General features: G+C 34.8%; 4 protein-coding genes and 1 pseudogene across 7 annotated transcripts in view; all 5 read left to right on the forward strand.

The window, feature by feature from the left end:
- Positions 1–9,922: 9,922 nt before the first annotated feature.
- Positions 9,923–14,822, forward strand: LOC120078379 (beta-galactosidase 13-like). Its single transcript, XM_039032645.1, has 19 exons — positions 9,923–10,237; positions 10,381–10,476; positions 10,556–10,668; positions 10,746–10,812; positions 10,904–10,996; positions 11,101–11,244; positions 11,387–11,481; positions 11,602–11,707; positions 11,804–11,888; positions 11,992–12,110; positions 12,224–12,391; positions 12,556–12,734; positions 12,852–12,961; positions 13,076–13,185; positions 13,367–13,474; positions 13,583–13,687; positions 13,794–13,939; positions 14,018–14,366; positions 14,455–14,822. Exons 1-19 carry the CDS (start codon positions 10,055–10,057, stop codon positions 14,560–14,562), a joined length of 2,484 nt encoding a protein of 827 aa, XP_038888573.1. The 5' UTR covers positions 9,923–10,054; the 3' UTR covers positions 14,563–14,822.
- Positions 14,823–17,838: 3,016 nt separating this feature from the next.
- Positions 17,839–30,163, forward strand: LOC120077409 (annotated as a pseudogene).
- A 1,138-nt stretch (positions 30,164–31,301) lies between these two features.
- LOC120077569 (beta-galactosidase 13-like) lies at positions 31,302–36,440 on the forward strand. 3 transcript variants are annotated; one of them, XM_039031504.1, is made up of 20 exons: positions 31,302–31,460; positions 31,784–31,856; positions 32,006–32,101; positions 32,196–32,308; positions 32,422–32,488; positions 32,590–32,682; positions 32,789–32,932; positions 33,075–33,169; positions 33,299–33,404; positions 33,500–33,584; positions 33,688–33,806; positions 33,920–34,087; positions 34,249–34,427; positions 34,551–34,660; positions 34,776–34,885; positions 34,974–35,081; positions 35,188–35,292; positions 35,409–35,554; positions 35,656–36,004; positions 36,079–36,440. In XM_039031504.1, exons 1-20 carry the CDS (start codon positions 31,447–31,449, stop codon positions 36,184–36,186), a joined length of 2,388 nt encoding a protein of 795 aa, XP_038887432.1. In that variant the 5' UTR covers positions 31,302–31,446; the 3' UTR covers positions 36,187–36,440. The 3 variants fall into 3 exon arrangements, with proteins under 3 accessions (XP_038887432.1, XP_038887433.1, XP_038887431.1); XM_039031505.1 differs by having other exon boundaries at positions 31,308–31,460; positions 31,717–31,856; XM_039031503.1 differs by lacking the exon at positions 31,302–31,460 and having other exon boundaries at positions 31,491–31,856.
- A 26,482-nt stretch (positions 36,441–62,922) lies between these two features.
- Positions 62,923–68,008, forward strand: LOC120077570 (beta-galactosidase 13-like). The gene is made up of 19 exons (XM_039031506.1): positions 62,923–63,363; positions 63,500–63,595; positions 63,675–63,787; positions 63,889–63,955; positions 64,047–64,139; positions 64,242–64,385; positions 64,568–64,662; positions 64,792–64,897; positions 64,993–65,077; positions 65,167–65,285; positions 65,398–65,565; positions 65,712–65,890; positions 66,017–66,126; positions 66,242–66,351; positions 66,440–66,547; positions 66,654–66,758; positions 66,875–67,020; positions 67,122–67,470; positions 67,578–68,008. The coding sequence occupies exons 1-19, from the start codon at positions 63,181–63,183 to the stop codon at positions 67,683–67,685; spliced, it is 2,484 nt and encodes an 827-aa protein (XP_038887434.1). The 5' UTR covers positions 62,923–63,180; the 3' UTR covers positions 67,686–68,008.
- A 1,982-nt stretch (positions 68,009–69,990) lies between these two features.
- LOC120077682 (synaptotagmin-2-like) overlaps positions 69,991–72,089 on the forward strand; it is a 7,444-nt gene continuing 5,345 nt past the window's right edge. Inside the window, exons 1-3 of one of the 2 annotated variants that reach the window (XM_039031639.1) lie at positions 69,991–70,440; positions 71,803–71,901; positions 71,991–72,041. In XM_039031639.1, the coding sequence (XP_038887567.1) occupies positions 70,330–70,440; positions 71,803–71,901; positions 71,991–72,041 (261 nt within the window). In that variant the 5' untranslated portion in view covers positions 69,991–70,329. Of the gene's footprint in view, positions 70,441–71,802; positions 71,902–71,990; positions 72,042–72,089 lie in introns of those variants that run through there. The other variant, XM_039031640.1, reaches the window with a different exon arrangement.

The following is a 72,089-nucleotide window of genomic DNA, read 5'->3' on the forward strand; positions in this document are numbered from 1 at the left end:
AGAGATGGAGGCTTTCAAGAAGCTGAATTGAAATAGAAATTGACATGGAATTATATAGTGTAACCCTAGAAAATGAACGTGGATCCGGAGCAATTCTTGGATTTGAAGGTGAAAATGGAAGTTAGAATCTCTTGGTTGTGAAGCTCTTTGCCATTGCATTTTTGGAGTTTCGACCTGTAAAATGAAAATGAAGAAATGAAAGTAAAAAATGGATGTTTTAAAACTATTTTTCGAATTTGGAGGGCTCTAATCAATGAGTTTCTATACTTTGCGACTACTTACTTGAATGTCATATGTCTTCCACCAATGGTTGTGCTCCACGTTAGGCTAACTTTTCCTTAATACAACTTTAGAAAGAAAATAAAGGACGCTATATATGATATAATATAATATATCCCAATACTTGCTATTTTATATTTAGTTATAAAATGTGAATATATACACGGAAAAATTAAAATATTGTTGTTTTTTTTAATAACTCGAGGGTTCAAAATTCGACTAGACATTTGTCCTCTTTTTTTTTTTCTTTTTAATTATTACACATTCCACCTTCTTCTTTCTTTCTTCCTTTTTTTTAATTTTTATTTTATAAAAAACAATTCTTAAAAATATTTTATTATTTTATTTAAACTCTAAAAAGAATAAATTTAAAAAATAATATCTCAAAAATAAAAAAAAATAAAATTAAATATCTCATTTATATAAAAATAATTACAAAAATCAAGTGTCTACAAGGCGGACGTCGTCGATTTTCGAGCTGGTTGTCGTCCGTCAACTTCGAACTTGAGGTTGCTTGGTTCTTTCTTGACGTTGCATGTCTGGTACGCCTCTGCAGAGCACTTTCATAATATAAATATTCATTTTGCTCGTCACGACCCCGACCCAATGTCCATGCACGTATGAGATGAAGACCAAGCCTCTGAGTCATAATGTCCTAAACCAAATGCTGGCACACATCATCGGACTAACATAATCAGTTTGACATTTGCGTCTGCATCATAAGGGACAACTCTTCCACATTATGTGCAACCTCATCAACTCACTCATTCCCGAACAAGATCTTCTCTAAACGTTCTCTACGTCTAAGCTGGGCTGGTTGGAGGAATAATAGGTATATCGTACATATAATGAACTTCCTCCATATAGCTTTGTTTGTCACTACATATAGCAAGAACCTGGTTGATCATTCACAACCTCACGGAGTCTATGGTTTGTTCGCATCTCTGTGAATTATAAAATAATTAGATAATATTTAAATATAAATTTAATATAAAAATAATTAGATTAATATTCATTTCAATTTACCAGATGACCCCAAGCTGCTCCCAAACGGAGTGACGTAGCGCCTTTGGATATTATTATACCAATGAATTATTATCGTGGAAGTGACATCTGTGTCCAAACTGTTCAAGAGAAAAAAAAAAAGAATAAAAAACCCCACTGCAATAAACCTTGCCGATAGTTTGCCATTCAGCATATCCAAATGTGCAACATTTTTTCGGACCAAATCCTCCAGGTTTTCTTATAAATTAATTATTATGCCAAAGTACGGGTTTCAGTATACAAGGCGGATGGGGACATCCTGCTAAAAAAACGAATTATCTCTCATCACCCTGAGCCAGAAAGATGCCATCTTACAATGTGAAAACATATGAGATGACTCATCATCGTCCGCGCATATGTTTGACCATCCGTACAAAAATTAGGCACAAGTATGATAATATTTTGTACGGCTCCCAAATAACTGGAAACACAAATATTATATTAGAGATATATTAAAGACAAATACAATAAAAAATGTGTATAAACTAATCAATTCAGGTGTAGTGTAATGTACATGATCAGGTTGAAGAGATAAAACATGTTATCTTATACTGCTTGACTACATGTGGCGGTGTCCAACAACACTTTCTATAGTCTTGTAAAGTCGATAGTGCAAATCTCCACAGACATATTGAATTATGTGCGTCTCGGGTTCCAATCTCTCGACCAGCGTTGATTAAGCAGTCCAACTAGATAAATCCTAGATCTGAGCAAGCCATAAAATCCAGATGTGCGCAGTAAGCCTGGTAGTATCAAGGGTGGGAGCGGACATAGTGCGCTAGGAGAACTGCCTCTCGATCGCCCGATATGGCAGATAGTTTCTCCAGTAGCATATCTCGCCATTAACACAGATGATGTCCGACACTCGTAAATGGACTGGTCGATAACAACATTGGTCAACAGGATGCCTAGGTCTTAAAGTCATAGATTCTTTGAAAGAAAAAATTTTATTTCTTAATTAAAAAATATTTGTTTGCGTGTAAATTAAAAGATAATGTCACAACTTTAATAAAAAAATAATTGAATAACAATAAAGTATTACACTTAATTAAATAAACATGATTTAAAAGAGAAGTATTTATTCTCAAATTAAAGAATAATGTAAACATATATTAAATAACATAAATTGAAATATTCAATAATTATTATTAAAAAGAATATACAATAATTATAATAAAAAAATTTGAATATACAATAGAATGAATGTTATAAAAAAAATTATTTTATTTTTCATCCTTAACTATCTGGAAGCCCATCTTTAATAAACGAAGACACTTCCTTCGATTATATTCCTAAACTGATTAAAATCCACAACGTTGTCGAAGTAGCATGGTTGTCTGTCCAATCATCTCTTGTGATTAATGTGACTTTTTCGTCTAACCAGGTTTTCTCAAACACGAAATGGATCAGGATGTAAGACGGGCATTATGAGGGTGGGCGTGATCCAATAATCTTCATGCGTTAGATTGAATTGAGCGAGAGTAAATTCAGCATCACTTGACAATTTTAGTAGTTCCTCAATAAAATTCTTCGTAGTTTATGTTAAAATGTGAGCAATACCGAGCCATAAATGGGAGCATGATTGCCAATGCTCTGCCATTTGTTTAACATTAAATATAGTACCGCTCGGACCTGTTTTAGGCCTTAATCATTTTTTGAAGTTTCCTCTTTGGCATTGAGATTTATGAACGTCCGGTCTTCACATGAAACACACCTTCATAAACGATCGTATGATTGTTACTTAAGTGTTTATTAGATCGTGCTCGGCCATATTATTTTCTCGTGTGCTACCTGATTTTTTCACGCCACTTAGATATTATAAAATTTTTGAAATAAATTCTAATTAAAAATATAATATATAAATATATTACGGCGTGTATTTATCTTGACACTTCAATGAATCCCTTATTTCTTCCTCTTCTTTCTCGAAATAGTTCAGCATTGAGAATATATTTGGCCAGCAAGAGCATCATAGGCAACATTCGAGCTCCCTCTTCGAGGACCTCCATTTATGCACTTTGATAGATTTGTCGTCATCCACCCTATGCTGAATCCTCCATCAGTTGCTGAGTCCATTCCTCTAAACTAATGTTGTCAAAAAAACTCAGACAAGCTCCGATTTATTCCTTTGAAATATCTTCAATTGCTTTGTTGAACTTTCGAAATTTGAAACTGGGACACCCGGCACGGATAAAACATAATTTTTTAATGAATTAAATTATACTTTATGAAGTGCTGACGATAGTCGTAAGTAGAAACGATGTGATATTTCGGTACCCGTCTACCATTTGCTGGGGTGCACTGCTGCGAATTATACCACCATGATTCGATTTTTGAAATTTTAACACACTCTGTCATTTTTACAATTTCTCTTCAAGTGTTTCAGGAACCCATCCCCATGAGTCTGCGGACATCTCATCAGCACTCTGAACGGGCCAAACACGAAGGTGGAAGAACGATGGACCGTTCGAGTTCAACTGATGTAGTTAAATCAACGTTTTCCTCTTTATATTTATCCATAACAAGTGTTGTACATCTATCTTGAATTATTGGCCGACATTTATTAAAAAGACTTCTATACGAAGGACCAAATGCCCAAAAATACAAGAAAGTAGGATAGCAAGTGCCTTTAGTAAGCGTTTCTTTAACTTTCCACGTTTTACACGCTGTTCCAGGATCATTGGTCTGCTTAAACCATATTATAACCACCTGGGGCAACATTTTAAGACTCATCCAAATCACGACCACTTTTTAGCCAACGTTTTTCTTTTTCTCCCTCCATACCCTATGGTAAGGAACATGATAAATCCAAACTGTTGATTTCATGGTCGACGCAGTTGTGCCAACACTGATAGAGGATTTTTCTCTTTACGGCCGTCACAGAACTCCAATGACAATCATTTGGATGAATCCCAATTCACGTGACTTTGACTTAGTTCTGAATAAAAAACATGTATGCTTGCTCATCATATTTATTGATCTCGAACAAGCCATGCGATTTTTTTTTATTGACGAAGTCTTCACTTGTAACCTTCCTTCTACCTTCTGACGACGAAGTGTCCAAAATCGTCGGTGTCAGATTCAACATACCTATTATGCGTGTGTGACACTTTATGAAATCATTTACCGCGTGCGTAGGCATTTCCTATGTCTGAACAAGACATATTAAAACATATCTACAAACGAAATAAAAACAAAACAAAAACGTAAATCATTCCTTTATACGAATGAATAATTGTTCAACGTCCATATTTCATATTCCAATAAATCATTGAGATGTATTCTGAAAGCATCTCATGTTCCTGACCATCGAAATCCAACTTTCAATTCGTCATCCGTTTCTTTCTGGAGTTCTATGACAGGTTGTTTAGCCGATATATTTCATATCACATGCGATGCAACTGACTCGGATCAAAGATCGATACATTGAAGTTGGACTTCAAACTGGTTAAATTGATGTATCAGGGATCCACCCATCCTAGTTACATTAATATTTTTTTAATTTAATACAAATTCGTCATCCAATTTTTGTATTATTATTTTTATAAAAGTATATTAAAGTATATAAATTGTTTTAGTTTATAAACATAAACTTTTTAAGTATGGTTTGTGGTGTGTGGTTTTTTTAATATTTTTTCTTTATTATTTATAACTATTTTTTAAAAATAACACAAAATTAAACTTTTATATTAAATTTTTTTAAATTTTTCTCTCTTCTCTTTGTGTTTTGGTGATGATAAAAATTATATTTTTATTGGGTGCGGCCAGTGTTGTTAATTTATGTATTATTATTATATATATATGTTATGTTTTTAAAAGTTGATGTTAATATTATAAACTTAAAAAAATTTAATATACTTTAATATACTTTTATAAAAATATTAATACAAAGATGATTGAATGGACGGAAGTTGTATGTAAAAGGTTAAAGATTAAATGTAAATAGGATAGGGTGTCTTTTGGAAGATCCAACTCAATGTATCGATTCTTGATCTTTTTGCATCGCCATGTGATAATGAGAGATAATCGGCTAAAACCTTACATTAACATTCAGAAAGAAACGGATGACGAATTTGAAGAGTTGGATTTCCGATGGTCATGAACATGAGATGCTTTCAGATACATTCAATGATTTTGATATGATATTGGGACGTTGACAATATTCAATTGTATTAAAGGGATGATTTGTCAAGACTAAGGAAATGCTACGACAGCTGCGGTCAAATGATTTGCATAAAGTGTCACACAACCATTGAGGTTGTTGATCTAACCGACGATTTGGACAATTCGGTGTAGAGTTAGAAGGGAAGTTAAAGGTTAACTTTCGCGTTCAATAAAGAAAAATCGCATGGCTTGTTCGAATCACTAATTATGCATGAGCAGCATACATTGTTTTTATTCAGAACTAAGTCAAAGTTCACGCTGCAATTGGATTCATCAATGATTGCATTGGAGTTCCTGTGACGCCGTAAGAGAAAAATCAGTCTGATCGAGTGTGGCACAACTGCAGTCCGACATGAAACAAAGTTTGGGATATCATGTTCCTTACCATAGGTATGGGAGGGAAAAAAGAAAAACGTTGGGCTAAAGTTCGGTGATTGGGATGAGTCTTACAAATGTTGCCCACGGGTTTATATATGGGTAAGCAGACCATCCGGAAAACACGTGTAAAGTGTGAGAGTTAAGAAAGCTTACTGAAGCCATTGCGTATCCTAATTTCTGTATTTTGGGAATTTTGGTCCTTGTATTAGAAGCTTTTATAAATGTCGGCCAATAATTCAGATTAGATGGTACACAGCTTGTATGGAAAATATAGAGGAAAACTTTGATTTACTACATCAGTTGACTCGCGCAGTCATCTTCTTCACTTGTGGTTGCCGTTGCTGATTGAAGAGTCCGGCAGATCATGGGGATGGTTCCTGAAAACATTGAGAAAATGTGTAACACTGAAGAGGTTGTTTAAGTTTCAAATCGACACCCCCCCCCCCCCCCCCCCCCCACTGGTGGTATAATCGCACAGTGAACACCCAGCAAATGTTAGACGGGACCGGAAATATCACCACTCGTTTTCTACTTACCCCAATTATCGTCAGCAACTTCAATAAAAAGTATAAATTTAATTCATTAAAAACATTATGTTTATCGTGCCGGGGTGTCAGTTTCAAATTCGAAAGTTCAACAAAGCAATCTGAAGGATATCAAAGAATAATCGGAAGCTTGTCTGAGTTTTTTTGACAACATTATTTTTAGAGGCAATGGACTCAAGCACATGATGGAGGATTCAGATATGGGTGAATTGCGAACAAATCTATCAAAGTGCATAAATGGAGTCCTCAAAGGAGCTCGAATGTTGCCTATAAATGCTTCTTGCCTCAAATAATATTCTTCAAATTGCGTGAACTATTTCGAGAAAAGAGAGAAGAATAAAGGATTCATTGGAGTGTCAAGATAAATAACACCCGGTAAATATTATTTTATTATATATATTTTATTAATAATTTATTTCAAACATATTTTATAATACTAAGTGGAGTAAAAATCCTAGGTAGCACACGAGGAAAATAAATAAATGGGATGCACGATCTAATAAACATTAAGTACAACATACGATCGGTATGAAGGTGTGTTTCATGTGTCGGAAGACCGGACGTCATAATCTCAATGCCCAAAGGAGGAAACATTCAATATTAAGGCTAAACAGTTCGGCGGTACTATTTTCATTGTAACAAATGGCAAGGCATTTGCTTCCTGCTCGCATTTGGAGGCCGTTGCTCACATTAACCATAACTACGAATGATTTTATTGAGGATCTACTACAATTGTAACTGTATGTCTGAAGTTACTCTCCTCAATTTCAATCTATACCGCTCATGAAGATTATTGGATCCACGCACCCTAATATGCCCGTCTTTACATCCTGACTCCATCGTGTTGAGAAAAAAACCTGTATCGACCGAAGAGTTCACATTATCACAAGAAGATGGATTGGACGACACCAGCTACTCGACAACGATGTGGATTTTGTTAATCAGTTAGGATATATCCGAAGGAAGTGTTCTTCGTTATTAGGATGGGCTCAGTAGTTAGGGATTTGAAAAATAAATAATTTTTATTTTTATGTTATACATTCATTTTATGTTATATTCAATTTTTTTATTATAATTATTGTATTATTCAATTTTTTTATGAATAATTATTGTAATTTCAATTTTTTTATTCGTAATCAATAAAGTTTTACATTATTCTTTTAAATTGAGAAATAAATACTTCTTTTATCATGTTTATTTAATTCAAGTGAGGATACTTTTATTGTATATTTCAATTTTTTATTATAAGTTGCTACATTATTCTTTTATATTAAGAAACAATATTTTTTTATTAAGAAATAAATATTTTTTTCTTTCAGATCCATGACTTTAAAACCTTGGAATCTTTGTTTGATCCCCAATGTTTTGTACGACCAGTCCATTCATCGATCATCTGTTGTATGGCAGATTCATGCTACTGGAGAAATAGTCTTGCAGCGTCGAGATGGCAGTTTCTCTTAGCGCACTATCCCGCTCCACCCTTGAATTACTACCGCTACTGCGCACATCTGATTTTATGGGCTTGCAGATTAGGGAATTTATCTAGTTGGACTGCATCTAATTCACAGCCTTGGTCGAGAGATGGAAACCGAGACGCATAACATTTCATATGTTGTTGGAGATTGCATGTCACTTCAAGACAATAGAAGTGATTGTTGGACACCCACACATGAGTCAGCCAGTAAGAACATGTTTTATCTGCATTCAACCTGATCAGGTACATTACCACTGAACCTATTGATTAAGTTTATACACATTTTATTGATTTGTCTTAATATTCTCTAATATAATATTTTGTGTTTCAGGTTATTGGGAGCCGTACAAAATTAATTTAATGCATACTTTGCCTAATTTTTGTACGAAGATGAGTCAAACATATGGCGACGATGAGTATCTCATATGGTTTTCACATTGGTAAGTGGGCATCTTTCTGGCAGGGTATGAGATAATTCGGTTTTAGCAGGATGTCCCACCCCTGTAATACTGAACCCGTACTGGCATGATATTAACTTAAAGACTGGCGAGATTGCGTCGAAAAAGTTGCACATTTTGGTAATGCGATGGCACTTATCGTGCAAGGTTGGATTGCAGTGGGGTTTCTTCGTTGAACAGTTTGACACAGATGTCACTCCACGATATTATTTCATTTGTATAATAATATCACAAGGGCTACGTCACTCGTTTGGGAGCAGCTGTGGGTCGATCTGGTTAATGAATGAATATTATCTAATTATTTTTAATTTTAAATTTATTTTAAATATTATCATAATTATTTTATATCACAGAGATCGAACAACCATAACCCGTTGAGGTTGTGAATTGATCCGAACCAGTTCGTTGCTATACTGTAGTGACAACCAAAGCTATATGGAGGAAACTTCATTATATGTTACGATATACCTATTATTCCATCCACCAGCTCCTAGACGTAGAAGAACTTGTTCGGGATCGAGGAATGAGTTTTGATGAGGTTGCACATAATGTGGAGAGTGTCCCTTGGATGATGCAGGACGCAAAAGTCCAACTGATTATGTTTAGTCCGATGCTGTTGATTGCCAGCATTGGTTTGGACATTATGACTCTAGAGGCTGTCCTTCATCTTCGATACGTGCATGACATGTCGGGTCTGTTTGGAGGGAGCATAATGAATTATTATATTATGAAGTGCCTGCAGAGGTACCAGAGCACGTCAAGAAGACCAAGCAGGCAACCTCAGGTCGAGTGACGCACGACAAAGAGCTCGAAAATCGACGACGTCCGCCTTGGTAGGACACATTGATTTTTGTAATTAATTTTTATATAAATGGAAATTTATTATATGTTTTTTATTTTTTATGATTATTAATTTTTTTTAAATTTATTCTTTTTAGAGTTTAAATAAAATAATAAAATATTTTTAGAAATTGTTTTTATAAAATAAAAAATTAAAAAAAAGGAAGAAAGAAAGAAGAAGGTGGAATGTGTAATAATTAAAAAAGAAAAAAAAAAAAGAAGGACAATGTCTAGTCGAATTTTGAACCCTCGAGTTATTAAAAAAAAACAACAATATTTTTAATTTTCCGTGTATATATTCACATTTTATACTAAATATAAAATAGCCAAGTAGTTGGGATATATTATATTATATCATATATAGCGTCCTTTTATTTTCTTTCTAAAGTTGTATTAAGGAAAAGGTAGCCTAACGTGGAGCACAACCATTGGTGGAAGACATATGACATTCCAAGTAAGTAGTCGCAAAGTATAGAAACTCATTGATTAGAGCCCTCCAAATTCGAAAAATAGTTTTAAAACATCCATTTTTAGCTTTCATTTCTTCATTTTCATTTTACAGGTCGAAACTCCAAAAATGGCAAATGGCAAAGAGCTTCACAACCAAGAGATTCTAACTTCCATTTTCACCTTCAAATCCAAGAATTGCTCCGGATCCACGTTCATTTTCTAGGGTTACACTATATAATTCCATGTCAATTTCTATTTCAATTCAGCTTCTTGAAAGCCTCCATCTCTGAAGGGATGCTAGCCCTTGAATGCTCATTTGAATCTTCCATGTGCTTTCTTTTCAATCTCTGAATTTCTGTTCCTACCCCTATCTCCACTAATTTGCTTTGTCCTTGTTTCTCTCTATACACGACTTTTCTTCCATGGCGGTTCATAGAGAGATGCTTGTTCTTTTCATTCTTTCCATGCTAGCTTTTAGTATTACTGTTCATGGTCATGGCGGTAATAATACGGGTGTTACTTATGATGCTAGATCGCTTATCATTAATGGTAAAAGAGAGCTTCTATTCTCTGGTTCCATTCATTATCCGAGAAGTACTCCAGAGGTATATGCCGAAGAAACCCTAGGTTTTGTTTGTTAAAAAATTGGGGAGGAATTTATATAAAAACTGTTGAAACGACATCTTAATCTCTAAATTTTAGATTAAAAGGAACTGAGGTAAATGTTGTTTTCGAAATTGGATTGCAGATGTGGCCAGATATTCTAGACAAGGCAAGACGTGGAGGTTTGAATGTGATTCAGACTTATGTTTTTTGGAATATTCATGAGCCTGTCGAAGGCCAGGTAAAGTTGAAGATCTTGGAGTTTGTGATTGATTTATGCGATTCGTGACTTGATTCAACTATATTTTTGTAATATGCAGTTTAATTTCGAAGGAAATTATGATTTAGTGAAATTTATCAAGCTCATTGCTGAAAAAAAGATGTATGTGACTTTAAGGGTTGGACCCTTCATCCAAGCTGAATGGAACCATGGGTATTGATCAAATTTCTGTAATTATTTTTTCTCTCTTTTTTCCACCCCTCCCTCTAATATTTGCTTTTCACCTTCAGAGGACTTCCATATTGGCTCAGAGAAAAACAAAACATTATTTTTCGTTCATATAACTCACAATTCAAGGTAAAATATGACTGTAATCTTTATAGTTTGAATTTGTCTTGGAAATTGGAGTTGGAAGGTAGTACAAGAAAATAAATTATTTTATTTGCAGCATTACATGAAAAAATATGTAACAATGGTCACAGACATGATGAAGGAAAATAAACTTTTTGCTTCTCAAGGAGGACCAATCATTTTAGCTCAGGTTTGTATCTATCTATATATATATATATTCCCCTTTGTTAGTTTATTTGATCTTTTTCTTCTTTTTAAATTTTTTCTAACACAATTTTTCCATCCATGATTCAGATTGAAAATGAATATAACCATGTTCAACTTGCATATGATGAGCTTGGTGTCCAATACGTCCAGTGGGCAGCAAATATGGCAGTTGGATTGGAGGTTGGAGTTCCATGGATCATGTGCAAGCAAAAGGATGCTCCTGATCCAGTTGTAAGTTTGACAATCTCTTTACTGGGGTTCTTGATTGGTGTAGAAAAAAGAAACTGTTATGGGAAGATTAAAGAACAAAGTATTGGAAGTTTTATGATTTCATCCTCGTTCTTGGAATTAAAGAGACCATTTATATGTTCAGATCAATACCTGCAATGGAAGGCACTGCGGAGATACTTTTACAGGACCCAACAAACCCTATAAGCCTGCGCTGTGGACTGAGAATTGGACTGCTCAGTAAGTATATATACCTAGTTTTACTGACATGGAAAATGATGTGAATTAATAAGGAAGGTACTATATACACGTATAAGTACGATCTAAACATCAACTGTTGCCTTACCTGTAATAAAACAGGTACAGAGTATTTGGCGATCCACCTTCACAAAGATCAGCAGAAGATATTGCATTTTCGGTTGCTCGATTCTTCTCCAAGAATGGTAGTTTGGTCAACTATTATATGGTAAGAAATATATAGCTTTTTCCCATGCTTATAAATTTTCTAAGTTAGCAGAATTCTACTTCCATGGCAATCGATGGGACTATTTTACATTTGCAGTACCATGGTGGAACAAACTTCGGTAGAACAAGTGCTGTCTTTACAACAACTAGGTACTATGATGAAGCACCACTCGACGAATTTGGTAAGTAGGTTGCATGTCTATGTACGAGCAATCATTGATCTTAAAGAACGTGTTTGAAAGCTCACTCAAATATCTAAAATTTTGCACTGTTATGATGTGAAAGGCTTGCAAAGGGAACCGAAATGGGGTCATCTAAGAGACGTGCACAAGGCATTGAATTTGTGCAAGAAACCTCTCCTCTGGGGAACTCCTGGAACCCAAGTGATGGGCAAGGGTTTAGAGGTACTATGATCATTTATATACATTCGAATTAATGTTTTAAGTGAAGGCACTTAGCTTATCCTTCAAAACCACCAAGTTATAGCTAATTGATCAACTTGTTGTATCCTGTACAGGCTCGCTTTTATGAGAAGCCAGGAACTAATATTTGTGCTGCTTTCTTGGCCAATAATGACACAAAGAGTGCACAAACTATTACCTTCAGAGGACGGGAATATCTTCTTCCACCTCGATCAATTAGCATACTTCCTGACTGTAAAACTGTTGTCTACAACACTCAGACGGTAAAACTCCCCACTCATGAAAACTTAGTGATGGGAACTTTAATAAAATAGGTTTTGTAGGTTGTTAAATTATAAATGTTGCCACAATTGAGGTTCATGGTTTCTCAAGACTCTAATTGACTCTTTCATAACCATTTGCCAAAAAAAAAAAAAAAAAAACACAGATTGTATCACAACACAATGCCAGGAACTTTATCCCATCAAAGGTTGCAAGCAATTTGAAGTGGAAAATGTCGAGTGAACCCATTCCAACTGTTCAGCAAGTACCAGTAAATAACAAGATACCATTAGAGCTCTACTCCTTACTTAAGGACACCACAGATTACGGATGGTATACCACTAGGTAAGATCAACTCTATTTTTTCACAAAATAATAATAATAATAATAATAATAATAATAGGCTAAATGATATGTTTGAAGTTGTTGTGGATATTTAACATCTTTGCATCAACTGAACAGCATCGAGTTGGACAAAGAAGACGTATCAAAGCGCCCTGATATCCTACCAGTGTTACGTATTGCAAGTCTTGGTCATGCTATACTTGTATTCGTCAATGGTGAATACATCGGTATGTGTTGATTTAAATATGGATACTATATTTCACATAAGTTTCCCCATATAGCATACATCCCAATATTGAAAATATTCACCACTAAATAACATGATGTCTTCTGATTTCTAGGAACGGCACATGGCTCTCACGAAGAGAAAAACTTTGTTTTCCAAAAATCAGTGCCCTTCAGGGCTGGAATTAATAACATTGCCCTACTAGGCATGACAGTGGGACTTCCAGTATGGAGATTACAACCCAGTGCTTGTTATTTCTATTTGATTGTATTTTAGAAAATATAATCACTACTTTCTTTTGTTAATAATACAGGATAGTGGAGCATACATGGAACAAGTGCTTGTTATTTCTATTTGATTGTATTTTAGAAAATATAATCACTACTTTCTTTTGATAATAATACAGGATAGTGGAGCATACATGGAACACAGATTTGCAGGACCTCGATCTATAACAATCCTTGGTTTGAATACTGGAACACTTGATATTTCTAAAAATGGCTGGGGACACCAGGTAATATTATAAGATGCCCCTTCACACCCAACTAATCATATAAATGAAGTTGATTGGAAAAACATACCAGGGACACGTTGTTCGAATTAAATACTCACACTTTTGCAGGTTGGTTTGAATGGAGAAAAAGTTAAAGCTTTCACTCAAGGAGGATCACATCGAGTTGACTGGAGCGAAATCAAGGAAGAAAAAATTTCTCTCACATGGTTCAAGGTAATAAGTAGTTGTATCGACTCTTTTCCCAGTTTTGGCATTAGGGATAAAAAGTACCAACTCTATGAAAACACAATTGATTCAACTAAGCTCATTAATCTTGCAGACATATTTTGATGCTCCAGAAGGAAATGATCCTGTGGCTATTAGAATGAATGGAATGGGGAAGGGACAGATTTGGGTGAATGGTAAAAGCATCGGTCGATATTGGATGTCCTACTTATCCCCTCTAAAAGTGCCAACTCAATCAGAGTAAGAAACCACCTTTCTCCTTTTCCCTAAACTCAATACTCAAAAAAGTTTTGTCCAACAAAATAAATGTTTTCTCAGGTACCACATTCCAAGAACCTTCATAAAGCCATCAAAAAATCTACTAGTAATATTGGAAGAAGAGGATCGCACACCTGAAAAGGTCGAAATAGTACTCGTGAACAGAGACACAATTTGCAGCTTCATTACCCAATATCATCCACCAAATGTCAAGTCTTGGGAAAGGAAAGACAAGCAATTCAGAGCTGTAGTAGATGACCTGAAAACAGGTGCCCACCTCCGGTGTCCCCACGAAAAAAAGATCACCTCCATTGAATTTGCAAGCTACGGTGATCCTTCTGGTGTTTGTGGAAGCTATCAACATGGGAAATGCCACTCATCGTCTCAGGCACAAAAACTCGTTGAACAGGTAAAATAAACTAATACAAATACAAAGCCCTTGTTTCTATTTTATTAACCTTTTCAAATGGGTTTTTTTTTTTTTTTTTTTTTTGTAGCATTGTTTGGGTAAAGAAAATTGTTCAGTGCCAATGGATGCATTCAACAACTTCAAGAATGAATGTGATGAGAAGACACTAGCAATACAAGCAAAATGCAGTGCTTAGAATCTGAATGGGCAAGTATTTTCAAAGAAAGAAGGAAGAGATTAAAGAGAGGCTAGTCTACACATTCTTTTTGCTGCTAACATGTTTCAGAAATCACATCCCCATCAGAAATCATATCATTTTCAGGGTTGGGGCTTCTTGAAGCTCAAATTTTTACTTCTTTCTTTCTTTTCATTATTATCTTTTTCCTTCTCCTCTTTTTGTCTCTCCCCACATACACATACACCTTTTCCCCATCCCCTTCGATCATTTATTATTTAAATTCATAATCAATAGAACTTTTTTTTTTTATACTTCTAAATCTCAACTCGTTGGCGATGTTTAGGGCAATGACTATCCTAAGACACTACAATATTTACTATTTGCTAAAATTTTTACTATTTTACCTTCATCATTTTTTTTATTCACTACAATCTTATTATGACCTAATTATAATAATCTATGACTATAATAACCAACTCACCTTTAGAGTTGGGGCTTCTTGAAGCTCAAAGTTTTTCTTCTTTCTTCTTCTTTTATTTTTCTCCTCTTTTTGTCTCTCCCACATACACACTTATCTTTTCCTTATCCCCTTTGGTCATTTATTATTTAAATTCATAATCAATAAACTTTTTCTTTTTCATTACCTCTTAATAACTCTTTTTTATTTTCATTAATATAATCCCACAATTTCTTGAGCCTTGTTTCATCCTTTATTCTAATTTTTTGTTTTTGCAATTGAAATTAAATTTCCATGTTGACAAGAAAGAGAGTAAACAATGAAGGGAAAAAAATATTGTTTCCATTAATAATCAATATTGCTTTAAATTAAAGAATCCAACATTAATATAGGTAATAGCTAGTAAAAATATTGGTAGAATATACAAAGAGAATATAAAGAAAATATTGTTACAACAATGAAAGCATTACCAGTTGAGATTCATAACTTATTGCACCACTTAAATTGTCCAATTTTTTTTTTTTAAAAAAAATTAACTTCTAGTATTTCTTTTAAAGGTGTCTAATTGATATATATTTGCATAATAAAATCATTTTACAATCAAAATTTATCAATTTCCTTAAATATAAATAAAAATAAATAAATGTTCTTCTTCTTAAATTTTATTTTATTTGGTTCTTGATATTTTAAAATATCAAAAGGAGGGTTAATGTTTGATGTATATATATTCATATTTCATACTAAATATAAAATAGTCAAGTAATTGGGATATTGATGACATGCAGAAATGAATGTCATTTAGGCCTTTTACTTAGAATTATGAAGGTTGTCAGGCAAAATATGCGTAGAAAATGAGCTTGCATCGATTAGCATGATTGAATCTCATCTAACCCGTTATTTTGCATTATTATGCGTTCAATGTTTTATTTTTGTACGCGGAAACCAGACCACCGCATAGGCATGTGGAGAAAACTGCATCACAAGGCCAATGCATCGATCAATGCATGGATGTTGTGGTAATCAGCCGTATGCGTCCATAGCATGGGAGTTGCGCTCGTCTAGCAATTGCGGTCATCGTGTAGAGTTGTGGTATTAAGCGAATGCAGTCATTAAATGATTATGATGCTGACATTTTACCTACCACGCCGTTAGTGGCAGAGGTTTAGAAAGGACTAACACACCGAACGTCAGACTCAGAGCAGTCTAATTAATACTGTCAGCGACCCAAGCTCTATAAATAGAAGCCGATGAGCAGAAATTCAAGTTATCCAAGGTTTTCGCCTGAGGTTCGCCTAGAGCGGATCCTTGTGATCCAGACAAAATGCGTGAGAAGATGCTGAGAGTTCTTCACTTCCTTCATCCATTCCGAGTGACGATCGGAGCCTTCGATCGGAGCTAGATCTCGAGAGAGTCAATTTCTCTGCCCATCCATGGTACCACCGGCAGCCTTGACACACATCTGCTGGAAGCAAGACTTTGCTTCTAGCCGGTCATTTCATTTTCTTTCTTTTCTTATATTGTATTGTATGACATTTTGTGATTAAAGAATTAATACAATTTATTTGTCAAAGCATTTCTCTGTTTTCTTCGACTCATCTCCATCTTCTTTGCTTAGCATCTTTACTTTCAATGCAACACTTAGTGGGATTGCTTGGGTATTGCATACTTAGTCATGTGGATTAGGGATATGAAGCATGTAGCAACCCACCGAGAAGTGTGCGTTCCGTGAGTGTGTGAGTAACCTTATTTTCTTAGTGTGAAGCTGCAACAACGCCTGTCTATAGGCTAACGCATTGCCTGTCTACGAGTAAAGTCAGCAACAACCAACTGCCCGAGAGGGTAAGTGGTTGATCACATTAAGCAATGTATGCATTGTTCACTAGAGATAGGAATAATCATAGGTTAGCCAAGTTCATGCGATTACCTTGTTCTATAAGCGCATCATTCATCATTTAGGCATACTTGAGAGAGTAGTCTAAAACCTAAATCTAAGACTCGAAAGAGCAGATTGGAACGCATAGGCAAGAATGGAGATCTTAGAGATAAGCATTGTTTGCTTCACACATTGTATGCACCCTACAGATTGGATTTGCATACATCTAGGAAATAGGACAAGGGGTCATACGGCAACCATGCTCATGCAGCGAGAGCTAGTGAGCTGGTTATAGAGGTCTAGGCAGGAATAGGCTTCTCGACAATATCGCAGATACAACGTATACGTCCTAGAGTTAGGTTCACGTGTGTGTAGCATGATTGCATGGTTTGCGTTGACTAAGGTTGTCCTTCCGGTCACTATTAATGGTTGCCATGAAAACATCTCCGCATTTTATCTATTTTTCCATTCATTTATTTCATGTCAAGTGTTATCGTATCTCTACCTCTCATGCATATTCTCATTGCGTTGTCTGTTAGATAGAAGTAGGAGTAGGATTAACATAGCAACGCCTCCTGGGATTAACGTAGCAACCCCTCCAACTTTCTTTTATTCAAACCACCGCATGCACATCACCGCATACATATAGCTACAAGTCCCTATGTTCGACCTCGAATTACCCAAGAAACTTGCATTCATGTTATACTTAGCGTGAACGCAAGAAAACTTGTGACAGGACGCATGGTCATCGCATACACTTATTAATGCATATTCATTCCAATGTATGACCATCGACGCATGACTATCAATGCATATCTTAGGAACATGAATCGCATACCGCATCCACGGGATTTTAGTTGTCGAGTAAAATTGACTTCTAATTTCCCGTCATCACATATATAGTCACATTGTTAGTTTAGTTGATCTTTTTTTTTTTAATTTGTCTAACACAATTTTTCCATCCATGATTCATATTGAAAATGAATATAACTATGTTTAACTTGCATATGACGAGCTTGGTGTTCAATACGTCCATTGAGCAACAAATATGGCAGTTGGATTGAGGGTTAGAGTTCCATGGATCATGTGCAAGCAGAAGGATGCTCCTGATCTAGTGGTACGTTTGGCGATCTCTATACTGGGTTCTTGATTAGTGTAGAAAAAAGAAAATAATATGGGAAGATTAAAAAACAAAGTATTGGAAGTTTTATGATTTCATCCTCTTTCTTGGAACTAAAGAGACCACTTATATGTTCAGATCAACACCTATAATGGACGATACTGAGGAGATACTTTTACAGGACCCAACAAATCCTATAAGCTTGTGTTGTGGACTAAGAATTGGACTGTTCAGTAAGTATATATACCTAATTTTACTGACAATTTTTTTTGGGGTGGAAAATGATGTGAATTACAAAGGAAGGTTACTATATACACGCATAAGTACGATATAAACATCAACTATTGTGTAACGACCGGATCCTTACATATTATGGTCCGACCGCTACGACATGCATACTTAGACTTTTCTATCATGAGATGATTTTTGGCAAAAATCTCAAAAGAACATATCTAAGATTTTATTAATTAGGTAGAAAACTATGTAAAAAGTTTATTTTACAAAACTCCAGGATCCATAAAACATTAGCGTAGTGATACAAAAATGCATATGCCTATAATAGTGAGTTTGATGGTTGGCCATTTGAACGACGTCCAGTTCTGCCACCTACGTTGTGTCCTTACCTACAAAGTCTGTAAAAATAGGATGAGTATATAATATACCCAGTAAGTAGTTCGCACATAGGGTAGTGACCAAATGCACAATCACATGCAACATGTCTTGAAACATATGATTGAGACCGAAAACATATAATAACATGTGGTGGTCGGTTATGCTTCTAACGGAAATTTCTCCGCCCTGGTAGGAAGATGAGGACTTAGGCAGAAACTAACCCATCTGATGATTAGCGGGTTATGCAGTCAGTAGGGCCAGAGTCGCATCCAACATCAACCATTAACATAAACGTAAGATTGGACTAGAGGGGTGTAACCATACATACCCTATTAGTCCCTAGCATAAACTTGACATAGAATTGGGTCTAGAGGGGTGCAACCATACATGCCCTGCTAGCCCTAGAAGCATAACATTTATCTAATTAAAATTTAATCTTATGAACAAACATAATGTATGAGGTCCCTTGTCGATAAACGTATTTTAAACATGTAATGCAACATAACAAAAACATAATTATGCAACATATTAAAGGTACACTACCATGAAATACTTAAAGAGAGGGTGAGATAAACTACTTACCTTGACTGCGATCCTAGTTATTCCTTATTATTTCTTAAGGTTTAATCAGTAGAGTTTTCCCTCTTAAATTAGAAGGAAATTTGGGCAGCAATTCCCTTGCGTTTCCTCCTTCTAACTAACAGAATTACTTCACCTTTTTTCACACGATTTTTACTACTGAGTTTTGTTTGAAAATCCATTTAACTTCCAGCCTAAAGCCTCCTATTTATAGCCGTTTCCAGCTCTTCTCTGTGTGACAACTCATCCTACACCTGGCTTCTTTAAAATTACTTAGGTTTAAGAATTTCTCTTAATAAGACACCTAATTTTGGCTAACGTTTGCTCTTACATCATCCACCTTTGTTTGTATTCCATTTTAGGGTTCTCCATGTATAATCTATAAGATCGTGGCCAAATTCAACGCATAATCCACGCTTCTATCTAAATCTCGCTCTCTCCAGCTTTCTCACTGGTTTGGCTCTCGTGACTCTCGCTCTCGCTAGTTTGGATCTCATGGCTCTCGCTCTCGCTCTCTCCCACTGTCTCGCTGAGAACTTGCTCTCTCCACACTCGCTCTCTCCAATTTTCTCTCCAATCTCACTAGTTTTCACGCGTGGGTTGCCTTCACTGCTTGTGGATTCCACTTCCCCTTTTTAACTCTTTCAAATTTTAAGAGTATATGGGCAATAATTCACCTCCAATTCTTCCAATGAGCAGTGCCCAAACAAAAAGTTATTTACCGCCCTTTGTCTCCTGAATTAGCTAACATCCAACNCAACATCAACCATTAACATAAACGTAAGATTGGACTAGAGGGGTGTAACCATACATACCCTATTAGTCCCTAGCATAAACTTGACATAGAATTGGGTCTAGAGGGGTGCAACCATACATGCCCTGCTAGCCCTAGAAGCATAACATTTATCTAATTAAAATTTAATCTTATGAACAAACATAATGTATGAGGTCCCTTGTCGATAAACGTATTTTAAACATGTAATGCAACATAACAAAAACATAATTATGCAACATATTAAAGGTACACTACCATGAAATACTTAAAGAGAGGGTGAGATAAACTACTTACCTTGACTGCGATCCTAGTTATTCCTTATTATTTCTTAAGGTTTAATCAGTAGAGTTTTCCCTCTTAAATTAGAAGGAAATTTGGGCAGCAATTCCCTTGCGTTTCCTCCTTCTAACTAACAGAATTACTTCACCTTTTTTCACACGATTTTTACTACTGAGTTTTGTTTGAAAATCCATTTAACTTCCAGCCTAAAGCCTCCTATTTATAGCCGTTTCCAGCTCTTCTCTGTGTGACAACTCATCCTACACCTGGCTTCTTTAAAATTACTTAGGTTTAAGAATTTCTCTTAATAAGACACCTAATTTTGGCTAACGTTTGCTCTTACATCATCCACCTTTGTTTGTATTCCATTTTAGGGTTCTCCATGTATAATCTATAAGATCGTGGCCAAATTCAACGCATAATCCACGCTTCTATCTAAATCTCGCTCTCTCCAGCTTTCTCACTGGTTTGGCTCTCGTGACTCTCGCTCTCGCTAGTTTGGATCTCATGGCTCTCGCTCTCGCTCTCTCCCACTGTCTCGCTGAGAACTTGCTCTCTCCACACTCGCTCTCTCCAATTTTCTCTCCAATCTCACTAGTTTTCACGCGTGGGTTGCCTTCACTGCTTGTGGATTCCACTTCCCCTTTTTAACTCTTTCAAATTTTAAGAGTATATGGGCAATAATTCACCTCCAATTCTTCCAATGAGCAGTGCCCAAACAAAAAGTTATTTACCGCCCTTTGTCTCCTGAATTAGCTAACATCCAACTTCTAACGAATCCTCCTTGATTCTGCCCCCTTATTCATTATTTTTGGATAATTAATAAATTTCTTATTTTTTTTCCAATTCTAAATTTCCACTCGATTTTTCTATTAAGTTTATATATTTTTCATTCTTAATTATATATTTTATTTGTTTTCCTGCTTTCTAAATTAGGGTTAGGGTATTACATTTACCACCCCTTTAAATAAAATTTCATCCTGCTTAACATTTGACATTTAATTTTCTGTAGTGTATGCGTACAAATTTAGGTTGTTACATTCTTCCCCCCTCAAGAACTTTCATCCTTGAAAGTTTCTTGGTTCTTAAACAGATAAGGGTATTTGGCTTTCATCTCTTCTTCTCATTCCCATGTAGCTTCTTCTACTTGTTGATTTCTCCAGAGAACCTTCACTAAACTTATTTCCCGATTACGAAGTGACTTCTTTTCTCTTGCTATGATGAAAACTGGAGTCTCTTCATATTCCAAGTTTTCACTTATTTGTAGATGTTCATAATTTACTACATGTGATGGGTCAAACACGTATTTTCGAAGCATCGATACATGAAAGACATTATGTATTGTAGAAAGGGTGGGTGGTAATGCTAATCGATAAGCTACTTGGCCAATACGTTCTAATATTTCAAAGGGTCCAATAAAACGGAGGCTAAGTTTTCCTTTTCGTCCGAAATGCATAATGCCTTTCATTGGTGCTACCTTTAGAAATACGTGATCTCCTACTTTGAATTCCAACTCTTTTTTACGGTTATCAGCATAACTCTTCTACCTGCTTTGAGATTTTTGCATTCTTTTCCGAATTAGCTTAATTTACTCTGATGTTTGCTGCACCAATTCAGGTCCGTGTAGTGTTCGCTCCCCGACTTCATCCCAGTGTACAGAGGATCTGCATTTCTTTCCGTATAAGGCTTCGAAGGGAGCCATACCAATTGTCGCCTGATAACTATTATTATAAGAAAATTCTATAAGATGTATCCGCGAATCCCATGCTCCAGTAAAATCCAAAGCACATGCCCTCAACATGTCTTCTAGGATTTTATTAATTCGTTCTGTTTGGCCATCAGTTTGTGGATGGAAGATTGTGTTGAAATTTAGTTGTGTGCCCATTGCTTTCTGCAAACTTTTCCAGAACTTGGAGACGAAACGAGGGTCTCGATCTGAAACAATTGATACTGGGATTCCATGTAACCGGATGACCTCTTTTAAGTACATTTGAGCTAGTGCTTCCGTAGTGTGAGTAGTCTTGCATGGTAAGAATTGGGCCGATTTGGTGAGTCGATCTACAATCACCTAAATCATGTTGTGGCCTTTAACAGTTCTCGGGAGTCCTGAGATGAAGTCCATAGAAATATGATCTCATTTCCATTCTGGAACATTTAGAGGCTGGAGGAGTCCTTATGGTCGTTGCCGTAGAGCTTTCATCTGTTGACAAACCAAACATTTACTTACATAGTCGGCTATATCTTTTTTCATGTTACACCACCATTAATGTGCTTTCAAGTCTCGATACATTTTGGTACTCCCAGGATGTATTGAAAAGCATGATTCATGAGCTTCCTTCAATAGTTCTTTCTTGATTTTTTTCATCATCTGGTACACATAGACGTCTATGATGGAGGAGTGTAGAGTCTGGGGCTGTAGAGAATTGACTGGTTTCTCCATTCTCTGACTGCAGTTGTTTGTTTAGGTATTTATCTATTTGTTGTGCATCAATTATTCTTTGCCTTAATGCAGGTCTTGCAATTAACTATGCTATTTGAGTTGTGAAGGTTTCTGGTATTAGTGAGATCTCAGCTCTTTCAAGGTCATCCATTATGTATTTGGAGATGGTACTTAGGGTTGCTGTATGAGCTGACTTTCTGCTAAGAGCATCAACAACAATGTTAGCTTTTCCTAGATGATAAAGGATCTCACAGTCATAGTCTTTGACTAATTCTAACCATCTTCGTTGCCTCATATTTAACTCTTTCTGGGTAAAGAAGTACTTAAGGCTTTTATGATCTGTATAAATTTGGATCTTTTCCCCATATAAGTAATGTCTCCATATCTTTAAGGCAAAGACTACGACAGCTAACTCCAAGTCATGAACGGGATAATTTTGTTCATAAGGTTTTAGTTGTCTTGAAACATATGCTATTACCTTTCCGTGTTGCATCAATACAAAACCAAGCCCCTTCTTTGATGTGTCACTGTACACAGTTAAACCCCCTGATCCGTCAGGTATAGTAAGAATAGGGGTTGTGGTCAACCTTTCTTTTAGTTCCTGGAAGCTTTGCTCACATGCTTGATTCTAGAAAAAATGATTATTCTTCTTGGTGAGGTTAGTTAAAGGTAATGCTATACTTGAGAAATTCTTCACAAATCGTCTATAATATCCTGCTAATCCAAGGACGCTACGCACTTCGCTGAGTGTTGTTGGGCGAGGCCACTTGTTAACTGTTTCAGTCTTAGTAGGATCCACTGAGATTCCTTCTTGCTTTACAATATGCCCTAGGTAGGCGACTTGTCGCATCCAAAACTCACACTTGGAGAATTTGGCATACAAAATTTCATTTCTTAATATGGAAAAGACGTCCCTAAGATGTTTTTCATGTTCTGCCTTAGACTTGGAATAGACCAAAATATCATCTATAAATACGATTACAAAGTTATCAAGATAGTCCTTAAAAATTCTATTCATCAAGTCCATGAAGGCTGTTGGGGCATTCGTTAATCCAAAGGGCATTACAACGAATTCACAATGCCCATATCTTGTTCGAAAAGCAGTCTTGGGTATATCAGACTGCTTGATACGTAGTTGATGATATCTAGATCGTAAGTCTATTTTAGAGAATACTGAGGCTCTTTGTAATTGGTTAAATAGGTCATCAATGCGTGGGAGTGGGTACTTAATCTTTATTGTCAACTTATTCAACTCTCGATAATCTATACATAAACGCATTGATCCATCCTTTTTCTTAAATAAGACAGGTGCTCCCCATGGAGACACGCTAAGGCGTATAAATCCCTTATCTAACAATTCTTGTAATTGTATTTGGAGTTCTTTTAATTCCGCAGGTGCCATTCTATATGGTGCTTTAGATATTGGTTCAGCTCTGGGAATTAGATCTATACAAAATTCTATTTCTCGATTAGGTGGTAAACCTGGTAGCTCTTCTGGGAATACATCTTCAAATTCTCTTATTACAGGAATGGCCTTAATTTCATCCGTTTGGTTTTGTAAATCCACAACACTTGCTAAATATGCCCAAGCCCCATGGTTGAGCAAATGCTTAGTTTTTAAGGCTGAAATTATTCTTGGGGCTGATTATGTATTAGAACTCTTAAACTTAAACTTGGTTCCTGTTGGAAAGGTGAATATGACCTCTTTATTATGGCAATCTATGCTTGCATAGTTTGCTGCTAACCAATCCATACCTAGTATTATGTCAAAATCGCTTATGTCTAGGATGATAAGGGTCACCCCTAGTTTATGTCCTGATACTGACAATTCACAATTTTCTACTACTAAGTGGGCCAACATAGATACTCCGGCAGGAGTAACTACAGATAGAATGTAGCCTAAGGGCTTTGATGTTAATTGAGCATGTTGTGCAAATGTTGTAGAGATGAATGAATGACTAGAGCCCGAATCAAATAAAGTGAAGGCATAATACCCAGGATCGGTAATGTACCTGTAACAACTTCATCTTGATCCTCTGCCTCTTGATGTGTAACAGCAAACACCCGTCCTTTCTGTTGTTGGGTAACCTTGTTACTAGTAGGCTGGGTGGTCTGGGCAGTTGATACTTGGTTGATGAGCATTGGGCAAGCCTTTGCATAGTGACCCGTCTGGCTGCAGTTGAAACACACCCCTAAGTTTCGAAAACATTGCCCCTGATGTTGTTTTCCACAATTTCTGTACTTAGGATATGTGAATGTTTGACTCTTCTGTTGTGACTGTATGCCCTGAGTGCTTTGGGAAATTTTTGCTTGCTGTTGTCAACATTGAAAGCCCTGTTGGGTGAATTTTCTCTTTTGATTTGGCATGAATCCTCGTTCAGAAGTTGAGGTTTTGGAAGCAAGATCTACTTCCATGAGTAAGGACGACTCGAGGGGAAGCGCATACTCTTTGTGTCGCAAAGCAGTAACAATGCCTCGAATGCCTTCTCTTAATCCCCAAATAAACCTTTCCACCTTCTTCTCTTTTGTGTCCACTAGTCGAGGAACAAAGTGGGACAAACGATCAAATTTCTATTCATACTCTGCCACCGACATGTTTTCTTGACGAAGATTAAGAAATTCCACTTCCTTTTGATATCTCACTATCAAAAGGAAATACTTGTTGTAAAAAACCTGATTGAATTGCTGCCATGGGACTATATCTTTGATTGTTCTTTGTGTGGATTCCCACCAAAACTTTGCATCGCCTCTTAACATGAAGGTGACACAATTTACTTTTTGTTCTTCTAGATGTTCATATGGTGGAAAATAGTTTCTATTTCTGTTATCCAATTCTCTGCTATAATTGGATCCATAGATGATCCATCAAATGTTGAAGGATTGAACTTCCTGAATTCTTGAATGATCTTCGAGTCATTTGTATCGTTGGTTATTGGTATGGTGGACGAGGTTGTGTTTCCATTACTCATATTTTGTATTAGTATTTGTAGTGCCTTTGGTGTAAATAACACGTAAGACGTCTATCCATGTCCTTGATTTTGATCCCTTGTGGATTCACTTCGAGGTCTGCCTCGTCGTGTTGGAGTCCTTTGTGGTGGCATCTGGTACACACATCTTATTTTCATAATAAAGAAGCGATCTAATTTTAAATTATTATTATTATTATTATCATTATTATTTTAACTCATACCTATGTTTACAAAATTATTTACAAAATTATTGTTTGAAAATTTCACTTACCAGCGTATTTGGCATAACTGTGGGCATCACTTAACAAGTCGAACCATCAAACACCACAACTCTTCTAATTAGTAGAGCCTAATTGGCTCAAATGCTCTGATACCAAACTGTAACGACCGGATCCTTACGTATTATGGTCCGACCGCTACGACATGCATACTTAGACTTTTCTATCATGAGATGAGTTTTGGCAAAAATCTCAAAAGAACATATTTAAGATTTTATTAATTAGGTAGAAAACTATGTAAAAAGTTTATTTTACAAAACACCGGGATCCCTAAAACATTAGCGTAGTGATATAAAAATGCATATGCCTATAATAGTGAGTTTGATGGTTGGCCATTTGAGCGATGTCTAGTTCTGCCACATACGCTGTGTCCTTACCTACAAAGTCTGTAAAAATAGGATGAGTTTATAATATACCCAGTAAGTAGTTCTCACAAAGGGTAGTGACCAAATGCACAATCACATGCAACATATCCTAAAAACATATGATTGGGACCGAAAACATATAATAACATGTGGTGGTCGATTATGCTTCTAACGTAAATTTCTCCGCCCTGATAGAAAGATGAGGACTTAGGCGGAAACTAACCCATTTGATGATTAGCGGGTTATGCAGTCAGTAGGGCCAGAGTCGCATCCAACATTAACCATTAATATAAACGTAAGATTGGACTAGAGGGGTGCAACCGTACATACCCTGTTAGTCCCTAGCATAAACTTGACATAGAATTGGGTCTAGAGGGGTGCAACCATACATGCCCTGCTAGCCCTAGAAGCATAACCTTTATCTAATTAAAATTTAATCTTATGAACAAACATAATGCATGAGGTCCCTTGTCGATAAACGTATTTTAAACATCTAATTCAACATAACAATAACATAATTATGCAACATATTAAAGGTACACTACCATGAAACACTTAAAAAGAGGGTCAGATAAACTACTTACCTTGACTGCGATCTTAGTTATTCCTTATTATTTCTTATGGTTTAATCAGTAGAGCTTTTCCTCTTAAATTATAAGGAAATTTGGGTAGCACTTCCCTTGCGTTTCCTCCTTCTAACTAACAGAATTACTTCACCCTTTTCACACGATTTTTACTATTGAGTTTTGTTTGAGAATCCGTTTAACTTCCAGCCTAAAGCCTCCTATTTATAGTCGTTTCCAACTCTCCTATGTGTGACAACTCATCCTATACCTGGCTTCTTTAAAATTACTTAGGTTTAAGAATTTCTCTTAATAAGACACCTAATTTTGGCTAACGTTTGCCCTTACGTCATCCATCTTTATTTGTACTCCATTTTAGGGTTCTCAATGTATAATCTATAAGATCGTGGCCAAATTCAACGCATAATCCACGCTTCTTTCCAAATCTCGCTCTTTCTGTTCTCAGAATCTTGCTCTCTCCAGCTTTCTCGCTGGTTTGGCTCTCGTGACTCTCGCTCTCGCTCTCGCTGGTTTGGCTCTTGTGGCTCTCACTCTTTCCCACTTTCTCACTGAGAATCTTGTTCTCTCCAATTTCCTCTCCAATCTCGCTAGTTTTCACGCGTGGGTTGCCTTCACTACTTGTGGATTCCACTTCCCCTTTTTAACTCTTTCAAATTTGAAGAGTATATGGGCAATTAATTCACCTCCAATTCTTCCAATGAGCAGTACCCAAACAAAAAATTATTTACTGCCCTTTGTCTCTTGAATTAGCTAACATCCAACTTCTAACGAATCCTCCTTGATTCTGCCCCCTTATTCATTATTTTTGGATAATTAATAAATTTCTTATTTTTTTTCCAATTCTAAATTTCCACTCGATTTTTCTATTAAGTTTATATATTTTTCATTCTTAATTATATATTTTATTTGTTTTCCTGCTTTCTAAATTAGGGTTAGGGTATTACATTTACCACCCCTTTAAATAAAATTTCATTCTGCTTAACATTTGACATTTAATTTTCTGTAGTGTATGCGTACAAATTTAGGTTGTTACATGTTGCCTGTCAAAAAATAGGTACAGAGTATTTGGAGATCCACCTTCACGAAGATCAACAGAAGATATTGCCTTTTCAGTCACCTGATTCTTCTCCAAGAATGGTAGTTTAGTAAACTATTATATGGTAAGAAATATATGGCTTTTCCCATGCCTATAAATTTTCTAAGTTAGCAGAATTCTACTTCCATGGCAACCAATGGGACTATTTTACGTTTGCAATACCATAGTGGACCAAACTTCGGTAGAATAAGTGTTTTCTTTACAACAACGAGGTACTATGATGAAGCACCACTCGATGAATATGGTAAGTGGGTTGCATGTCTAAGTACGATCAATCATTGACCTTGAAGAACGTGCTTGAAAGCGCACTCAATTGTCTAAAATTTTGCACTGTTATGATGTGAAAGGCTTACAAAGGGAACCGAAATGGGGTCATTTCAAGGACGTGCACAAGGCATTGAATCTGTGCAAGAAACCTCTCCTTTGGGGAACTCCTGAAACCCAAGTGATGGGCAAGGGTTTAGAGGTACAATGATCATTTTTATACATTCGATGTAATGTTTTATGTGAAGGCACTTGGCTGATCCTTCAAAACCACCAAGTTATGGCCAATTGATCAACTTCTTGTACCATGTATAGGCTCGTTTTTATGAGAAGCCAGGAACTAATATTTGTGCAACTTTCTTGGCCAATAATGACACAAAGAGTGCACAAACTATTACCTTCAGAGGACGGAAATATCTTCTTCCACCTCGATCAATTAGCATACTTTCTGACTCTAACACTGTTATCTAAAATACTAAGACGGTAAAACTCCTGTCTCATGAAAACTTAGTGATGGAAAGTTTAATAAAATAGGTTATGTAGGCTGTTAAAGTATAAATCTTACCGCAATTCAGGTTCATGGTTTCTCGAGACTCTAATTGACTCTTCCATAACCATTTGCCAAAAAAAAAAAATACAAATTGTATCACAACACAATGATTTTGGACAAATAATCACTACTTTCTTTTATCAATAATACAGGATAGTGAAGCATACATGGAACACAGATTTGCAGGGCCTCGATATATAACAATCCTTGGTTTAAATACCGGAACACTTGATATTTCAAAAAATTGTTAGGGACACCAGGTAATATTACAAGCAATCCCTTCACACCCAACTAATCAAGTAAATGAAGTTGATTGGCAAAACATACAAGTCATAGGTTGTCCGACTTAAATACTCACACTCTTGCAGGTTGGTCTGAATGGAGAAAAAGTTAAAGCTTTCACTCAAGGAGGATCACATCGAGTCGACTGGAGCAAAATCAATGAAGAAAAAACTGCTCTCACATGGTTCAAGGTAATGATAATAAGCAGTTTTGTCGACTCTTTTCCCAGTTTTGGCATTGGAGATAAAATGTACCAACTCCATGAAGATACTATGATTCAACTAAACTCACTCATTAATCTTGCTGACATATTTTGATGCTCCAGAAGCAAATGGTCTTGTGGTTATTAGAATGAATGGAATGGGGAAGGGATAGATTTGGGTGAATGGTAAAAGCATCGGTCAGTATTGGATGTCCTACTTATCCCCACTAAAAATGGCAACTCAATCAGAGTAAACAAACACCCTTCTCCTTTTCCCTACTCATTAACATCTCTTTAAACTCAATACTAAAAAAAGTTTTGTCCAAGAAAACAAATGTTGCTCTTTCTTAGGTACCACATTCCTAGAACCTTCATAAAGCCGTCAGAAAATCTACTGGTAATATTGGAAGAAGAGGATCACACATCTGAAAAGGTTGAAATAGTACTCGTGAACAGAAACACAATTTACAGCTTCATTACCAAATATCATCCACCAAATGTCAAGTCTTGGGAAAGGAAACACAGGCAATTCAGAGCTGTAGTAGATGATTTGACAACAGGTGCCCACCTCCAGTGTCCCGACGAAAAAAAGATCGCCTCCATTGAATTTGTTAGCTACGGTGATCCTTCTGATGTTTATGGAAACTATCAACATGGGAAATGCCACTCATCGTCCGAGACACAAAACTTGTCGAACAGGTAAAAGAAACTAATACAAATACAAACCCCTTGTTTCTGTTTGATTATCCTTTTCAAATGGTTTTTTTTTTTTTTTTTTTTTTGCAGCATTGTATGTGTAATAAGAACTTTTCAGTGCCAATGGATACATTCAACAACTTCAAGAATGAATGTGATGAGAAGACACTAGCAATACAAGCAAAATTCAGTGCTTAGAATCTGAATGGGCAAATATTTTCAAAGAAAGAAGGAAGAGATCAGGGAGGGCTGGTCTACACCTCTATTTGCTTCTAACAACATGTTTCAAAAATCACATAATTTTCAGAGTTGGGGCTTGTTGAAGCACAAAGTTTTACTTCTTTTTGTCTTTTCTTTTTCTACTTTTCTTCTTCTCCTCTTTTTGTCTCTCCCCACATACACATACACCTTTTCCCCATCCCCTTTGGTCATTTATTATTTAAATTCGTAATCAATAGAATTTTTAGTATTTACTATTTGCTACAATTTTTACTATTTTACCTTCATCATTTTTTTATTCGCTTTAGTGTTTACTGTCTCCTTCTCAAACTAAAATAGTTTACACATCAAACACATACTATTATAACCTAAACCAAAATAATTTACAACCTAAACATAAACTATTATAACTTAATTATAATAATCAATTCCTTTTAAGAGTTAGGCTTCTTGAAGCTCTAAATTTTACTTCTTTCTTTCTTTCTTCTTTTCTTCTTCTTCTCGTTTTGTCTCCCCCAACATACACACACACCTTTTCCCCATCCCCTTTGGTCATTTATTATTTAAATTTGTAATCAATAAAACTTTTTCTTTTTTTGTTACCTCTCAATCTCAACTCTTAAATTTTATTTTCATTAATATAATCCCACAATTTCTTAAGCCTTATCTTATCCATTATTCTAATTTTAAATTTTTGGAATTGAAATTAAATTTTCATGTCCTCTTGAAAATAATGAAAGTAAAAAAAATGAAGGAAAAAATGTTGTTTCCATTAATAATCACTATTGCTTTAAATTAAAGAATCCAACATTAATATGGGTAATAGTTAGTAAAAATAGTGGTAGAATATACAAAGAGAGTACAAAAAAAAAATATATTGTTAAACAATGAAAGCATTATTAGTTGAGATTCATAACTTATTTAAGCACCACTTAAATTGTCCAAAAAATTTTAAAAAAATCTTAATTTCTAAGATTTCTTTTGAAGGTGTCCAATTGATATATATTCTCAAAATAAATCATTTTGCAATCAAAATTTATCAATTTCCTTAAATATAAAGGGAAAAAAAAGCTAAATGTTGCTTCTGCTTAAATTGATTAGAGCTCGCCAATTTCCAAAAATATTTTTGAAACCTCCATTTTTAGCTTTCATTTCTTCATTTTCATTTTACAGGTCGAAACTCCAAATATGGCAAAGAGCTTCACAACCAAGAGATTCTAACTTCCAGTTTCACCTTCAAATCAAAGAACTGCTCCGGATCCATGTTAATTTTCAGGTATCAATTCCAAGGTTACACTATATAAATCCATGTCAATTTCCATTTCAATTCAGCTTCTTGAAATCCTCCAACTCTAAATGGATGCTAGTCCTTGAATGCTCATTTGAATTTTCTATGTGCTTTCTTTTCAATCTCTGAATTTCCTGTTTCTATCCCTATTTCTCCTAATTTTCTTTTTCCCCATTTCTTTCTGTACACGACTTTAATTCCATGGCAGTTCATGGAGAGATGCTTGTTTTTTTCGTTCTTTCAGTATTGGCTTTTGGAATTACTTCCCATGGTTATGGCGGTAATAATATTGGTGTTACTTATGATGCTAGATCGCTTATCATTAATGGTAAAAGAGAGCTTCTATTCTCTGGTTCCATTCATTATCCAAGAAGTACTCCAGAGGTATATGCCGAAGACACCTTAGGTCTAGGTTTTGTTTGTAACTAATTGAGGAGGAATTGATAAAAAAAACTATTGAAACGACATCTTAATCTCTAAATTTTAGATTAAAAGGAGCTGAGGGAAATATTGTTTTCGAAATTGGATTGCAGATGTGGCCAGATATTCTAGACAAGGCGAGACGTGGAGGTTTGAATGTGATCCAGACTTATGTTTTCTGGAATGTTCATGAGCCTGTGGAAGGTCAGGTAAGGCTGAAGGCTGAAGATCGTGGAATTTAAGATCGATTTATGCGATTCGTAACTTGATTCAATTATATTTTTTTATTTTTGCAATATGTAGTTTAATTTCGAAGGAAATTACGATTTGGTGAAATTTATCAAGCTCATTGCTGAGAAAAAGATGTATGTGACTTTAAGGGTTGGACCCTTCATTCAAGCTGAATGGAACCATGGGTATTGATCATCGTTACCTCTTTCAAGCTTCAATTTTTGTAATTCTTTTTCTCTTTTTTCCTTTTTCTCTATTTTCTCCCTCCCTCTCTCTAAGATTTGCTTTTCACCTTCAGAGGACTTCCATATTGGCTCAGAGAGAAACCAAACATTATTTTTCGTTCATATAACTCACAATTCAAGGTAAAATATGACTGTCATCTTTATAGTTTGAATTTGTCTGAATTTGTCTTGGAAGTTGGAGTTGGAAGGTAGTACAAGAAAATTAATTATTTCATTTGCAGCATTACATGAAAAAATATGTAACGATGGTCATAGACATGATGAAGGAAAATAAACTTTTTGCTCCTCAAGGAGGACCCATCATTTTAGCTCAGGTTTGTATCTACCTATATATATATATATTCCCCATTGTTAGTTTATTTGATTTTTTTTTCTTCTTTTTAAATTTTTTCTAACACAAATTTTCCATCCACGATTCAGATTGAAAATGAATATAACCATGTTCAACTTGCATATGATGAGCTCGGTGTCCAATACGTCCAGTGGGCAGCAAATATGGCAGTTGGATTGGGGGTTGGAGTTCCATGGATCATGTGCAAGCAGAAGGATGCTCCTGATCCAGTGGTAAGTTTGAGGATCTCTTTATTGGGGCTCTTGATTGGTGTAGAAAAAAGAAACTGATATAGGAAGATTAAAGAACAAAGTAGTGGAAGTTTTATGATTTAATCCTCGTTCTTGGAACTAAAGAGACCACTTATATGTTCAGATCAACACATGCAATGGAAGGCACTGTGGAGATACTTTTACAGGACCCAACAAACCCTATAAGCCTTCGCTATGGACTGAGAATTGGACTGCTCAGTAAGCATATATACCTAGTTTTATTGACAATTTTTATCGGGGTGGAAAATGATGTGAATTAAAAAGGAAGGTTACTATATACAAGCATAAGTGCGATCTAAACATCAACTATTGTCTATCATAAAATAGGTATAGAGTATTTGGAGATCCACCTTCACAAAGATCAGCAGAAGATATTGCCTTTTCGGTTGCTCGATTCTTCTCTAAGAACGGTAGTTTGGTAAACTATTATATGGTAAGAAATATATGGCTTTTACCATGCCTATAAATTTTATAAGTTAGCAGAATTCTACTTCCATGGTAACTAATGGGACTATTTTACGATTGTAGTACTATGGTGGAACAAACTTCGGTAGAACAAGTGCTGTCTTTACAACAACTAGGTACTATGATGAAGCACCACTTGACGAATTTGGTAAGTAGGTTCCATGTCTAAGTACGAGAAATCATTGACTCTGAAGAATGTGCTTGAAAGCTCATTCAAATGTCTAAAATTTTGCACTATTATGATGTGGAAGGCTTACAAAGGGAACCGAAATGGAGTCATCTCAGGGACGTGCACAAGGCATTAAATTTGTGCAAGAAACCTCTCCTCTGGGGAACTCCTGGAACCCAAGTGATGGGCAAGGGTTTAGAGGTACTATGATCATTTATATACATTTGATATAATGTTTTAAGTGAAGGCACTTGGCTGATCCTTCAAAACCACCAAGTTATGGACAATCGATCAACTTGTTGTATCCTATACAGGCCCGCATTTATGAGAAGTCAGGAACTAATATTTGTGCTGCTTTCTTGGCCAACAATGACACAAAGAGTGCACAAACTATTACCTTCAGAGGACGGGAATATCTTCTTCCACCTCGATCAATTAGCATACTTCCTGACTGTAAAACTGTTGTCTACAACACTCAGACGGTAAAACTTCTTTCTCATGAAAACTTAGTGACTGGAAGTTTAATAAAATAGGTTTTCTACGTTGTTAAATTATAAATCTTGCTACAATTGAGGTTCATGGTTTCTTAGGATTCTAATTGACTCTGCCATAACCATTTGCCAAAAAAAAAAAAAAAACACAGATTGTATCACAGCACAATGCAAGGAATTTTATCCCTTCAAAGGTTGCAACCAATTTCAAGTGGAAAATGTCGCCTGAACCCATTCCAACTATTCAACAAGTACCAGTAAATAATAAAATACCATTGGAGCTCTACAGCTTACTTAAGGACACCACAGATTATGGATGGTACACCACTAGGTAAGACAAACTCTATTTTTTCACAAAATAATAATAATAATTTTAGGCTAAGTGACAAGCAATAGAACTTTAATGTTTGAAGTTTTTGTGGATATTTAACATCTTTACATCAACTGATAACAGCTTCGAGTTGGAGAAAGAAGACGTATCAAAGCGTCCTGATATCCTACCAGTGCTACGTATTGCAAGTCTTGGTCATGCTATACTTGTATTCGTCAATGGGGAATACATGGGTAAGTGTTTATCCAAATATGAATACTATATTACACATAAGTTTCTCCACATAGCATACATCCTAACATTGAAAATATTCATCGCTAAAGAACATAGGGGTCTTTTGATTTCTAGGAACGGCACATGGCAGTCACGAGGAGAAAAACTTCGTTTTCCAAAAATCAGTGCCCTTAAGGGCTGGAATTAATAACATAGCCTTGCTAGGCATGACAGTGGGACTTCCAGTATGGAGATTACAACCCAGTGCTTGTCATTTCTGTTTGATTGTATTTTAGAAAATATAATCACCACTTTCTTTTGTCAATAATGCAGGATAGTGGAGCATACATGGAACACAGATTTGCAGGGCCTCGATTTATAACAATCCTTGGTTTAAATACCGGAACACTTGATATTTCTAAAAATGGCTGGGGACACCAGGTAATATTACAAGTAGCCCTTTCATACCTAACTAATCAAGTAAATGAAGTTGATTTGCAAAACATACGTCACAGGTTGTACAACTTAAATACTCACACTCTTGCAGGTTGGTCTGAATGGAGAAAAAGTTAAAGCTTTCACTCAGGGAGGATCACACCGAGTTAACTGGAGCGAAATCAAGGAAGAAAAAACTGCTCTCACATGGTTCAAGGTAATGATAATAAACAGTTCTATCAACTCTTTTCTCAGTTTTGGCATTGGAGATAAAATGTACCAACTCCATGGAGATACTATTGATTCAACTAAACTCACTCATTAATCTTGCAGACATATTTTGATGCTCCAGAAGGAAATGACCCTGTGGCTATTAGAATGAATGGAATGGGGAAGGGACAAATTTGGGTGAATGGTAAAAGCATCGGTCGGTATTGGATGTCCTACTTATCCCCTCTAAAAATGCCTACTCAATCAGAGTAAGAAACCACCCTTCTCCTTTTCCCTACTCATTAACATCTCTATAAACTCAAAATTCAAAAAAGTTTTGTCCAACGAAAAAAATGTTGCTCTTTCTCAGGTACCACATTCCTAGAACCTTCATAAAGCCATCAGAAAATCTACTGGTAATATTGGAAGAAGAGAATCACACACCTGAAAAGGTCGAAATAGTACTCGTGAACAGAGACATAATCTGTAGCTTCATTACCGAATATCATCCACCAAATGTCAAGTCCTGGGAAAGGAAAGACAAGCAATTCAGAGCTGTAATAGATGACGTGAAAACAGGTGCCCACCTCCAATGTCCTCACGACAAAAAGATCACCTCTATTGAATTTGCGAGCTACGGTGATCCTTCTGGTGTTTGTGGAAACTATCAACACGGGAAATGCCACTCATCGTCCGATACACAAAAACTTGTCGAACAGGTAAAAGAAACTAATACAAATACAAATCCCTTTTTTTGTTTGATTAAGCTTTTCAAATGGGGTTTTTTTTGCAGCATTGTTTGGGTAAAGAAAACTGTTCAGTGCCAATAGATGCATTCAACAACTTCAAAAATGAATGTGATGAGAAGACACTAGCAATACAAGCAAAATGTAGTGCTTAGAATCTGAATGGGCAAATATTTTAAAGAAAGAAGGAAGAGATCAGGGAGAGGTTGGTATACACATTATGTTTGCTTCTAACAACATGTTTCAAAAATCACATCATTTTCAGGGTTTGGGCTTCTTGAAGCTCAAAGTTTTACTTCTTTCTTTCTTTTCTTTTTCTACTTTTCTTCTTCTCCTTTTTTTTGTCTCTCCCCACATACACATACACCTTTTCCCCATCCCTTTTGGTCATTTATTATTTAAATTCGTAATCAATAGAACTTTTTCTATTTTCTTACTCTCAATCTCAACTCTTAACTTTTATTTTCATTAATATAGTCTCACAATTTCTCGAGCCTTGTCTTATTCTTTATTCTAATCTTTTATTTTTGAAATCGAAATTAAATTTTTATGTCCCCTTGACAAGAATGAGAGTAAAAAATGAAGGTAAAAAATGCTTTTTCCATTAGTAAGCAATATTGCTTTAAATTAAAGAATCCAACATTAATATGGATACTAGTTAGTAAAAATATTGGTAGAATATACAAAGAGAATATAAAGAAAATATTGTTACAACAATGAAAGCATTACCAGTTGAGATTTAAAACTTATTTTAGCACCACTTAAAATGTCCCAAAAAATTTTTTAAAAAAAATCTTAATTTCTAGGATTTCTTTTAAATGTGTCCAATTGATATATATTCGCATAATAAATCATTTTGCAATAAAAATTTATCAATTTTCTTAAATATAAAGGGAAAAAAAGAAATAAATGTTTCTTGTGCATTTTAATTTATTTGGTTCTTGATAATTTAAAATATCAAAAGGAGGGTTAATGTTTGAATCGTATATATTCATATTTTATGTTAAATATAAAATAGCCAAGTAGTTGGGATATATTATATTATATCATATGTAGTATCATTTTAGTTTCTTTCTAAAGTTGTATTAAGGAAAAGGTAACTTAACGTGGAGCGCAACCATTGGTGGAAGACACATGACATTCGAAGTAAGTGGCAGCAGAGTATTGAAACTCGTTGATTAGAGCCTACCAATTTCGAAAAATCTTTTTGAAACCTCCATTTTTAGCTTTCATTTTTTTTTCATTTTCATTTTAGAATCTCCAAATATGGCAAAGAGCTTCACAACCAAGAGATTGAAACTTCCAGTTTCACCTTCAAATCCAAGAATTGCTCCGGATCCACATTCATTTTCAAGTATCAATTCTATGGTTACACTATATAATTCCATGTCAATTTCCATTTCAATTCAGCTTCTTGAAAGCCTCCAACTCTGAAGGCTTGCTAGCCCTTGAATGCTCATTCCAATCTTCCATGTGCTTTCTTTTCAATCTCTGAGTTTCCTGTTCCTACCCCTGTTTCCTCTAATTTGCTTTGTCCCTGTTACTCTCTATACATGACTTTATTTCTATGGCAGTTTATAGAGAGATGCTTGTTCTTTATATTCTTTCCATGCCGGCTTTTGGTATTAGTGTTATGGTCCTGGTGGCAATAATACTGGAGTTACTTATGATGTTAGATCGCTTATCATTAATGGTAAAAGAGAGCTTCTGTTCTCTGGTTCCATTCATTATCCAAGAAGTACTCCAGAGGTATATGTCGAAGAAATCCTTGGTTTTGTTTGTAAAAAGTTGAGGAGGAATTGATATAAAAACTATTGAAACAACATCTTAATCTCTAAATTTTAGATTAAAAGAAACGGAGGGAAATGTTGTTTTCGAAATTGGATTGCAGATGTGGCTAGATATTCTAGACAAGACGAGACGTGGAGGTTTGAATGTGATCCAAACTTATGTTTTCTGGAATGTTTATGAGCCTGTGGAAGGTCAGGTAAAGCTGAAGATCTTGAAGTTTGGGATTTATTTATGTGATTCACAACTTGATTCGACTATATTTTTGCAATATGCAATTTGTTGAGCCAACTCTTTGTAACTGAATCTAATAATCACCGTTGTTCAGTCCATAATTTCTTAACATCCTTATCCATTTCGGGAGATCAAATAAAGAGTTATGAAGAACTTCCATCCTTTAGGGGACACTCCCAAGGTACCATTTGGCGATGCACAAAAACTTTATCCAACTTAATGAAAGTGATCAAGAGATATGTTATCACACGTCTCGCTCCACTTACTATGAACATTCACTCCATTCACCTTGGTATTGACCTACCCAAATGCCACCCGTAGCAGGACACTCCAGAGATGCCTCGAGGCCGAGGATAGATCTCACGGTGTGAACTTTTAGGGTGAAACATGTAGAAGTAAAGTGAAGTATCATATATCCCATTTACCTCCAACTGAATGTTCTACCTAGGGTTATTAACTTAGAAAATCCAGCTACTGATTTTAACTAAGTGGTTTGTTTAATTTGCTTAAAAACAACACTTGATTTTTTATGATTAAACGAGTTTGATTCAAGTCTTATTAAACACTTTAACAGACTTTCATCAAATTTGCATACATATAACAAATCTATCTATTTCATTTTTCTAGGTATGTTCCCAGGTAGGGGTGTGACATTTCCATCGACTTAAATACCCCAGCCTAACCAAAATCAGTCTTAGCCAAGAGGTCCCTTATGGATACATTTGTTACATATTTAATCTTTCATTAGTCAATTTAATACTATTAAGCCGAATTAAAAGATTAAACTTAGATTTTTAATCTCACTAGAATTTGATCTTAGGTTTATCTCAATCAAATTTTAAAATATTTTTAAAAGATGATTAAAACCTAAGGTTTATATGCAACTCTTTATTATTGATTTAATTCTAATTTCATTAATTATAACTCTTCTAAAAAATGAAACAATTAAAACCATTTCACATTGCTAGTTAGACATACATAAGTTATTTATAAGTTTTATAAATAAACCTAAGTGTCATACTTCATATAATATTTATTTATTACTAATATATAACATTTATATAATAAAGTAATGAACTAAGCATACATTCCATGCTAACATATAACCTTATATTATAACATTTATAATATAAATGATGCATGAATATGCTTTAATGCATGCATATAATATAACTTTTATATTATATAATGCATAAGCATGCTTTAAGTGATTAAGCATACTAATATATTATAACACTTATAATATAAAAATGATGCATTAAAAAATGCATAACCTATGGTGGGTTTTAAAACTATATGACTTACATTATGGCATATAATATAAACATACATCACATGCATATTTAATAAAAGTTGATGGATCGAGATAGTTTATCTCAAAACCGAAAAAGAAAAGCTAATCTACTATAAAAGACTATGTGATGAGCCTGAAAGTCCACACGATCGTGCAACGCATTTTGAGTAACGTATGTCATGCGATCGTGTAGCTAACGACTATGCGATGAGCATGATAGTCTGCATAATCAAATAGCAAGCCCCGAGTATCGCATACTATGCGATCGTGTAGCTAATGGCTATGCGATGAGCATGATAGCCTACACGATCGTTTAACGCGCATGCCTTGCGTCGAGTATCAAATATCGCGTGATTGTTTACCCTCGAGCGTCTATGCGATCATGCAGCCAATGCAACACGATCGAGTAAACGTTTTACACGATCGCGTAGATCGTTTAGCAAATGTTATACGATCGCGCAGAACAAGAACGCATAGCCAAATCTAAACGATCATCTAGCTTAAGCCACACGATGCAACCACCATTTCGTCTTCTCCATTGAAGCGAATTGCAATTCTTGCCTCTGAAGCTTCTTCACGAACGACTCAAAGGCTCTAAATGAATACTGACTCGTTTGTAAGAAATAATGCCCAAAAATGCAGGGGCCCTTACAATTAACTTTTGTAAATGTAAACAGAAAGCCATAAAAGAGACAACTATCTCGAAACATCCATCAACAACATCCATATACATTTAATAGTTAAATGCATTGCGGAAACTTAAAACCCACCAAACTGTAAACAAAATTCAATACAGAAAATGGAATTTGGATATCAGAACATAACCTGGCTCTGATACCAATTGAAGGAACTTATTTTACAAAGGACATTTGAGAGGAAGCGGATCGTCCAAATCCCATTTTGATTGAACACATACATTTATAGTGAAACAAACAGATTATGCACAAAACATAAATCACAACATGCTATTCAATAAATAAACAAGAGTTTAGAGATTATACCTTTGAAGAACTGTTCTTCAAGTTAATCCCTCGAACTAACTCGTTCACGAATGCATCGAACAAGTCACGAACACTCCAAACAAACAACAATGCAAACTCAAACCAAAAAAGGACACTACCACTTAGTGACCTTGGTATTCTCCGTGTGAGAATCCAGGAGTAGTGGGCTCTGGCTAATTTTGATTAGAGGGGAGTTTGGAGTTGGATGAGGAAGACGATCGAGAAAAACAAAACTATCACGTAGCAAAATCTCTTGATCATTTAGAGAAGCGAGTCTATCGCATAGGGTCTCCAAGCACTCGTGTAGTACCTCAAAACATGAATGCTTGTCGCTTGAATATAAATAAAATCAAATTTTATTTCATTTCATTTTAATTTGTCATAAAACTGAATAACTTCTCACTATGGTGGTTAGAGAGAAAAAAGGATAATTATCAAATAATTAATAAATTATAAATAAATATGATAAGTAACTTATTATATTATATTTATAACCTATAATTTTAATATTGAATCATATACAATATATAAACCATAGTTCTTTTTCTCTATTTTATGGCATTTAATATAAATCATATTTATATTAAATTTAATAACTATGAATCTTATTCATAGAAAATATATTTGAATCATATTCAAATATTTATTCCTCCAATTAAACAATAATGTATCAAATATGTTATGTCAGTTATATCATATATAATTTAATTATATCATACATAATTAAATTTCCTCTTATTAATTTGACATTTCAAATTAACCCAAAAACTAATTTTTAACTAAATCCATTGAGCTACCAAGGGGACCTTATGGACTTGTAGCTTGAAGCTCCAACGATATGTGAATAACTTATTAAACTCTTTAATCACATTATCCATCATCCGTTAACTATCTGGCACTCCACTAAAGACCGACAGCTACACTCTTCGCACTACAAATATATTTCTATGTCCATCAGATATAACTAATCAACAGTAAGATGATCCTTCACAAATCATTCGTAAGTACAGCTGGGCCAAATTACCATTTTGTCCCTGTAGTTACATCTAACTTCTTAAGTACCACTGATCCCTTTTATGGAAAATAGATCATAGTCCCACTATGACTTAACCCCTCTCGGCTAGGAGAGGTGTGGCACCACATTGTTCTGAAGAAACGATATATCATGCAACGGAAGACTACATAATCAATAAGCGCTTAAACTGCATTTAATTTGAGTTTTAAGCATGTTGTTCATATGATATTCTAAAACACATATTACCTTTGAAGATTTCTCCACCAATTCCGCTGAAATCTACCAAGATAGAGCTTAAATCACTGAGAGCACTATCACTGAGATTTCTACTATGCTCAAGCTAGAACATGTGGTGGAAACACTTAAATAGTTGAATTGATGAAAACAAGTGAGAAAGGTATGTAGGGTTTTCAAGTTTTCACTTCAACAAGCATATCACAAAATCCTTAAAGTTCTTTATGCATGGAGCTCCTTTATTAGGTAGAATGCATGCAAAAGTATAGGGTTGCATGAAGAACAGCTCCAACTTAAAGATCATTGCAAACTAGAAATGGAATTTGGTGATTATCCAACAAATGTGATAGTAGGTTTTTCCCAAAAATGGACAAACCCATTAACCTGAAATGATTTCAAAAAATCATTTTATTTAAATTAATTTTATAAATTTAATTCAAAATAATTAATTTTAATTAAAACTATTTTTATAATTTTTAATTAAAATAATATTAATTTAATATCTAAATATTAAATTAATAAAATATTAATATTACCAATGAATCAATTTTGTATTTAATATCATATTTAATATTTAATATTTTTCCAATTTCGTTTAATTTCAATTAAATTAAACATTTATAATTGTATCATATACAATCAATCGAAAACCCTAAAATTGAATTTGAACATTTCAAATTCATAACCCTAATTTCATACATCAATACTCAATTTGTTATTCTAATTTAATGAGCTAGTAGAGGGACCTAATAGACCTACAGATCATGAGTTCCAACGATCTATAATTAATTCGTTAAAACTCTTTAATCGAATTAATTGCTATTCGTTAATTATCAAGACACACCACTATAGCTCGATAGTTGCACTCTCCTCACTGTAGATATTTTTGTCCATATAAACCATAATCAGTAAGTCAATCTTTTACAGGTCATTCGTAATTACAGTTGGGTCAAAATTACCATTTTACCCCTGTAAATACATCTCGTTTCTTAAGTTTCCACTGACCCTCTAATGAACAATTCAATTCATAACACTACTTATGAATCATGTCCTTCTATGTCATGAGAAGGTGGGGACCCGATTGTTCAATACCTGAAATCAACGCTTAAGAGAACAACTTATCTACTAATCCTTAAAATAGGTAGGAGTGAATTTTATCTTGCAGGACTATGTCCCCAGCTATCCATCTGGTCTTATTCCCAAAATGGAAGGTTTATTGAGCTGTGCTGTGAGACTACTCTCACCCACGCAGATCAAAGGATAATCCCGAATAAATAGGAGTTCATAGCTAGCTTAGGATTAAGATCGAGTTATCGTAGGTTACTTTAAGTATGAAATAGCCAGTTTTAACAGTAAATGGTCATTATAAAGAAAAGTGGCTGTTTCGTGGTCCAGTCTATATGCAAACTCATTGCATAGATCCTCACTCACATATCTCTACATGAATGATCTGTGGATCACATTATTTTTATTATCTATACAAAATGGGCCGCATTCAATAGTGTTACCAGGATGAGATACCCAATTTCATCCATATACTTATAGACCATTTAGGCTATATACTATTAACTTAATCTTGTCACCACATAAAGTTAAAGTATTCATACTATAGCCATGGATATGTTTATTAGATTTTCATAATAGAATGCAAAATCAACAACTTTATTGAATAAGACACTCAATAATATTTTATTGATAAATAGTTAGTTTAACATAAAATTTACGAACTGCGAGTTCTAGGACATTCCCAACAGTTCAAGACCCGGAATCAGCCCTTAAGGGAGCAATTTATCTACTTACCCCTACTTCGGGGAAGGAGTGAATTCCATCTTGTATAGTTGAGTTCCCAACTCCCCAATCAGACGAATCTCCAAAATGGTAGGCTTGTTGGGTCGGTGATCTGGCTACTTTCACCCATGCAAATCAAAGAACCGCCCTCATAGGTAGGAGTTCACAACTCACTCAAGATTAAGGTCATGTTATCTATAGTCCTCCTAGTGAAATGAAAGTCTCAATTATGAACGGCATTAATATAACGAGACTAAACATTTCGTGGTCTGGTCTTATACAAACTCCTTTGTATAGAATATCCTCGCTTTCATGTCTAATACATGAATGATCAGGATCAGATCATTTGTAGCACTTTACAATATTTGTAACATCTACAAAGTGGGTCATACTCGTAGTGTCACTAGGATAAGGTACCCATCCTTATCCATATACTACAGACCATTTAGGTTATCACTTAAACATGATCTACCTATATGTCTTCACATGCATGTTTAAGTTACAACAATAACCATGGATGTTAGTTTATTGGTTTGTGGTTAATGCAACTAAAATATCGTATATTTCATAGACAGGAGTGAATAAAATATCATATGTTATTAATCACATAAATGTTTGTTCATACAAGTTTACAAACATAGAATCCTACAAGATTTAAGGCATCAACCCCAACAATCTTCCACTTATCCTAAAACTAGTGAAGTGTACAAGATAATTGAATTAAAAGTACACAAAACAATAAACTAGGGCACAATACGCCCAGTACAAGATCTCCCACTTGCCTAGTCCAGTCGTGGTCTGTCCCATAGACCCATACTCTGCAGGTGAGCCTCAAACACTATAACTGTAAGGGCCTTTGAAAACGGATCAGCAACGTTGTGCTTCGAAGCTATCTTCGTGACAATCACATCCCCTTTATGCACAATCTCTCGGATGAGATGGTATTTTCGCTCAATGTGCTTGCCGCACTTATGACTCTTAGGCTCACAGGAATTTGTCACAGCACCACTATTATCACAATAAAGTGTGATAGGCTTTGACATGTCTGGAACAACTTCCATATCAGTCAAGAATTTCCTGAGCCAAACGGCATCCTTTATAGCTTCACAAGCCGCTACATACTCGGCCTTCATGGTGGAGTCCGCGATGCACCCATGCTTGGTGCTTCGCTATACTACAGCCCCTCCATTAAGAGTGAACACTGATCATGAAGTGGATTTCTGAGAATCCCAATCAGTTTAAAAATCAGAGTCAGTGTATCCAATAAGGATCAAATCCTTGGAACTATACGCAAGCATGTAGTCCTTCGTTCTCCGAAGATATTTGAGGATGTTCTTGACGACTGTCCAATGATCATATCCTGGATTAGGCTGATATCTGCTAACTATCCCCACCTCGTAGCAGGTGTCAAGTCTAGTACATAATATCACATACAATAAACTACCTACAGGAGAGGCACATTAAACTGCCTACAGCAGAGGCATAGGGGACCCATCTCATTCCTCAACCTCTTGAGGTGTCTTAGGACATTGTTCCTTAGACAAGGTAACTCTGTGCCTGAAAGGCAATAGGTCACTCTTGGAGTTCTGCATCGAATATTTGATTAACATATTGTCAATATACGATGCTTGAGACAGTGCTACCATTTTGTTCTTTCGATCCCGAAAGATCTGAATACCAAGAACAAATTGAGCCTCTCCCAAATCTTTCATTTGGAATTGAGTCGCTAGCCAGTTCTTAACTGTAGTCAGTAAGCCTACATCATTCCCAATGAGTAGGAAATTATCTACATATAACACTAGGAAAACTACTGAATTGTTGATAATCTTCTTGTAGACACAAGGTTCATCAACATTCTGATCAAAGCCATAAGATTTTATCATAGTATCAAACCTCATATTCTAAGATCGAGATGCCTGTTTCAGTCCATAAATGGACCAATTCAACTGGCAAACCTTTTGCTCTTGACCTTGGACTATGAATCCCTCAGGCTGCACCATATAAATGGTCTTCTCAAGATTGCCATTCAGAAAAGCAGTTTTGACATCCATTTGTCATATCTTACAGTCATAATATGAGGCAATGGATAGGAGGATCTGAATAAAATTTAGCATGGCAACATGCGAGAAAGTCTCCCCATAGTGGACTCCCTCTACCTGGGTATAACCCTTTACCACGAGTCTAGCCTTAAAGATTTGCACCTTTCCATCAGTACCCCATTTCCTCTTGTAGATCTATTTGCAACCTATAGGTTTAACCCCTCAAGATGATCTACAAGATCCCAAACTGAATTGAAGTACATAGACTTCATTTCAAGATCCATGGCTTTGATCCATTCATCTCTGTCAACATCTTCCATTGCCTTCTTGTAAGACAGTGGATCCTTAACCTCGCCATCAGCTACCATAGCTAGGATTGCAGTTAAACCCATATAGCGAATAGGTGGGTTTGAAACCCTCCCACTACGTCGTGGTTCCCTTAACATTTGAGATGGATTTGACCTACTAGATGAACCTAGTCAATAACTCTTGTTGAGGTAGTAGGCTCTTTAACAACTCTTATTGAAGATTCAATAGTATTTTGGAAAGCTTATTCAACAATTTTGCTTCTAGGTCTATGCTCCCTTATATGATCCTCCTCAAGAAAAGTAGCATTTTTCGATACAAACACTTTTTTTTCTTCTTTAGGATCATAAAAATAACCTCCTCTTGTTCCCTTGGGGTAGCCTACAAATAAGTATAACCTCGAACGTGATTCCAGTTTCTTAGGATTAGTCTCATGTACATGTGTTAGGCAACCCCAGATACGAAAATGACGTAAACTAGCTTTACAACCATTTCACAACTCCAAAGGTTCTCTGGAAACAATCTTGGAGGGAACACAGTCTAAGATATAAGCTATAGTCTCTACTGCAAAACCCAAAACGAGTCAGGTAAGGAAGTGTAACTCATCATCGACCGAACCATGTCCAAAAGGGTTTAATTTCTTCTCTCTGATACACCATTCTGCTGAGATGTACCAGGTGCTGAGAGTTGGGAAACTATTACATGTTCTATCATATAGTTCTGGAACTCATAATCCAAAAACTCTTCACCTCGATTAAATCGAAGCATTTTAATCATTTTACTTAATGCATTTTCAACTTCAGCCTTGAACTCTTTCAACTTTTCAAAGGACTTAGACTTATGTTGCATTAAATGAATGTACCCATACCTCGAATAATCATCAGTAAAAGTGATGAAGTATTGATAACCTCCCTTTTAGAAACCAAATAAGTTTTAGCAAAATAATTCTAGTGTACCCTAATTGACATCTATTTTACAATGATGCTCCAGTGAGGGCAGGACAATAGTCACCATAGGGTGATCAAGTGCCCCTTCACTAGAATGAGACAATCTCAACCGTTAGACAAAAATAACTCCTTGTAACTGAATCTAACAATTATCATTGTTCGGTCTAGAATTTAGTAATATCCTTAACAATTCTGTGTACGTGTAATTCCTCATTTTAGGCCCTAGAGTGTTGGGTTTTATGTCCTAAAAACTCGCAGTTTGTAAAATGATAAACATTTTCTATAATCAACATACTTGTTATTGATCTCATAAATTGTATGAAAGTCTAATTCTAATAAACTAAGACCCATGACTATTGTATGAGTACTTGAACTTTATTGGAGACATAAGAGTGGATCAGGTTCGAGTAAATAGTCAAAATGATCTATGGTACATGAATGAGGTTGGGTACCTTACACCATTGGATGCGACCTACTCTATTTTTGTTACAAAGAGTTGTAAAGTGCTACATACGATGTGATCTTAATTCGTACATGTTATGACATGAGGAGTAGAGGCGTCCTATGCAATGAGTTTGCATAAGATCAGGACCAAGAAATAAATCACTCTTACTTTATAACGTTGTTTACTGTTTAAGACTGACTATTTCACCTAGATGACCTAGGTAACTCGATCTTAATCCTGAGCTAACTATGAACTTCTGTTTATTCGGGATTGCCCATAGATTTGCATAGTTGAGGGTTGGCTCAACAGCGCCGACTCAATAAGACTCCCATTTTAGGGGTAAGATCGGATAGATAGCTGGGGACATAGGGTGCAAGAAGGAGTTCACACCTACCCGATTTAGGGATATGAGAAAGGTTGTTCTCTCAAGTACTGAATCCAGATCTTGAGCAAGGGGCCCCACCCTCTCATTGGGTTGAGAGAGTTTGGTTTGGTGATTGGATCACAAACTAGTTGTTCATTAGAGAATCAGTAGGGATTTGAGGAATAAGACGTAATCTCGAAGGTAAAACATATATTTAACCCAGCTGTTATTCCGAACAACCTATGAAGGGTCGACTTGCTGATTATGGTTAAATCATGTGGACATAATATATCTACAGTGAGAGGAGTGAAACTATGACCTTTAGTGGAGTGACACATTAATTAACGAATGGAGATTAATTTGGTCTAATGAGTTTAGCCAATTAATCTCAGATCGTTAGAGCCCATGATCTGTAGGACCACAAGGTCCCTCTACTAGCTTGTAACGGACTAGCTCTAGAATAGCGTGATAAGTTAATTTGAAACGATCAAATTAGAATTAAGGAAATTAGTAATTATATGAGATATAATTATGTTTAATTTTAGAATTAAATGGAATAGGAGAATTTATATATTTAAATATGATTTAAATATATAAAGATGGATATGTGTTAAAATTAATTTAATATTTGATATTAAATNAGAATTTATATATTTAAATATGATTTAAATATATAAAGATGGATATGTGTTAAAATTAATTTAATATTTGATATTAAATTAATTAAGTTTTATTTAATAATTAATTTATGAAATTAATTAATTTTTTATTTTTAAGATCAAATAGATTTTTTAAATCAAAATTTTGTTTTTAGATAAAATTGGAAAAATTGAAAAATAAAAATACAAAATGGAAAAATGGATTTTTCCATTATCCGTCACCAAGTAGCTCACACATATTGCATTGTCTTGGCCTTGTGTTCTCCAAGCATGAGCTGCAACTCATGCAACTCTTCTCTTTGCATGTTGATCTGCAATATAATAAGAAGATTGGAGTGAAAATCAGGCTTGCAATCAAAATAGTTTTGAGAGAAAAACTGGTTTGAAGAAAGATTCTTCAACAAGGTTGCAGCAATGAGCTTTTCTCCTTCATCCCTTGATTCAAGCTTGTTTTGAGTCCCACAACTCAATCTAGAGCACCAAGAGAATAATGGAAAGATCTTGAGGTGGTCTACAACAAGATATGGAGAAGATTGTTGCTAGAGAAGGAGCTTTGAAGAAGTTCTACAAGAGGTATGTCTTGAAACCCATTTTTCCTGCAGAAGCATGCTTTATATTATGCCAAAATTAGTGAATTTGAATGCTTAGATGATCCTTGTGCTTCTGCTGCTATTGATACAAAACTATATAGAGTCCCACCCTAATGAGCCAACCTTAGGAAAAAGCCGATTAGGACAAGAGACTAAAGCAACCCTATCTATTTTTGGAGATCAAATAAAAAGTTGTGCAAAACTGCCATCCTTTTAGGGGACACTCCTAGGGTGCCACGAGGCGATGCACAAAAACTTTATTCAACCTAATGAGAGATACCGAGGGATATGTTGTCACACATCCTGCTCCCACTTACTATGAACATTCTCTCCATTCACCTTGTTATTGACCTACCCAAATGCCATCTATAGGAGGACACTCCAGTGGTGCCTCGAAGTCGAGGATTGAACTCATGGTGTGAACTTTTAGGGAGAAACGTGTAGAAGTATAGTGAAGTATCATATACCTCAATTACCTCCCACTAAATGTTCTACCTAGGGTTCATTAACTTAGAAAATCCATTACTGATTTTATCGAAGTGATTTGTTTAATTTGCTAAAAAATAACACTTACTTTTAATGATTTCACAAGTTTGATTCAAGTCTTATTAAACACTTTAACATACTTTCATCAAATTTGCATGCATATAACAAATCTATCTAATTCACCTTTCTAGGTAGGTTCCTAGGTAGGGGTGTGGTGTTTCCACCGACTTAAGTACCCCAGCCCAGCTAGAACCAGCCTTAACCAAAAGGTCCCTTATAAATACATTTGTTACATACTTAATCTTTTATTAGTCAATTTAATCCTTTTAAACCGAATTAAAAGATTAAACCTAGATTTCTATTCTCATTAGAAATGTGATCTTTGGTCTATCTCAATCAAATTTTAAAACATTTTTAAAAGATGATTAAAGCCTAATGTGTGCATGCAACTCTTTATTATCGATTTTAATTCTAATTTCATTATAACCTTTATTAAAAATGAAACAATTAAAACCATTCCATATTGCTTAGCTAGACATACATAAGCTTTTTGTAACATTTATAAATAAACCTAAGTGTCATGCTTCATGCAATGTTTATTCATTACTAATATATAACTTTTATATAATTAAGTAATGAACTAAACATATATTCCATGCTAACAACAACCTTATATCATAACATTTATAATATAAATGATGCATGGATATGCTTTGACACATGCATATATTATAACTTTTATATTATATGATGCATGAGCATACTTTAGGTAATTTAATCATGGATACTAATATATTATAACTCTTATAACGTAAAAATGATGCATGAAAAATGCATAACCTATGATGGATTTTAAAACTATATGACATACATTATGGCATATAATATAAACATACATCACATGCATATTTAATAAAAGTTGATGGACCGGGACAGTTTATCTCAAAATCGGTAAAGAAATGGTAAACTATTACAAACGTTTAAGTCAACTAGTTTGAACAAGTGAACTGGGTCTTGAACCACCCACCTTGAAGCCTCGTCACTTGATTCTGTAGCAATCCTTCTGTTCATCGAGCAACGAGTGTTGAGTGTAAATGATCATGTAGCTTAGGACTATACGATGAGCATGAAAGTCCATGCCATCGTGCAGTGTGCTTCGAGTAACATGTTAGGTTCTTAAAGGATGCATATTTTCTATGTTAATTCTCCCAAAATTATGTTGATTATTTGTTTTAAATGCTTATTTTATAGGTAGAACGGTCCTCGAAGCATTTAGGAGTCATTAAGGAAAGATCGGGCCAAAAAGGATCCAAAAGCCAAGAAATTCAACAATTTGAAGAGAATTGAGTAAATCACCAAAATGCCATTGAGAATGTAGCATCACGGCCCTAGGAGAGACGTTGCACAATACTTAAAGGCAGAATGTTCAATCTCACTGCAAAACAGGGAAGCGTTGCAACGCTCCAGACTTTGATGTGCGCGCCTTGCATTGACAAGTGTTGAGGGGGTAGCGTTGCAATGCAAGCCCAATGGTTTAAGGATTTTCATTGATTTAGCATTGCAACGCTACCCCATCATCGTGACGCTAGCCTGCGTATTATAAAAGAATTTCTTTCATTTTTGTAAAATGGGGAGGAAGAAAAATCACAAAGGTTGGGATCTATCTCCGAGTTGTTTCACTTCTTTGATAATTCTTGCTCCAATTTAGGTTAGATTTTATATTTTTGTTGAAATGTAAACAAAACTCTTGTAATTTTTCATACAATTTGTCAATGAATTTGTGAAGTTGATTGAATCTTGTTTCTATTTCAAGGGTTCTTGTAAATTCCTTTAAGATTTCTACTTTCCTTATCAATTGCAATCTGAATTGAGCCTTCTTGAATCTGATTTTAATTCTTGAAGCATGTTGAAGGATCTAAATCTTGAACATGTATAGCCTAGATGCTTGGTTTTGTCACAATCGTTGTTGAATACGTTACTTTCAATATGTTCGATGGAATGTCTAGCCAAGATCTATAAGAGGCAATAGTAGTTGTGTTTTGATGGCTATCCTAGGATGCACTAATTACTAGATTTGGTGAAATTTTAGTTAATTGAGTAAGCTATCTTAACAATTAATCAACGCAATTGAATCCTAGAACCTAATGAGCGTGATTTCTATTCTATATGGCCGCTATTGAACTCAATAGAAGTAGGAGCATGTAGGTTGACTAGGGTTTGGTCTATCAAACCTTAATTAATGATTAGGACGTTCTCTTGACTAGGTTATTGTTAGTTATCAGCCTTTGTAGAGGCTAGCTTGATTGAGTTGAGCGAGTAGTTGCGAGCATAATTCGATTGTCAATAAACTTTTAGAATTCAATGATAGGAATTGCATTGAACGTCTAACTTGAATTAGAAGTAAGATCATTCCTTACTTGTTTACATTCATCCTCTATTTTTTTTTATTTCTAGTACTTTCAGTTCAATTTTATCAACCCCCCATTTTATTAATTTAATAGTCAAGGTTAGTTAAGAAAGGATATGAATTAAAACCTTACCTGTGGATTGACCTCTTACTTTCACTTTAACTACGAGTTAGTTAGGTTGTTGTTCGATCTTTATAAATATTGTTTGTTTCGGGTTAGGTAGAACTAACGACACCTACTTAACAACCGAACAAAATGGTACCGTTGCTGGGAAAGCCAAGCCATTTAATCATTTTCTTAGGTAATTTGACTAGCAACCCTTAAAACACCAAAAATATTTTCTTTTCTTTGTGTCTACTTGTTTTAATATGACGGACATGAACATCTATTACGTGCTCAAGCGATGTATGCAGCCCATCAAAGAAAACAAGAAATAAGAGAATTTAATGAGCTTAAAAGTGAAATAAATGAACTAAGCTCTCTTGTTCAAGTTTTGGTTACTAAACACACATAGGATTCACGTGGTGCTGAGCACGAATACTATGCTCCTTGGGAGATGCCTAACCAAACCCCGTTATCAATGTTGTATCCTTATACCAATTTAGGTAATTCTTCAGAGAATTTAGTTGATGAACTTTTTTAATACTCTTGTGAGTTTGTGCAAGAACATTATAATCTTTTTCAAGAATCATCGAGTTTCCAGCAAGATAACTTCTATTCTAGACATGAGTTTCCTTGGATCGACAAGGAAGATGATGTTTATTTCATGCCATATTTAGAACAAGTAAGTAGGGATAAGTATGAGCTCGTACCACATCTTAAGGAATCTCAGGTAAAACAGTTAGAGGCTTCCGAGCCTAGAACAATTCTTACTCCTAGAATTTCTTGCATCTTTGATTACTGCTCGTATTTTCCTTATAAGTCAGAGTCAGTTGTTGAGTTTTTTAATTCTTTCTTTTTCCCTTTTTTTTTTTACCAAATATTAAAAAATCCAAATTCAATCTATCTGGTTCTCGAAAGAGGATGAGTTCTCTTATAGCCCTTCCAGGCTATATAGATTCATCTAAGAGAGGATCGGAGAAGTATGAAAATTTTTATGTACCTTGAAAGACATAAAAGACGGGTCATGTCAAGCAATTGATGTTAAAAATTTGCCCTTCCTGAAGGTAGCCAAGCGTCAAAACTAAAACAAAATCTTTAAGTTTTCTTTTAATAAACAATTTCTTTTTCTAAGTTTTTCATTTTTAGATTTAATTTGTTTAGAATTAGTTTTATTTTTAGAGTGATCTCTCTAAGTTTTTAGTCTTAGTTTTGGTTGAAAAAAAATATATATTTTTAGGGCACAACGTTGCAACAATGGATAACCAACGTCGTGACGTGCGAGGCAGAATCGCATTTTAAACGCAGATTCTGCCATTTTCAAGAAGCATTCCTCTTCTTCAACTCATTTTCTCTCAATTTTTCTTCCTACCTCTCACCGATTCTTCATCCCCACTTCAAATCCAAGTTATTTTGCTTTCAGACTCTTCAATTCCTTCACTTTTCAAGGATTTATACCTTGAAAATTTTTGGGTTTTCACCAAATCTCTATTCTAGGGCTTTCTTTTCTCTACCTCTCAAGCAAGGGATTCAAACACCCAAGGTAATGTGTTTTCCTCTTTCTTTTAACTTTTTATGATTATCTTGAATGTGATTTGAGTTGAGTTTGTTAGAAATTTGAGTTTTGTTAGTGAGAAATCTGAATTTTTGTTTGAATTTTTGCTTAAAATAATGCCTTTTCTTTTGAATTGTAAAGTTTTGGATAGTTAGCAATAATATGTTTGGGAATTTCTTGCTTACATGTTTCTAATTCGATTAGAGGTGGGAGAATATTTTGTTTAAGAGTTTTTTGGAAGAGGGAATTAGGATTTTCTTAGGTTTCAACCCCCGTTTTGTGATTTTTCTTAGAAAACTTTTCCATAGGTCCTAAGCCTAAGAAAGTAAAAAATGTTGCCAGTTCAAGTAGTAGGAATTCTGCTCCACATCCCGAGTCTAATATTCCTAGGTTTGTTTTTTAGGGAGCAGAGAGTTGATACCATCAAGTGGTAGCTCTTATAAACCTAGTGCCAGAGCGAGCTTTAACTTTAGAACCAAATTTCTATCCTCAAATCACTTATGAAATATGGGAGAGAGGATGGGAAGCCTTAGCAGCTAACCCTGGTGATGCTATCGTTCCTTTGGTTAGAGAATTCTATGCCAATATAGACCTAGATAGAGACGTATCTTTAGTAAGAGGTGTTAGAATCTCTGTCTCTTCCTCTAGAATAAATGAAACCTTCATTATAGCCCAGTTTGACGATGAGTATAGTCAGTTTCTATCTCAACCACTGGACAAATAGGAGGTTATTGAAGCCTTCTGTGGGTAAGGTGCTCAATGGGCATGTTTAGGTGGAGTTGCAGTAAGGTTTAGATCTACGGATATGTCTGTAGTAGGTCAAATATGGCATGCTTTTGTATGTTCCAGATTGATGCCTATCCTTAGACTGACCGATGTGACCTGAGATAGGGCCAAACTTCTTTACGGTCTCATTCAAGGTATGTCCATTAACATCGAGAGAGTAATTCATGCTTCTATAAGACGATGTGGACGTTGTTCTACAATAGATAGCCTTGGACACCCTAGCTTAATAACCTTGTTGTGTCAAAGGTCCGAGGTAGAAATACCTAGGAATGGGGAGCGTATGGGGCGTAAAGCTCCAATTTCTAAGACTACTTTCTCAGCCTTCCAAGGCGTTGAGTTGAGGAACTCCATGAACAACAAGAAGAAGAGCTAGGTGAGGAAGATGAGCATTTAAGAGAAGAACCACTTAGGATAGAAATTCTCGGTCATCCTTATGAACAACTTACTAGTGGTGAAACCTTAAGTGAGCAAGCACTTAGAACTGGCACTGAAGCTTTAAGGGTGAGCTGTGAAGCTGCTCGCCAAGTTAGGCGCATGCAAAGGACTGCCGATTTTATGTGCAAAAGAGATCGTTTTTACTACGCTAGCATAGGTTTTCAGTATGATCTTCAGCAAAAGCCCGACTCACCTGACTCGGACTGACTTGGTATCACACATATTTTCTTGGTATCTTCTTCCATTTTTTCCCTATTTTTTATCTTTCATTTTTCATTTTCACTTTTTATTTGCTTTCTAGGTTTAGAATTTTTAGACTAACTTTCTTCGTTTTCTTGTAGCTTTTCTTTTCCTTTCTTTTTCTTTTTCTTTTCTTTTTTATAGGACTAAATAAGAATGAAAGAAAAACAAAAACAAAGAAGCAGGAAAAATGTCTGCCACCACCCATTGCGTGAAATCAGGAGAGTTCTTCTGTTCCTTTTTCATTTTATCTTTATGCTTAATTCTTAGTTTTAAACATTGAGGACAATGTTTAGTTTTTAAGTTGGGGGTGGGGAACATTGCATGTTCTTGACATTTATTAGGGTTGTAAAAATGAGCCATACTGAAAAAAAAAATTGCTTTGTGATATCTTTGCATGTCTAGAACCCTTGAGCACTTGAGCTCGGGTTATATGGATTTTGTGATCTTGATAAAATGTATATCTCGATTAGGCTCTATTAAATCCCTATGAGATTTTTCTTTTTTCTCTTAAAAAAAAACACAATATCATTGTCTTGGTATCATTTCTCTTATATGACTCGTTTTTGCTTTTTAAGTATGTTAATTCATTCAAGAATAACATTCACTTTGTTTGCCATGTTCATTTAATTTTCTCAATCTTTTGATTCTTATCAATGAACTTTGATGTCACATTCTCTTAAGTAATGATACAAACCAATTTTAAACTTCTTAAAATATTCTCTTACAAGATTTGAAACTCATTTTTCAAAAGAAACTTTCTTTTCCTTTTAACTTCATAAGAAATTAAATACTTGGTCTTTAGATTTATTTAGAATCTCCAATTTTTAGAAATGTCATATCTACTTTATTTTCTTTGTCACCCCGATAGGACAACTTTTGGTCTAGGAACAACCATCTTGTTTTAAAGGCAAGTCTAGACAAAGAGGTATAAAAAGGGCCTAGTGAATAAAAATTGCTAGCACAAAAAAAAAAAAAAGAGATAAGCTTGCTAATTGACACAACAAAATAACATAACTTAACTAAAGGGTGTGTGTGTGCATGTGTAGAGGTGAAAAGATCTACCTCTGTCGTGTTTCTGTTAGGGCCCACAAGAAAAGACCGATAAGTTCTGGGCGGTGTGAATGTGAAAGCTATCCCTCTAAGTAAAAGAAATGCCAATTTCGTTTTTTGTGTGTGAGTTTAAAAGGCACCCTTGTATTAGAATTGCCTCTATCCAATGCAAGTTAGGTATATCCTAGACCGATAACTGAGCCAGTGTAGGGCGAAGAGGAATTGAGAGTTGGATACAGCCTTTCCACTAGTTTTAGCCTTTAAATAAACTAAAACTGGATGGTCTTTTCGTTTATGGCTTTACAAGAAAAAGACGTTTTCTTTTCGAAAATAGACTTCAATTCTTTGTTAGAAAATTTTTTAAGGTTTAAATGCCCATTTGTATCATTTGTTTACTTGATTGTTGAGACGAGAGATATGAATCAAATTTTTGGGAAACCCACATGAACATGCTAAACATTTTTTGAATGAGTTCTCTGAATGAATGCACATTTGATATTCGTGTTTTTGCTTGAATGTATGCACATTTCTAGTTTAGGCTTGCTCGAGACGACCAAGAGCTAAATTGGGGGTGTTTTGTTAGGTTCTTAAAGGATGCATATTTTCTATTTTAATTCCCACAAAATTGTATTGATTATTTGTTTTAAATGCTTATTTTTTAGGTAAAACGGTCCCCGAAGTATTTAGGAGTCATTAAGAGAAGATCGGGCCAAAAAGAATCCAAAATAGCCAAGAAATTCAACAATTTGAAGAGAATAGAGTAAATTACCAAAATGCCATCGAGAATGCAATGTCACGACCCTAGAAAAGGCGTATCGCAATTCTTGAAGGTAGAATGTTCAATCTCACTACAAAACAAGGCAGCGTTGCAACGCTCCCCACAACGTTGCAACCTCTGGACTTTGATGCGCATCACCGCGTGCGTCTTGCATTGACAAGTGTCGAGGGGGCAGTGTTGCAACGTAAGCCCAACACTTTGATGCTTTTCATCGATTTAGCGTTGCAATGCTACCCTAGCGTCATGACGCTAGCCTGTGTACTATAAAAGAATTTCTTTCATTTTTTGTAAAAAATGGAGGAAGAAAAATCATGGAGGTTGGGATCTCTCTCCGAGTTGTTTCAGTTCTTTGGTAATTCTTGCTCCAATTTAGGTTAGATTTTATATTTGGTTTGAAATGTAAACAAAACTCTTGTAATTCTTCATGCAATTTGTCAATGAATTTGAGAAGTTGATTAAATCTTGTTTCTATTTCAAGGGTTCTTGCAAATTCCTTTGACATTTCTACTTTCCTTTTAATTGCAATCTGAATTGAGCCTTCTTGAATCTGATTTTAATTCTTGAAGCATGTTGAATGATCTAAATCTTGAACATGTATAGCCTAATGCTTGGTTTTGTCACAATCGTTGTTGAATACATTGCTTTCAATGTGTTTAATGGAATGTTTAGTCAATATCTACAAGAGGCAATAGTAGTTGTGTGTTTGATGGCTATGCTAGAATGCACTAATTACTAGATTTGGAGAACTTTTTGTTAATTAATCAATGCAATTGAATCCTAGAACCTAATGCGCATGATTTCTATTCTATATGGCCGCTATCGAACTCAATAGAAGTAGCAGCATGTAGGTTGATTAGGGTTTGGCCTATCCAACCTTAATCAATGATTAGGACGCTCTCTCGACAAGGTTATTACTAGTTATCGACCTTTGTAGAGGCTAGCTTGATCGAGTTGAGCAAGTAGTTGCGAGCATAATCCGATTTTCAATAAACTTATAGAATTCGATGAAAGGAATTACATTGAACGTATAACTTGAAGTAAAAGCAAGATCATTCCTTACTTGTTTACATTCATCCTCTATCTTTTGATTTCTAGTACTTTTTGTTCAACTTTATCAACCCCCCATTTTATTGCTTTAATAGTCAAGATTAGTTAAGAAAGGATAAGAATTAAAACCTTCCCTGTGGATCGACCTCTTACTTCTACTTTAACTAGAGTTAGTTAGGTTTTTGTTCGAGCTTTATAAATATGGTTTGTTTCGAGTTAGGTAGAACTAACGACACCTACTTAACAACTGAACATAACGCATGTCAAGCGATCGTGTAGCTAACAACTATGCGATGAGCATGATAGTCTACATGTAGCAAGTGCCGAGTATCATATACTATGCAATCGTGTAACTAATGATTATGTGTTGAGCATGATAGCCTACACGATCCTTTAGTGTGCATGCCTTGCGTCGAGTATCAAATTTCGTGTGATCGTTTACCCTCGATCGTCTACTTGATCATGCAACTAACGCAACACGATCGAGTAAACACTTTACACGATCATGTAGCATTAGCTATGCGATCGTTTAGCAAATGCTACACAGTCGAGTAGCACAATTCTACACGAACGCATAGTCATAAATAAATTATTGTCTAGCTGAAGCTACACGATGCAACCACCGTTTCGTATTCTCCATCGAAGCGAACTACAACTTTTAGGTCTGAAGCTTCTTCAAGAACGACTCAAAACTCTAAATGAATATAAACTCGATTGCAAGAAATTATGCCTAAAAACGTAGGGGCCCTTACAATTAACTTTTGTAAATGTAAAATGAAAGCATTAAACAAAGACAACTATCCCGAAATTATCTATCAACAACATTCACAAACATTTAACAGTTAAACGCATTGCAGAAACTTAAAAACCCACCGAAATGTAAACAAAATTCAATATATTATATGGAATTTGGAAATCAGAACATAGCCTGGCTCTGTTATCAATTGAAGAAACTCTATTTATAGAGAACCTTTGAGCAGAAGCGGATCGTCCAAATGTCATTTTGATTGAATGCATACATTTACAGTTAACAGAACAGATTATGCATCAGAAACTAAATTACAGCATGCTTCTGAATTAAAAAAAAAAAATAGAGATTATACCTTTGAAGAACCGTTCTTTAAGTTAGTCCCTCGATCGTACTCGTTCACGAACGCGTTGAACAAGTCACGAACTCTCCTCGAACAACAGCAAACAGCAACGCGATTCTCGAACAAAAAAGGGACACTGCCACTTGGTGACCTTGGTATTCTCAGTGGGAGAATATAGGAGTGGTGGACTCTGGCTAATTTTGGTTAGAGAGGAAGTTTGGAGTTAGAGGAGGAAGATGATCGAGAAGGGAACAAGGTTGTCATTTAGACGACTGAGTCTATCGCATAAACTATATTACTCTATCGTTTAGTCTCTCAAAGAATCGTGTAGTTACTTAATCGCAAATCGTGTCTCTCTTTGGAATTATGAAACAAATTTCATTTTATCCCAATTTTGCCACAAAACTAAATAACTACTCACTAAGGGTGGTCATAGAGAAAAAGGGTTAATTATCAAATAATTAATAATTATAAATAAATATGATAACTAACTTAATAAATATGATAACTAACTTATCATATTATATTTATAACATATAGTTTTAATATTGCATCATATACAATATATAAACCATAGTTCTTTTCTCTATTTTATGGTATTTAATATAAATCATATTTATATTAAATTTAATAACTATGAATCTTATTCATAAAAAATATATTTGAATCATATTCAAATATTTATTCCTCCAAATAAATGATAATGTATCAAATACATTATGTCAATTATATCTTATATAATTTATTAATTTAATTATATCTTATATAATTTATGAATTAATTATATCATATATAATTGAATTAATTACTTATTTAATATATAATTTAATTAATTTAATTATATCATATATAATTAAATTTCCCTCTTATTAATTTGAACATTTCAAATTAATCCAAAAACACGATTCTCAACTTAATAAAATTGAGCTACCAAGGGACCTTATGGACTTGTAGCTTGAAGCTCCAATGGTACGTGAATAACTGATTAAACTCTTTAATCACAATATCCACCATCCGTTAACTGTCAGACACTCCACTAAAGACCGACAGCTGCTATCTTCGCACTACAGATATAGTTTTGTGTCCATTGGATATAAACCAATCAACAGTAGAATGACCTTTCATAAATTAGTCGTAAGTATACGGGGCAAATATCGTTTTACCCTTGTAGTTACATCTAATTCCTTAAGTGACTACCGACCCTCTAATGAACAATAAATTCATAGTCGCACTATGACTAAACCCCTCTGGCCAAGAAAGAGGGTGAGCAATTTATCTACTTTACCCCTGCTTCAGGGAATGAGTGAATTCCATTTGTGTAGCTGAGTTCCCAGTTCCCCAATCAGACAATCCCCAAATGGTAGGTTTGTTGAGTCGGTGTTCTAGCCATCTTACCCATGTAAATCAAAGGACCGCTCTCATAGGCGGGAGTTCACAACTCACTTAGGATTGAGGTCATGTTACCTATGGTCATCCTAGTGAAATGAAAGTCTCGATTATGAACGACGTTATATAACGAGACTAAAAATTTCGTGGTTCGGTCTGATACAAACTCCTTTTATATAGAATATTCCCGCTCGCATGTCTAATACATGAATGATCAGGATCAGATCATTTGTAGCAATTTACAACATTTGTAGCACCTACAAAGCGGGCCAAACTCGTAGTGTCACCAGGATAAAGTACCCAACCTTATCCACTATGAAGCACAGATACTTCATGTGAGGCAAAGAATCAGTATTAGATACGTATCGGATACCGATACTTCTGGATACTTTCTAGATACGTATCTGACACGCGATTTGACGTATTTATACTTTCAGATACCTTCCAGATATGTATCTGACATGCGATTTGACGTATCTATTTCTATGCGTACCTTTTTTAAAGAAAAAATACAAGTAACTCATGTAATCTTTCCCAATCTAAAATTAGGCAACTTATTCAAAAAGTTCACTACTCGAGTCCAAGACTAAAAGAAAAATAAATAAGTACCAGACCAAATCCTAGATTAGAATCATTTAATCTCCATCTTCACATTTGAATCCTCACAAAGTCCACCAAAATATATACCATTTGGATATCTTCAACAATAAGTTCTTCATTTATCTTCATACTTCTCTCTCTAATTTTCTTCTTCTTTTCTTTGCAATATGAGTCACTTTTCTATTACATTTTATTAATTATTGTACTTCAACATCTTAGATGTTTCTTTTTGTATTGTATTTCAATGTTTGTATTCTATCTTGTGTTATTGTTATAAACTTGTACGCTAAATTTATCTATAACCTAGATTTTTTTAAAGAAAAAAAGTATCTTCAACGTATCAGTATCCTCGTTTTTTAGAAATATATATATTAAAAAAATGGCGCATCCTTAGATGTATCTGTATCTTAACTTTTTAGAAATTGACGAATCGTCGTATCCAATCATATCCGTGTCGTGCAGCTGTATCTGTGTCTGTACTTCATAGCTTATCCATATACTACAGACCATTTAGGTTATCACTTAAATACGATCCACCTGTATGTCTCCACATACATGTTTAAGTTACAACGATAACCACAGATGTTAGTTTATTGGTTTGTGGTTAATGCAACTAAAAAATCATATATTTCATGGATAAAGTGAATAAATTATCAAATATTATTAACCACTAAAACGTTTGTTCATACAAGTATTTACAAACTATAAGACCCTATGAGATTTTGGGGCATGAACTCCAATAGGGACTTCTTGAAACTCAAAGTTTTACTTCTTTATTTCTTTCTTTTCTTTTTCTTCTTTTCTTCTTCTCATCTTTTTGTCTCTCCCCACATACACATATACCTTTTCCCCATCCCCTTTGGTCATTTATTAATTAAATTCATAATCAATAAAACTTTTTCTTTTTTTGTTACCTCTCAATCTTAACTCTTAAGGGGTGTTTAGGGCAATGATTATCCTAAAACACTACAATATTTACTATTTGCTACAATTTTTACTATTTTACCTTTATCATTTTTTTCTTATTCGCTACAGTGTTTACTATTTCCTTCTCAAACTAAAATAGTTCACACATCAGACACATACTATTATAACCTAAACTAAAATAATTTACAGCCCAAACATAAATTATTATAACCTAACTACAATAATCTATGACTACAATAACCAACTCCCCTTCAGAGTTAAGTCTTCTTGAAGCTCAAAAAGTCTTCTTGAAGCTCAAAGTTTTACTTCTTTCTTTCTTCTTCTTTTCTTCTTCTCCTCTTTTTGTCTCTCTCCCACATACAAACACACCTTTTCCCCATCCTCTTTGATCATTTATTATTTAAATTCATAATCGATAAAAAAAAAAAAAAATCATTTTGTTACCTCTCAATCTCAACTCTTAACTTTTATTTTCATTAATATAATCCCACAATTTCTTAAGCCTTGTCTTATCCTTTATTCCAATTTTTTATTTTTGTGATCGAAATTAAATTTCCATATACCCTTGACAAGAATGAAAGTGAAAAATGAAGGGAAAAATGTTTTTTCCATTAATAATCAATATTGCTTTAAATTAAAGAATCCAACATTAATATGGGTAATAGTTAGTAAAAATATTGATAGAATATACAAAGAGAATATAAAGAAAATATTGTTACAACAATGAAAGCATTACCTGTTGAGATTTATAACTTATTTAAGCACCACTTAAATAGTCCAAAAAAATTTTAAAAATCTTAATTTCTAAGATTTCTTTTAAAGGTGTCTGATTGATATATATCCGCATAATAAATCATTTTGCAATCAAAATTTATCAATTTCCTTAAATATAAAGGAATAAAAAGAAATAAATGTTTCTTCTGTTTAAATTTTATTTTACTTGGTTCTTGATAATTTAAAATATCAAAAGGAGGGTTAATGTTTGAATTGTATATATTCATATTTTATATTAAATATAAAATAGCCAAGTAGTTGGGATATATTATATTATATCATATATAGCGTCCTTTTATTTTCTTTCTAAAGTTGTATTAAGGAAAAGGTAAACGTGGAGCGCAACTATTGGTGTAAGACACACGACATTCCAAGTAAGTGGCCGCAGATTATAGAAATTCATTGATTAGAGCTCACTAATTTTGAAAAATAGTTTTGAAACCTCCATTTTTAGCTTTCAATTCTTCATTTTCATTTTACAAGTGGAAGCTCCAAATATGGCAAAGTGCTTCACAGCCAAGAGATTCAAACTTCTAGTTTCACCTCCAAATCCAAGAATTGCTCTGGATCCACATTTTAGGGTTACTCTATATAATTCTATGTCAATTTCCATTTCAATCCAGCTTCTTGAAAGCCTCCAACTATGAAGGGATGCTAGCCCATGAATGCTTATTTGAATCTTCCATGTGCTTTCTTTTCAATTTCTGAATTTCCTATTCCTACCCGTGTTTCTCCTAATTTGCTTTGTCCCTGTTTCTCTCTGTACACGACTTTATTTCCATGGTGATTCATAGAGAGATGTTTGTTCTTTTCATTCTTTCCATGCTGTCTTTTGGTATTACTACTCATGGTCATGGCGGTAATAATACTGGTGTTACTTACGATGCTAGATCACTTATCATTAATGGTAAAAGAGAGCTTCTGTTCTCTGGTTCCATTCATTATCCAAGAAGTACTCCAGAGGTACATGCCAAAAAACCCTATGTTTTGTTTGTAAAAAAAATTGAGGAGGAATTGATATAAAAATTGATGAAACCACATCTTAATCTCTAAATTTTAGATTAAAATAAACTGAGGAAATGTTGTTTTCGAGTTGCAGATGTGGCCAGATATTCTAGACAAGGCGAGACGTGGAGGTTTGAATTTGATTCAGACTTATGTTTTCTGGAATATTCATGAGCCTGTGGAAGGCCAGGTAAAGTTGAAGATCTTGGAGTTTGTGATTGATTTATGTGATTCGTAACTTGATTCAACTATATTTTTTCAATATGCAGTTTAATTTCGAAGGAAATTACGATTTGGTAAAATTTATCAAGCTCATTGCTGAGAAAAAGATGTATGTGACTTTAAGGGTTGGACCCTTCATCCAAGCTGAATGGAACCATGGGTATTGATCATCATTACCTCTTTCAAGCTTCAAAATTTCTATAATTCTTTTTCTCTCTTTTTTCCCTTTCTTTCTCACTAATATTTGGTTTTCACCTTCAGAGGACTTCCATATTGGCTCAGAGAGAAACCAAACATTATTTTCCGTTCATATAACTCCCCATTCAAGGTAAAATATGACTGTCATCTTTACAGTTTGAATTTGTCTAGGAAATTGGAGTTGGAAGGTAGTACAAGAAAATTAATTATTTTATTTGCAGCATTACATGAAAAAATATGTAACAATGATCATAGACATGATGAAGGAAAATAAACTTTTTGCTTCTCAAGGAGGACCCATCATTTTAGCTCAGGTATGTATCTATCTATATACATATATTCCTCATTGTTAGTTTATTTGATCTTTTTCTTCTTTTTAAATTTTTTCTAACACAATTTTTCCATCCACGATTCAGATTGAAAATGAATATAACCATGTTCAACTTGCATATGATGAGCTTGGTGTCCAATACATCCAGTGGGCAGCAAATATGGCAGTTGGATTTGGGGTTGGAGTTCCATGGATCATGTGCAAGCAGAAGGATGCTCCTGATCCAGTGGTAAGTTTAACGATCTCTTTACAATTGTTCTTGATTGGTGTAGAAAAAAGAAACTGATATGGGAAGATTAAAGAACAAAGTAGAAAAAAGAAACTGATATGGGAAGATTAAAGAACAAAGTATTAGAAGTTTTATGATTTCATCCTCGTTCTTAGAACTAAAGAGACCACTTATATGTTCAGATCAACACCTGCAATGGAAGGCACTGCGGAGATACTTTTACAGGACCCAACAAACCCTATAAGCCTGCACTATGGACTGAGAATTGGACTGCTCAGTAAGCATATATACCTAGTTTTACTGACAATTTTTCACGGCGTGGAAAATGATGTGAATTAAAAAGGAAGGTTACTATATACATGCATAAGTACGATCTAAACATCAACTATTTCCTGTCATAAAACAGGTACAGAGTATTTGGAGATCCACCTTCACAAAGATCAGCAGAAGATATTGCCTTTTCGGTCGCCCGATTCTTCTCCAAGAACGGTAGTTTGGTAAACTATTATATGGTAAGAAATATATGGCTTTTTCCATGCCTATAAATTTACTAAGTTAGCATAATTCTACTTTTATGGCAACCAATGGGACTATTTTACGTTTGCAGTACTATGGTGGAACAAACTTCGGTAGAACAAGTGCTGTCTTTACAACAACTAGGTACTATGATGAAGCACCACTTGACGAATTTGGTAAGTGGATTATATGTCTAGGTATGAGCAATCACGTGCTTGAACGCTCACTCAAATGTCTAAAATTTTGCACCTTTATGATGTGAAAGGCTTACAAAGGGAACCGAAATGGGGTCATCTCAGGGACGTGCACAAGGCATTGAATCTGTGCAAGAAACCTCTCCTCTGGGGAACTCCTAGAACCCAGGTGATGGGCAATGGTTTAGAGGTACTATAATCATTTATATACATTCGATGTAATATTTTAAGTGAAGGCACTTGGCTGATCCTTCAAAACCACCAAGTTATGCTAATTGATCAACTTGTTGTATCCTATACAGGCTCGCATTTATGAGAAGCCAGGAACTAATATTTGTGCTGCTTTCTTGGCCAACAATGACACAAAGAGTGCACAAACTATTACATTCAGAGGACGGGAATATCTTCTTCCACCTCGATCAATTAGCATACTTCCTGACTGTAAAACTGTTGTCTACAACACTCAGACGGTAAAACTCCTCTCTCATGAAAACTTAGTGACAGGAAGTTTAATAAAATAGGTTCTGTGGGTTGTTAAATTATAAATCTTGCCGCAATTGAGGACTCTAATTGACTCTTCCATAACCATTTGCCAAAAAAAAAAAAAAAAACACAGATTGTATCACAACACAATGCCAGGAACTTTATCCCATCAAAGGTTGCAAGCAATTTCAAGTGGAAAATGTCAGCTGAACCCATTCCAACTGTTCAACAAGTACCAGTAAATAATAAGATACCGTTGGAGCTCTACAGTTTACTTAAGGACACCACAGATTATGGATGGTACACCACTAGGTAAGACAAACTCTATTTTCTCACAAAATAATAATAATAATAATAATAGGCTAAATGACGAGCAATAGAACTCTAATGTTTGAAGTTGTTGTGGATATTTAACATCTTTACATCAACTGATAACAGCTTCGAGTTGGACAAAGAAGACGTATCAAAGCGTCCTGATATCCTACCAGTGCTACGTATTGCAAGCCTTGGTCATGCTATACTTGTATTCATCAATGGGGAATACATGGGTAAGTGTTTATCCAAATATGAATACTATATTACACATAAGTTTCTCCACATAGCATACATCCTAACATTGAAAATATTCATCGCTAAAGAACATAGGGGTCTTTTGATTTCTAGGAACGGCACATGGCAGTCACGAGGAGAAAAACTTCGTTTTCCAAAAATCAGTGCCCTTAAGGGCTGGAATTAATAACATAGCTCTGCTAGGCATGACAGTGGGACTTCCAGTATGGAGATTACAACCCAGTGCTTGTCATTTCTGTTTGATTGTATTTTAGAAAATATAATCACCACTTTCTTTTGTCAATAATGCAGGATAGTGGAGCATACATGGAACACAGATTTGCAGGGCCTCGATTTATAACAATCCTTGGTTTAAATACCGGAACACTTGATATTTCTAAAAATGGCTGGGGACACCAGGTAATATTACAAGTAGCCCTTTTATACCTAACTAATCAAGTAAATGAAGTTGATTGGCAAAACATACGTCATAGGTTGTACAACTTAAATACTCACACTCTTGCAGGTTGGTCTGAATGGAGAAAAAGTTAAAGCTTTCACTCAGGGAGGATCACACCGAGTTGACTGGAGCGAAATCAAGGAAGAAAAAACTGCTCTCACATGGTTCAAGGTAATGATAATAAGCAATTCTATCAACTCTTTTCTCAGTTTTGGCATTGGAGATAAAATGTACCAACTCCATGGAGATACTATTGATTCAACTAAACTCACTCATTAATCTTGCAGACATATTTTGATGCTCCAGAAGGAAATGACCCTGTGGCTATTAGAATGAATGGAATGGGGAAGGGACAAATTTGGGTGAATGGTAAAAGCATCGGTCGGTATTGGATGTCCTACTTATCCCCTTTAAAAATGCCTACTCAATCAGAGTAAGCAACCACCCTTCTCCTTTTCCCTACTCATTAACATCTCTATAAACTCAAAATTCAAAAAAGTTTTGTCCAACGAAAAAAATGTTGCTCTTTCTCAGGTACCATATTCCAAGAACCTTCATAAAGCCATCAGAAAATCTACTGGTAATATTGGAAGAAGAGGATCACACACCTGAAAAGGTTGAAATAGTTCTCGTGAACAGAGACACAATCTGCAGCTTCATTACCCAATATCATCCACCAAATGTCAAGTCCTGGGAAAGGAAAGACAAGCAATTCAGAGCTGTAGTAGATGATGTGAAAACAAGTGCCCACCTCCGGTGTCCCCACGACAAAAAGATCGCCTCCATTGAATTTGCAAGCTTCGGTGATCCTTCTGGTGTTTGTGGAAACTATCAACATGGAAAATTCCACTCATCGTCCGATACACAAAAACTCGTTGAACAGGTAAAAGAAACTAATACAAATACAAACTTCTTGTTTCAGTTTGATTAACCTTTTCAAATGGGGTTTTTTTTTTTTTTTTTTTTTTTTTTTTTTTTTTTTTTTTGCAGCATTGTTTGGGTAAAGAAAACTGTTCAGTGCCAATGGATGCATTCAACAACTTCAAGAATGAATGTGATGAGAAGACACTAGCAATACAAGCAAAATGCAATGCTTAGAATTTGAATGGACAAATATTTTCAAAGAAAGAAGGAAAAGATCTGGAGAGGCTAGTCTACACATTCTGTTTGCTACTAACAACATGTTTCATAAATCACATCCCCTTCAGAGTTGGGGTTTCTTGAAGCTCAAAGTTTTACTTCTTTCTTTCTTTCTTTCTTTCTTTCTTCTTCTTCTTTTCTTCTTCTCCTCTTTTTGTCTCTCCCCACATACACACACACCTTTTTTCCATCCCCTTTGGTCATTTGTTATTTAATGAGTTGAGATTGAGAGGTAACAAAAAAGAAAAAGTTTTATTTAACTTTTATTTTCATTAATATAATCCCACAATTTCTTGAGCCTTGTTCTTATCCTTTATTCTAATTTTTTATTCTTGCAACCGAAATTAAATTTCCTTGCCCCCTTAACAAGAATGAAAGGAAAAAATGAAGGAAAAAATGTCTTTTCTATTAATAATCAATATTACTTTAAATTAAAGAATCCAACATTAATATGGGTAATAGTTAGTAAAAATATTGGTAGAATATTAAGAAAATATTGCTAACAACAATGAAAGCATTACCAGTTGAGATTTATAACTTATTTAAGCACCACCTAAATTGACCAAAAAAAAAAAAACTTAATTTCTAGGATTTCTTTTAAAGGTCTCCTATTGATATATATTCGCATAATAAATCATTTTGCAATCAAAATTTATCAATTTCTTTAAATGAACGCACTTCTAACACTTGTTCCAGTTTTGGAAGACCCTGCGTTATATCACCATATCGCGATTTTTCATATATCAATGTTCTTTCCTTCGTAAAGGATTTTTCCATAATGGCAATATCAAAAGGAGGGTTAATGTTTGAAGTGTTTATATTCATAATTCTTGAGTTTCATTTTGGTTGAACCAAACTTGGGAGGCTTGTTCATGTTGTTTCTTGGTCAAACTCCACACCTACTACCCATGTTTAATCACTTTACTCTTCACAATGTAGACATTTTTAGCCATTCTCCCTTTCAAAAATACTTACTGTGTTATTTGCTTGTTTTCAAATTACAACAATATGTTATTTTGAATCATGCGAAAACAACATTTGTTATACAAGATGACCAATGAAGCGATAATTCAAGAGCAATGAGCGAGTACTCATTGAGAATAACAATTGGATATAAACCTAAACCTTAAGACATGGATTGGGGTTAATGAAAGAATGAGAGCAAAAACGAGCAAAAACATAAGAAAAAGATGGGAACTCCAAATTAAGTATTGAATTAGTCTTATGCCTAAAGACCACCTAGATAATTTTATGATGAAGAATGTATGTATAAATGCTGGAGAACGTTAGGGCTATCATAGAACTTTAATTTCAGGATAATTGCAACGAGTAGTAAAATTAGCTATCACATTTGCAAACATGTCACATAAATAAATAATCTGCAAATTTGATAATTTTTATAGATTATTTTAATAGTTTATCATTGGTTGAACAGTTTATATTTATCATTGATAGATATCTATCACTTATCAACCATTTTTATGTCTATCATTGATGAACTACTTTTAACATGTTTGAGTGAACTATTTTATTCATGTTTATGATTGATAGACCATGTAAGAAATCACCTAATAGTAAATTAACATAATATGATTCTTCTTTATCATATTTGTATTCGATTGATATGATATATAGACTAATAACATATATACTAGTCAACGAGCATATAAACAATTAATGATAGACATCTATTACAAGTAAACCTCAGTCAATGATGTGAATGATATGGCTACCAGACAGGTCAATTGGTGATATCAGTCAATGATGTGCCTACCAAATAGGACAATTAGTATCAAATATCTATCATTGATAGATTTATTACTGATAAACTCCAATCAACATTATATGCTGATAAAAGTTAAAATTTTATCATATTTGCAGATGGTTTTTTCATGGAGTATTTGCAAATGGTTTTAAATGGTACTAAATTTGTTATTATTTTGTGTTAGAATGCTGTATATGCAATTACCTCTTAATTTTTCCTTAAATTTTGATAGGTGATGCACTATTTACCATAAGCTTTAACAATTTTTTAATGTTCACCCTTTAATTGATTTTCAGTTAAAAACAACAATTAAAATATAAAAAATATTATAACGCCCATGTGACACGTGGCAGAAACCGGCACTAAAATTTCCCGCTTTATTATTATTTTTATTATTTTATCATTAACGGTATCTTAAGTCATTTAAAAAAAAAAAAAGCCACGCCATAAAAACCGCGATTCAAATCGTTGCCTATTTCTGAGTTCCTCAAATTAAAACATCAACAATTTCTCTTTTCTACAAATTTTGCGAGAAAAACGAAACAAAAAAAAAAATAAAAAGAAAAAACCCGTAAAATAATGCTTCGATTTCAATGATCACTTACCATTTTTCCATTGACTGTTGGGTTTCGATCCTGTTGTTTTGGTCGTTGAAATCGAGAAGGAAGCTTGGGATTTTCCAAAAAATTTCCCATCTGTAGAATATTCTTGTTGATTGATCTGCAAACTTTTGTAGAAAGGCGCGGGAAAATCGATGAACAGGGGGCTATTTCCATTGTTGGAACTGAGTTCAAAGGTCGCAGGGAAGTTTTTCTAAATCTTGAAGCAGGAATTGAAATGGGGTTTTTTGGTACAATATTGGGCCTTTTTGGATTTGGAGTTGGGATCTCCATTGGCCTTGTTGCTGGTTACTTCCTTTTCATCTATTTTCAACCCAATGATGTTGAGGTTAGTGTTCCTTTGCTTCCGTTTTCCCTCGAAACTCTAGGGGATTTCACTTTGGAAAAGAAAATGTTTCATACTATTAGATTCGGTTCCATAACCATGAGTTTCAATATAGGAGATCTTGTAGCACTTACTAACGAGCCTTATTGATTATGGACACTAATGTAATTAGATCTACTCTTCGTAAACAAATTTGAGATTTGCGATTTCAAGTAAGGTCAGTTTAGGATCATGGGATCCTTGATCCTTTTCCATCGAATAGGAAAGGTTTATTGCATAAATCATACTTCTAAGAAGTTTCTCCATAGATCCTATATTTATTCATATGAAGAAAAAAGTTACTGTCACGAAAGAGGTACTTATTTGTACCAATGGTACTTAACGATGTTTCTTTATCTTTTGAGTTGCTCAGATGGTTTAGATTGAACCTTAAGGGTGAATGTAAGTAGTAAATGGGTTCAGGTCATGATAACTATCTGCTTAGGATTTAATATCCTATATCGTGACAATAAAATATAGTAGGATCGTGCAACCATGATTAGATTTGGAAACTGAGTTCAGCTTGTGGACAACGATCTATTGAATTGGTTATTGGAGATTTTCATGGAAATGGTGAACAAAGTTCAGAATGCACAATTGTTTACTTTGTCATTGAACTCAACTAACCAGTCTCTTGGAAAATAATTATATTTCTAGCTTGAGTCATTTAGAGGATATTTGGGACAAGGAGTGAAGTTATTTAATCTGAAAATTTATTAAATCTCGAGAGTTGTTTAGTCTTGGGCCGACAGTATAAAGATTTAGAAAGTCATGAAATTGATGTCTTTTAGTCACAGGGTTCACAAACTTATTGGGTCAAACTAGGATTGGAACTCCACTTAACTCAACTAACCAATCTCTTGGAAAATAATTATGTTTCTAGCTTGAGTCATTTAGGAGGTATTTGGGACAAGGAGTGAAGTTATTTAAGCTAAAAATTTATTAAATAAGGAGATTTGTTTAATCTTGGGCCCACAATGTAAAGAGTTAGAAAGTCATAAAATTGATGTCTTTTAGTAGCGGGGTTCACAAACTTATTGGGTCAAACTAGGATTGGAGTTCTTAACTCCACTTCCCCAACTTCAAGTTCTTGAGCCAAACATGCCACTAGAGATTCATGATGTGATCTCCATGTTATCAGTTGCATCTTGTGCTGCAATCACACGTTTAGTTCTTCTATGCAAAAAGAACGGAATTTCTTAACTGGATAGGCTAGAGGTAGAAGCTAAGATACATAGCCAATATTTCAGTGCTTTATTCTCTTTATAATGCCTCTCCTACATTTCTATGTATTTTGAAAAATTTATGCGGGAATGGCCTGTTCAGGATCATGAAATTCGTCCACTTCTCGAAGAAGACCCAATAAGATTGCAGCAAATGCTTCCTGAGATACCACTGTGGGTGAAATGTCCAGATTATGATCGTGTATGTAACTCGTATTAAATTCCTCTTATCCTATTATCTTTTGCCTTTGACTGAATTATCTTATAGTTTGTCTAACAACTTTTTTGTAGGTTGACTGGCTTAACAAGTTTATTGAATATATGTGGCCCTATCTTGATAAGGTTTAGTCATCTGCTTCATCAGCAGTACTAATTTTTTTTTAGTTTTTC

This window comes from Benincasa hispida, chromosome 5, assembly GCF_009727055.1.
Source record: "Benincasa hispida cultivar B227 chromosome 5, ASM972705v1, whole genome shotgun sequence".
Taxonomy (NCBI): domain Eukaryota; kingdom Viridiplantae; phylum Streptophyta; class Magnoliopsida; order Cucurbitales; family Cucurbitaceae; genus Benincasa; species Benincasa hispida.

Excerpts from the sequence above, each read along its gene's own strand:
- LOC120077569 (XM_039031503.1), top strand. The coding sequence starts at position 31,674 with ATGGCAGTTCATGGAGAGATGCTTGTTTTTTTCGTTCTTTCAGTATTG. Across the intron at positions 32,309-32,421 it reads CAAGCTGAATGGAACCATGG|AGGACTTCCATATTGGCTCA; the intron begins GTATTGATCATC and ends TTTCACCTTCAG. Across the intron at positions 35,293-35,408 it reads CTGCTCTCACATGGTTCAAG|ACATATTTTGATGCTCCAGA; the intron begins GTAATGATAATA and ends TTAATCTTGCAG.
- LOC120077570 (XM_039031506.1), top strand. The coding sequence starts at position 63,181 with ATGGTGATTCATAGAGAGATGTTTGTTCTTTTCATTCTTTCCATGCTG. Across the intron at positions 65,286-65,397 it reads TGATGGGCAATGGTTTAGAG|GCTCGCATTTATGAGAAGCC; the intron begins GTACTATAATCA and ends TATCCTATACAG. Across the intron at positions 66,548-66,653 it reads AAAATGGCTGGGGACACCAG|GTTGGTCTGAATGGAGAAAA; the intron begins GTAATATTACAA and ends ACACTCTTGCAG.
- LOC120078379 (XM_039032645.1), top strand. The coding sequence starts at position 10,055 with ATGGCGGTTCATAGAGAGATGCTTGTTCTTTTCATTCTTTCCATGCTA. Across the intron at positions 10,997-11,100 it reads GACCAATCATTTTAGCTCAG|ATTGAAAATGAATATAACCA; the intron begins GTTTGTATCTAT and ends TCCATGATTCAG. Across the intron at positions 13,940-14,017 it reads AAAGTGCCAACTCAATCAGA|GTACCACATTCCAAGAACCT; the intron begins GTAAGAAACCAC and ends ATGTTTTCTCAG.